General features: G+C 36.0%; 1 protein-coding gene across 2 annotated transcripts; it reads right to left on the bottom strand.

Annotated features, from left to right (window-relative positions):
• Positions 1-5,973: 5,973 nt before the first annotated feature.
• NAALAD2 (N-acetylated alpha-linked acidic dipeptidase 2) lies at positions 5,974-61,252 on the bottom strand. 2 transcript variants are annotated; one of them, XM_054577432.1, is made up of 19 exons: positions 61,171-61,252; positions 60,360-60,471; positions 52,657-52,843; positions 50,236-50,337; positions 49,366-49,491; positions 47,402-47,588; positions 40,920-41,013; positions 39,741-39,839; positions 37,942-38,027; positions 35,655-35,774; positions 35,469-35,551; positions 30,780-30,843; positions 30,026-30,093; positions 27,487-27,578; positions 26,156-26,246; positions 23,615-23,879; positions 21,209-21,290; positions 20,906-20,998; positions 5,974-6,163 (listed from the first exon to the last, which is right to left on the bottom strand). In XM_054577432.1, the coding sequence occupies exons 1-19, from the start codon at positions 61,250-61,252 to the stop codon at positions 5,974-5,976; spliced, it is 2,223 nt and encodes a 740-aa protein (XP_054433407.1). The 2 variants fall into 2 exon arrangements, with proteins under 2 accessions (XP_054433407.1, XP_054433408.1); XM_054577433.1 differs by lacking the exon at positions 39,741-39,839.
• Between the last annotated feature and the right edge of the window lie 3,440 nt (positions 61,253-64,692).

The raw sequence follows: 64,692 nt of genomic DNA, 5'->3' as shown, positions 1-64,692 counted from the left end.
GGCTAGAAGGGATTGGCAAGAAATAGTCAAAGTCATGAAAAACAGGGACCTATAGCCAAGATTCCTCTACCAAGCAAAGCTATCATTTAGAATTGAAGATAAAGAGCTTCCCAGACAAGAAAAAACTAAAAGTGCATCATCACCAAACCATTATTTATATGAAATGTTAAAGGGACTTATTTAAGAAAAAGATCAAAACTATGAAAAATAAAATGGCAAAAATATATATGTATCAACAATTCTATCTAAAAAACTAAGGAAACAAGAACGAAGACAGAATCATGAATGTGAAGAGTGTTTTGATGGTTGCCTGATGGGAGCGGGGTGTGGGGGATGGGTGAAGAGGTGAGGGGATTAAGAAGTACCAATAGGGAGTTACAGAATAGCCATGGGGATGTAACGTACAGTATAGGAATTGGAGTAACTAAAGAACTTATACGCATGACCCATGGATGTGAACAATGGGGGGGCAGTGACTGCCTGAGAGAGTGGGGGAAGCTGGGTGGAAGGCGGCAAAGAAGGAGAATTGGGACACTGTAATAGCATGATCAATAAAACATAATTTAAAATAATGCAGCAGTATACACCTTTGTCACATACATTGGCATTCTTTCCAATTTTCTCTAGGATTTTTAGATATTCTGAATTAAACTATGCACATATTACATTTCAAATGCTTTTTGTTTACTAGTTTTTTATATTAGACTTTTATTAAGCATGTTTATATCTTCACATGATTAAATTATTGCATTATAAGAGCTATTTATGGCTTATTTAAATTATAAAGTCAGTAATAAAACAGGTAATACATTGGCTAGTAAAATAATTTTTTGCCATTTCCTAAATATTCTTGTGATGTAGACCAATGAATGGCATGCAAGAGGAGCAATGCTTAACAGTAAGCTGATCACAATGCTTAAAGGAAAAGAAAAGTGGGCTTTGTTGTTTGTTTTTTGTTTGTTTTTTGCTGGGGTTTGGTTTTTTTTTTGTGAGAGATGATTCTTTGAGCTGGGTTATGGGTACATACTTTATTGTATGTTCTCTGCATATATGTATCACTGAAACTTAAAGAGAACTTAAGGAGGTGTCATGCTGGATGATAAGGACTCAGATACAGTAGCTATCATCCCTCTCGAGTGTCTTTTTAAAAAAATATATATATGTCATATATATACACAAATATATATGACATATTATGTAAATTTAAGTAGTACATCATGTTAATTTGATACATTTATATATTGCAATGGGGTTGCCATGGTAACATTAGCATCTTTATCACATCACATAATTATCCTTTCTTTTTGGTAGTTGGGATAATTAAGTTCCAGTCTCTTAGCAAGTTTGATGATTATTATATTGTATTTTTGTGTATAGTCACTGTACTGTATATTGTTTCTATTTGAAGACAGGATTGTTTTTTCTATGTGGGTGAAGTATATTTTTGTTTGTGATGTTATTGTGAATAGGATCAGTTTATTTCTTTTTAAGATGTTTCATCTTTACTGTATAGAAATATAATTGATTTCTGTATGTTAATTTTGTATCCTGTAACTTTATTGAAATCATTGATTATTTCCAACAGTTTTTTCTGGTTTCGTCTTTGGGAATGTCTGTATACAAAATCTTACTGTCTGCAATCCAATTCTAGATGCATAACCTTAAATAACATCTTTCTTGTCCCTCAACCCTCATTCCTTGGTAATCAACATTTTATTGTTTTCTACAAGTTTAGCTTTTTAAAATTCCACATATAAGTGTTACCATGCAACACTTGATTTTCTCTGATTTATCTCACTTAGCATAATCTGCTCAAGGTCTATTCATGTTGTTGCAAATGTCAGAATGTCCTCATTTCTCCTGATATAAATGAACCATATTTTCTTTCTTTATATATCTATGGATGAACACTTGATTTGTTTCTATAACACTGCAGTGAATATGGAGGTGCAAATATATTTTTCACTAATGTCTTCATTTTCTTCAGATAAATACTCAGAAATGGAATTGCTGGAGCATATGGTTGTTGTATCTTTAATTTGGAGGGAAACTTCATATTGATGTTCCATATGACTGTGACACACCAGTTTACATTCCACCCACAGTGCATAACAATTCTCTTTTCTCCAGATCTTTGCCAGGACTTACGTCTTATCTTTTTGATGATAGCCATTCTAACATGTATGAGGTGATGTCTCATCATGGTTTTAATTTCCATTTCCCTGATGATTAGCAATATCGATTATCTTTTCATGTACCTGTTGGTCATCTGGATGTCTTCTTTGGAAAAATGCCTATTTATTTCTTCTGCTTGTTTTTTTTAAATTAAACTTTTGTTAGAGTTTCTTAAGTCCTTTATATATTTTATTATTAACCCCTAATTGGATACATGGTTTACAAAAATTTTTTTCTCCCATTTTTAGATTGCCTTTTAATTTTTAATTGTTCCTTTTCCTGTGCAAAAGTTCTAAATTTTGACATAGTCCCATTTGTTGGTTTTTGCTTATGTTGTTTCTTGCTTTTGGTGTCATACTTAAAAATTCACTGCCAATACACATATTAAGAAACTGCTTCCCTGCATTTTCTTCTAGGAGTTTTATAATATCAGGTCTTAGGTTTAAGTCTTTGATTATTTGATCCAATTTCATTGTTCTACATGTGTTTATCCAGTTTTCCCAGGACAATTTTCCCAGGCTATTTTTTATCCATTGGATGCTCTTGGCTCCCTTGTCAAATTTTAGTTGACCATGTAAGTAGGGGTTAATTCTAAACTAGTCTAGTCCATTTGGCTGTGTCTATTTTTCTTGCAAATATCATACTGTTTTTATTGAGGTACCTTTGTAATACAGAAAATGTGATACCTCCAGCTTTGTTCTTTTTCCTAAGAATTGCTTTGGCTATTTGGGGACTTTCGTGGTTCCATACAAATTTTAGGATTGTTTTTTTCTATTTGATGAAAGGATTGTTTTTTCTATTTGGGTGAAGTATTTTGTTTTTGATGTTATTGTGAATAGGATTGGTTTATTTCTTTTTAAGAGGTTTTATCTTTATTGTATAGATATGTAATTGATTTCTGCATGTTAATTTTGTATGCTGTAACTTTATGGAAATCAATATTTCCAAGTTTTTTGTTTTTTGTTTTTTTTTTGTTCAGTCTTTGGGATTGTCTGTATACAAAATCGTATCATCTGCGATGGTGACAGATTTACTTTTTCCTTACCAATTTGTGTGCCTTTTATTTCATTATTCTGCCTAACTTCTAGAGCTAGCACTTTTCAATGCTTATTCAATAAAAGTAGTGGGAATGGGCATCCTTGTCTTGTTCCTGATTTTAGAGAAAAAGCTTATAATTTTTTTCACCATTGAGTATTATGTCAGCTGTGCGTTTGTCATTTTTGGCCTTTGTTGAGATATGTTTCTTCTGTATGCACTCTCCTGAGAGTTTTAATCATAAAAGCATTTTTATTTTGTCAATGCTTTTTTTTTTTTGCATCTATTGATATACAAGATTTTTATCTTGTATTTTATTATTGTGATGTATTACATTTATTGATAGGCACTCAATCTTTGCATTGCAGGGGGAAATCCCATTTGGTCATGGTGTATAACCCTTTTTGTTTATGAATTCAGTTTGCTAATATTTAGTTGAGAATTTTTCTATCTATTCATCAGAGATATTCATCTATGTGTTCTTAGTATCCTTACTTATCTGGCTTTGGTATCAGGACAGTGTTTGCCTCAAGGAATAAGTTTATAAGTATTTCCCCTTCCTCAAAGTTTTGGAAAAGTTTGAGAAAGATGGATCTTAACTCTTTGAGTGTTTGGTAGACTTTACCAGCAAAGCCATCTCTCCTGGAGTTTTCTGTGTTGGGAGGTTTTTGATTGCTGATTCAATCTCTTTGCCCATTAGTAGTCTGTTCAGATTTTCTATTTCTTTTGGATTCAGTATTGCTAGGTTGTGTTTCTAGAAATGTATCCATCTCTTCTGGGTTATCTAATAGTTGGCATATGATTTTTCATAATGCTGTAGTCTCTTATGGTACTATATATTTCTCTAGTACCAGGTTTTTGGGGGTTTTTTATTTCTAATTTTGACTCTTTTTTCTTAGTCTTGATAAAGATTCATCAATTTTTATCTTTTCAATGAATCAACTTTTGGCTTCATTGATCCTTTGAATTTTTTTTTCTGATCTCTATTGCATTCATTTCCACCCTTGATCCCTTCTGCTAACTTTGGTGTTAGTTATTCTTTTTTTCTAGTTCCTTGAGATCCAATTTATTAATATATGTATTTATCACTTTTAGCTTGCTTTTCAGAACTGCTCTTGCAGAATCATATTATTTATTACACTGTGTTATTCCCCACTTATATTTTTGTGGAGAATCAGTGAGATACCCTCTGGCAGTATTGAGATATATAGGAAATGTCTATCCCTAAACTAAGTACTCCCACCGTTTTATTAAATTGTTTATGTTGGCCAGTGTGGCTCCGTTGGTTGGAGCACTGTCCTGTGCATCAAAATGGCTGCAGATGTGATCCCCCATCTGGGCACATATCTAGGTTGTGTGTTTGATCCCAGTCTGGGCACATATGGGAGGCAACTAACCAATATTCTGTCTGACATTGATGTTTCTCTCTCCCTTCCTCCCTCTCTAAAAGCAATGGAAAAATGCCCTCAGGTGAGGATTTTTAAAAAATGCGTTGTTGGTCAATTATCAAGCAAGGGTAGCAGGGGTAGTTTCTCCTTGAAGTCAAACTTTCTGTGCTCACTTCTTATTGTAGTTAGTGTACCTGCCTATAATGACTTTTTAAATTTTTAATTTTCGACTCTGGCTAATTGAACATCCAAGGTTGTTGAAGGTTTTGTCAGTTTACCCATAATTTTGAGTCTTTAGGCTCCGGATAAAAGTTTACAGACACTGATATACTTTTATTTATAGGAGTCAGAGTATGAAAATTTGTGGCAACTATTTTACCTATCACACTTGTACATCATTCAGTAGCAGTGAAGTTATTACAAGTATGTATATTATTTTTTCCTTATGATTCTCACTTCATGGTGATTTCACAAGAGAAGGTGTGCTATACTGGCTTCCTTGCCAGACTTTTTCATTTTTTTGAGGTGGTGGGGATATAATAACATATATTGAAGTATAATTTTCACACTTTAAGTTTACAATTTGGTTTGACAAATGTATACACTTGTGTAACCATCACCCATATCATGATACAGAAAAGTCCCATCGCCCAGAAAGTGCCCTTATGCCTCTTTGCAGCCAAATTCCTCCCTGCTCCCTGCTCCAGGGAATCACTGATTCAACTGATTTCTAACACCATAGATTAGTTTTGCCTCTTCTTCATATAAATAGAATCATATGCTAGGTATTCTTTTGTGGCTGGCTTCTTTTCCTCAATAACGTCTGCCAATAATATTACATGTATTGGCAGTTCTTTCATTTGTATTGATAAATAGTATTCCATTATGGATATACTACAATTTACTCATTCATCCTTTTAATTAATCCACTTTAAGGTACTAAGAACACACATAAGAGTCTTTCTGTGATCATGTTTTGCTTCTCTTTAGTAAATACTTAGAAGTAGAATTTTAAAGTATAAAGCAAGTATATGGTTAACTGTATAAGAACTGCCAAACTGTTTTCGAAGTGGTTATACCATTTTACATTTCTTCCAGCAATATCTGAGTATTCAAATTCCTTGCCATACTTCACTTTAGGGAATTTTCAGTTAACATTCTGCCACATGACTGGAGTTTTTTTATTTTATTAGATTAACACTTTGGTGATAAAGTTACACATTTTTAAAGAGCCAAAAAAATATTTTCAGATGAACAAGGTGGACATCTAAAATCAAAACATGACATGAAAAGAAAGATCAAAAAGAAAGATGGATTTTTATCCTCAGACTTCCAGTATACTTTTAATGAATAGCTCCACTTGACTGAAACCTTATTATACCACTTCTTTCAGCGTCCCTGCTGCTGCCTGAATTGTAAAGGCTGCAATAGAAATATGTTTCTTTACTTCTCTCCAGGCTGAACGTGGGTCTGGTTTATTTTCAATATCAAACATAGCATCATAGATCCCAGGAAATGATTCTCCAGCGTATTTGTTGTGCCTACTTGGTGCAAAGATGATGTGCCTATTAGAAAAAAAAAAAAAAAAAGGCAGGTTTTGCTAAGAGTATACATATATCTTATATGCCTTTGTTTAAACTTGTTTCATTTTGTTAGATTTGTTTAATAATACTTAAATTATATTAAGTATTATTCGTCTCCTGGCATTCACTTTTGTTACTCCAAAATGAAAACATATGTAATTGATTTCAGATACTTGTGTAACAGTATGATTTTAAGCAAAGAAAGGAGCTCAAAATATGCATTTACTAAGACATGTCTCCTGAATCACATCGTGTTGCCAACCCATACAGCTGGAATGGAACTGTGTTCTTTTAAGTTGTGTACATAAGTTGTCTATCTTCCTGACCATCTGCAGTGTTAAAAATATATGTTTTATGGATATATTTAATGAGAGAGATTTAAAACAATAAATTATCTGTGTTGTCCATTTTAGAGATTCAATAATAATGACAGTTGTTCCAGTATTCTGCAGATATTAAAAAGCAATATTGAAGAAGCTTATATACCCAAAATATCATATATGGCAAGGATAATGAAACCCACTTCACAAAGGTAAAATAGTTATATATGGGTTGCCCACAAAGACACAGTTAAGTTCTGATAAAGGAAAGTTTTGCAATAGATTTCCAACTTCACCTCCTAAGTAGCTCAAGAGATCAAGCTACATACTTTATTAAACAATCTTATCAGAAATTCTGTCCAATCCTAAAATGCTACAGCTTCTTCAAACTATATGAGAAGATACTGTATGAAACAATATAGAACTCAGTATTAATAATCAAAGAGAAATTCATATGATTAATCACATAGATTTCCCAAAGTACATCAGGATTTATCACCACTTTTGGCTCTTAACATGGCCTCAAATGGATCTTTCTTACCAAAACAAGTTATGTGCCGCACTATTGATAAGAATTGACATTGTGACTTACAAACAAGTTGAGATACTGGAGATACAGGTCATAAGTATTCCTTAGTATACTTGCCTCTTCTGGAGAATTGTAAAGTGAGAGTGCAGTAAAAGATCATCGACATATGAATCAAACAAACCCTGTTTGAATCACTGACCTAGCATCCAATACCTCTCTGGTCTTTGGCAAATTACCTAACTTCTCAAAACTTGTCCCATATGTGTTAAAGACCTGAAATGCAGACTGTTAGGGTAGTGACTAAGTGAGTTTTGGAGTCAGAATGCCTTTTTAAAATCAGGAAGCTATCATGTTTACCCCACAACTTCCCACTGGTTATATAACGTCCCTACATTTGTTTTTTCATCTTTAGAATGGAACTTACAATAGTACTGTTCTCAAAGGATTGTTGTGAGAAACAAATGATGGATAAAAACAACTCTGTATAACTTAGTAAATGCTCAATAAATATTAGCTATTATTCTAAGGCTAAATCCTTTCCATAATTCTCTCAGAAGCAAGAAATCTTGCAACTTCAATAACACAATGAACCTAGAGGGCATTGTACTAACTGAAATAAGTCAGAGAAAAACAAATACTATATGGTTTCACTTATATGTGGAATCTAAAAAAAACAAAATAACAAAACAAAAAGAGATTCAGAAGCAGAGATCAAACTGATAGATGCCAGAGAGGGAACAGGGTGGGAGGGCACTGCAGGGGGCAAATGGTAAAGGGGAATATAGTCAATAATAGTGATGTTTGCATGGTGACAGATGATTACTAGAATTAGTGTGGTGACTACATTGTAAGGTATATAAATATTGAATCACTATAGTGTACACCTGAAATATAATATTGTATACCCATTACACATAAATACATTTTAATAAAGCAGGAAGTGAGCTAAAAGAGGTAACCCGACAATGGACAATGTTTAACCAATTCAAATACCCTTTCATGAATGATAAACCCCCAAAACCATTCTTGTTCCATAACAGTTCAAACTCTGGTCTAGTTGTCAAGGTTTCAACTGTATCATGAAAATACATCACCCTCTGCAATGAATATTTCTGAAATTCAAGAGGTATCAAGAACTATAGCAGACTGTAAAGTACAGTCTACATTTAGACTAGAATTTTTTTCCTAAACTTTTCTCTAAGTACATAATGAAAATGCTTTCATATTTTCATAATAAAATGCTTTGTAGCTTTTAAAGACTTCATACATATTTCACTTGTGTTTACAAGTGAGCTTTAATACTCTACAAAGTGTGTTAGTTTTCTATTGTTCTTGTAAAGATTTACCACAAATTTAGGGCCTTAAAACAACACAATTTTATTGTCTTATAGTTATGTAAGTTAGGAACTGACTGGCTCTCATTGGGCTGAAAACAAGTATCAGCAGGACCATATTTTGTTGAAGTTTTAGCGGAGTATCCTCTTCGTTATGGTTTTCTGGCTTCTGTAGGAATCTCTCAATTTCCCATCTGCAAAACCAGCAACAGCAAGTCAAGAGTGAGTCCTCTTCACATGGCATCATCCAACTTGCTGTTCTTCCTCTCTCACTTTTAAGGATTCTTGTGATTGTATGATTGTGCCTACTCTGATAATCCAGGAAAATTTTCCTAGCATAAGATCACCTGATTAGCAACCTGAATTCTATCTGTTACCTTAATTCCTCTTTGCTGTTACCTAACATATTCATGTTCTGTGTATTATGAAATGGACATCTCTGAGAGACACCCTTATTTTGCAAAGCAATTAATTTATGAAAATTCCCTTCGGGAAAAAACAACAAGATGAGTATTAGAATGTGTAAAATGTGCTCAATGAAGGATAGTGAAGGAAGTATTACTTACTTACTTGGATTGTTACAATAGTTTCAATGTATTATGCACAATTCAGATAAGTTTGCAGAAATTCATTTCAAACACTTTTTACTTTATAACACATTTATGCTTCTGAATTTTAAGATGAATGTTTTAAATATATTCTATAGTAAAAACATTTTTAAAAACTTATAATTTTTCCTGATTCATCACTAATCTCAACACTATGATTTTATGATAAACACATATATACATACATATATAATATATATCTGTAGAATACATGTGTACACATTGGGTTACTCAGTTTTTAATCCCATATTTATCAGTTCCAAGTGATAGAAAAATTTTATTGCATTATAAATCTGGTAATCTACTCCATTTTCTTGAAGTTCATGAAAGAGCAGAACTTGAAAATGGCATTGGTCCAGTACATACACTGAAAATTTTTGATCTCTCATTTTTGAAAAAATGCACAAGCTTGTTTCAAGTTGATCTATGTTGTTAGATGAGGAAAAAATGAATTTTTATTTAAAGAAATGAAAAATTCTGGGTATCTGGGATTAGTAGTTAGCTACATTTCTCAAAAGAGTTATTGGGAAAAGTGGGAGTATGTAATACATACGTATTTAATTAATAAAATAATCCTTATAAACAGAAAGAAAAAAATATTTCCATACCACTGCAGACTGAAACAGCAATATGAAATGCTATTTTTAAATTACTTTTTTATGGGAATGTGGGAGGTGGGGGGTGGGTAGGGCAGGGGAGAGTAATGGGAAAAAGAACAGGGACGACTATAATTGAATAAAAAATATTTAAATTACTTTTGTATTATATATTATTGAAATATATCATTGTTAGTTTCAGGTATACATCATGATTCAATATCTGTATATATTACCTAATGATCACCACACTAAGTCTAGTTAACATCTATCACCACAGTGGGTTACAAATTTTTTCTTGTAATGAGGACTTTTAAGACTGTCTCAGCAACTTTCAAATGTGCAATACAGTACTGTTAACTATAGTCACCATGCTGTACATTACATTCCCACGACTTATTTTGTAACTGAGAGCTTGTAACTTTAGACCACCTCCGCCCATTTGCACCCCCTACCCCATGCCTCTGACAACCACCAGTCTGTTTTCTGTATCTATAAACTCGTTTTTTATGTTTTGTTTTTGAATTCCACATACAAGTGAGATCATATGATATTGTCTGTCTGATATATTTCATTTAACACGAGGCCCTCAATGTCCATCCACATTTTTGCAAATGGCAAGATTTCATTCTTTTTATGTCTGGATAACATTCCATTGTGTGTATCTACATCTTTACCTGTATCTATACATATAGATATATATTACATGTTCTTTATCCATTGATACACAGAGGTTGTTTGCGTATCTTGGCTACTGTAAATAATGCTACAATTACATAGGGGTAATATAACCTCTTTGAATTAGTGTTTTTGTTTGCTTCACATAAATACCTAGAAGTGGAATTGCTGGGTAATTATATTTTTAAGTTTTGAAATGCTTTCATACTCTGTTCTTTGGTGGCTTCATGAATTTACAATTTCACCAACAGTGTACCAAGGTTCACTTTTCCCCCCACATCCTCTCTACCACTTGTTATTTGTCCATTGGAGGTAAGAGGTAGCATCTCATTGTAGTTTTGATTCAATTTCCCTAATAATTAGTGATTTTAAACATCTTTTCATGTGCCTGTTGGCCATCTGTATATCCTCTTAGGAAAAATGTCTGTTTAGATCCTTTGACCATTTCTTTCCTTTTTCATACTCACTTGAGGATGTTCTTTTGATTTTAAAGAGAGAGGAAGGGAGAAAGGGATGGAAGGAGGAAGAGAACAGGGAGAGGGAAACATCAATCAGTTGCGTCCAACACTTGCCCCAACTAGTGATCGAACCTGAAACCTTTTGTTATACAGGATGACGCTCCAGCCAACTGAACCACCTGGGAGGGTGACCATTTCCTAATGAGGTTGGTTTGTAGTTGTTGAATTTTATAAATTCTTTATATATTTTGGGTATTGACCCTTTATCAAAGTATCATAAGGAAATATCTTCTCCCATTTTCTTGGTTGCCTTTTGTTGATGCTTTTCTTTGCTGTGCAGAATCCTTTTAATTTGATATAGTCCCATTTGTCTAGTTTTGTTTTTGTTTCCTTTGCCAATGGAAACAAATCCACAAAAACATTGCTATGACTCATGCCCAGAGCCTTAGCACCTATATTTTTTCTATATATTTTGTTTTCAGGTCTTACATTCAAGTCTTTAATCCATTCTGAGTTAATTTTTCTGTATGGTGTAAGATAGTGCTCTAGTTTCATTCTTTTGCATGTGGTCATCCAGTTTTCCCAACACCAATTATTGAAGCTTTGAAGTGACTTCCTTTTCTCCGCTGTGTATTCTTGGTGCCTTTGTCATAAATTATTTGTCCATATACATGTGACTTTATTTCTGGCTCTCAGTTTTGTTCCATTGATTTTTTTATTTTTCTGCCAATGTCATACTGTTTTAAACATTTATAGTGTAGTTTGATCACAGATTGACACATCTGGCTTTGATCTTTTTTCTCAGTATTGCTTTAGTTATCCAAGGTCTTTTGTGGTTTCATACAAGTTTAGCATTTTTTGTTCCATTTCTGCAGAAAATGCCACTGGGATTTTGATAAAGATTGCATTGATTTTGTAGATTGCTTTAGGTAATGTGGATGTTTTAATGATGTTAATTCTTCCAATCCACAAGCATGAACTATCTTTCTGTTTGTGTCATCTTCAGTTTCTTTCAACAATGTTTTATAGCTTTCAGCGTACAGGTCTTTCACTTCCTTTGTTAAATTTATCCTGGGGCGTTATTCCATTTATTGCAATTGTAAATGGGACTGTTTTCTTCCTTTCTCTCTCTGACAGTTCATTGTTAGTGTACAGAAACACAATACCTTGTGTATATTGGTATATTTTTACCCTGCAAATGTTACTGAATGTTTTAGTTCTAACAAGTTTTGGTAGAGTCTTTAGGGTTTTCTATTGTATGTTGAATAAAAGTGGTCAGAGAGGCCATTCCTGTCTTATTCTTGAAAAGCTTTCAGCTTTTCATCATTCAGTATTACGGTAGCAAGTTTGTCACATACAGCCTTTATTATGTTGAGGTATATTCCTTCTATACTCGCTTTGTTGAGGTTTTTTAAATTTTAATCATAAATGGATATTGAAGTTTGTCAGATGCTTTTTCTGCATCTGCTGAGATACGACTTTTATCCTTCATTTTGTTAATATGGTATATATCACATTGATTTCCATATGGTTAACCAGCCTTGCATCCCTGGAATAAATCCCACTTGATCATGATTGTAATCCGCTAATATTTTGATGACAACTTTTGTACCTATGTTTATCAGGATATTGGCCTGCAATTTTGTTTTATTCTGGTGTCCTTATCTGGCTTTGGTATCAAGGTAATGCTGTACTACTCACAAAATGAGTTTGAATTTTTTTCCTCATCTTCTATATTATGAAAGAGTTTGAGAAGATTGGTATTCTTTGAATTTGTCTTTTGACTTCTACATTGACCTATCAGTTGTTCAGTAGCATGTTTTTTAGTGTCCACATATTTGTGAATTTTCCAGTTTTCTCTTGCAATTGATTTCTCATTTCATACTATTCTGGTTGGGAAATTTGCTTGAAATGATTTCAACCTTCTTAAATCTGTTAACTTGTTTTGTGGCCTAATATATGATCTATACTTCAGAATGTTTTATGTGCACTTGAGAAAAATATGTTTTCTGTTGCTTTGGGGTAAAAGGTTTTATATCTGTTTTATAAGTCCATCTGGCCTAATGTGTCATTTAAGGTCAATGTTTTCCTACTGAGTTTGTATGGATAATCTATCTCTGTAAGTTTGGTCTTGAAGTCCCTGCTATTGTAATGCTATTTCTCCATTTAGGTCTGTTAATACCTGATTTACATATTTTGGTGCCCCTACATTGAGTGCACATATATTTATGGTTGTTGTATCTTCTCTTTTGAAAATTAATTTATTTATTTTTCCAAATATATTTCTCTCTGCCTTCCCGCCCCACCACTTTCCCTTGCCCCCTCCCCCCCCTCCCTTCCTCAATCCTTCCCCACTTTAGTTTTGTCCATGAGACCTTGCTATATGTTCCTTGACATTTCCCTTCCCTTCCTTTTCCCCCGCCCACTCCTCCCTCCTTCCCTCTTGTCTCTGTTCCTTTCTTTTCCTTTCGGTGTTGCTGGTCTTATTTTCCTTTCATCTTTGTATTATTGGTTAGGTTCCGCTAATAGGTGAGATCATATGGTATTTGTCTTTCGCCCCCTAACTTATTTCGCTTAGCATGATGCTTTCTAGTTCGATCCATGCTGTTGCTAAGTGTACTAGTTCTTTTATTCTTTCTCCTGCGTAGTATTCCATTGTGTAAACGTACCATGGTTTTTTGATCCAATCATCTACTGATGGGCATTTAGGTTGCTTCCAGCACTTGGCTATTATAAATTGTGCTGCTATGAACATTGGGGTGCATAGGTTCTTTTGAATCGGCATTTTGGGATTCTTAGGCTATAGTCCCAGCAGGGGAATCACTGGATCAAACGGCAGTTCCATTTTCAGCTTCTTGAGGAAATTGCACACTGCTTTCCACAATGGCTGCACCAGTCTGCATTCCCACCAACAGTGTACTAGGATTCCCTTTTCTCCACAGCCTAGCCAGCACCTGTTCTTTGTGGATCTGTTTATGATGGCCATTCTGACCGGTGTGAGGTGGTACCTCATGGTGGTTTTGATCTGCATTTCTCTGATGGCTAGTGATGCTGAGCATCCTTTCAAATGTCTCTGGGCCCTCTGTATCTCTTCCTTGGAAAAGCATCTGCCCAGGTCCTTTGCCCATTTTTTGATTGGATCATTTGTCTATTTGGAGTGGAGTCTAGTGAGTTCTTTATATATCTGGGAGATCAAACCTCTACCTGATGTATCATTAGCAAATATATTTTCCCATATGGTTGGCTCCCTTTTCATTTTGCTGATGTTTTCTTTAACCATGCAGAAGCTTCTTATTTTGATCAGGTCCCACTTGTTTATTCTTTCCTTTATGTCCCTTGCTTTAGGAAATATATCAGTGAAAAAATTGCTGCATGGGATATCTGAGAGTTTCCTGCCAATGTTCTCCACTAGGACTTTTATAGTGTTGCAACTTATATTTAAGTCTTCTATCCATCTTGAGTTTATTTTTGTGTATGGTAGCTGATGATCCAATTTCAATTTTTTGCATGTAGCTGTCCCACTCTCCCAATAGCATTTGTTGAAGAGGTTATTATTGCTCCAGTTTATGCTTCTGCTCCCTTTGTCAAATATTAGTTGCCCATATAAACCTGGGCTTATTTCTGGGCTTTCTATTCTGTTCCACTGGTCTATGGGGCTGTTCTTGTGCCAGTACTAGATTGTTTTGAGTATAGTGGCTTTGTAATATGGTTTGATTTCCAGTATTCTGATCCTTCCTACTTTATTTTTATTTCTCAAAATTTCTGCGGCTATTTGGGGTCATTTATGGTTCCATATAAATTTTTGAAATGTCTCTTCTATTTCTGTGAAATATGTTAATAGGGATTGCATTGAATCTATAAATTGCTTTGGGTAGTATGGACATTTTGATGATATTAATTCTTCCAATCCATGAGCATGGTATGTGCTTCCATTTATTTATGACTTCCTTAATTTCTTTCTTCAATGTTGTATAGTTTTCTGCATACAGGTGTTTTACCTCCTTGGTTAAATTTATTCCTAGGTACTTTATTTTTCTTCTTGCTATATGGAATGATATTTTTTTTCTGATTTCTTCTTCTTCTATTTCATTGCTGGTGTACACAAATGCCTTTGATTTCTGAATATTGACCTTGGATCCTGGTGTTTTGCCAAATTCAATTATTAGGTCGAGGAGTTTTCTGGTGGAGTCTACAGGGTTTTCTATGTACACTATCATGTCATCTGCAAACAATGATAGTTTTACTTCCTCCTTTCCTATTTGGATGCCTTTTATTTCTTTTTCTTGTCTGACCGCTGTGGCTAGGACTTCCAATACGATGTTGAAAAGAAGCGGTGAGAGCGGACATCCTTGTCGTGTTCCCGATCTTAGTGGGAAAGCTTTCAGTTTTTGCCCATTGAGTATGATATTGGCTGTAGGTTTTTTCATATATGGCCTTTATTATGTTGAGGAATGCCCCATTTATTCCCATTTTGCTGAGTGTTTTGATCATAAATAGGTGCTGTACCTTATTGAATGCTTTTTCTGCATCTATCGAGATGATCATGTGGTTTTGTCTTTTCTTTTATTTATGTGATGAATTACGTTTGTTGATTTGCGGATATTCAACCATCCCTGCATGCCTGGAATGAGTCCCACTTGATCATGGTGGATAATCTTTTTAATGTATTGCTGGATGCAGTTTGCCAATATTTTGTTGAGAATATTAGCATCTATGTTCATCATCGAAATTGGCCTGTCGTTTTCTTTCTTTGTAGGGTCTTTATCTGGTTTTGGGATTAGGGTGATGCTGGCCTCATAAAAAGAGTGGGAGTCTTCCCTCCCCTTGGATTTTTTGGAATAGTCTGAGAAGGACAGAGGTTAGCTCTTCCTTAAGTGTTTTATAAAATTCTCCTGTGAAACCATCTGGCCCAGGGCTTTTGTGTGCCGGGAGTTTCTTGATGACTGCTTCAATTTCCCCAGCTGTTATCGGTCTGTTCCAGCTTTCTGTTACTTCCTCCTTCAGTGTTGGAAGATTATACTTTTCTATAAATTTATCTATTTCATCAAGGTTTTCAGATTTCTTGGCATATAATTGTTCTTAGTAGTTTCTGACAATCCTTTGTATTTCTGTGGTATCAGTTGTTAATTCTTTCATTTCTGATATTATTAATTTGGGTCCTCTCCCTTTTTTTCTTGATGAGTCTGCTTAAAGGCTTGTCGATTTCATTTATCTTTTCAAAGAACCAGCTCCTGGATTGGTTGATCCTCTGAATTGTTCTTTTTGTCTCTATGTCATTCAGTTCTGCTCTAATCTTGACTATTTCCTTCCTTCTACTTGCTCTGAGATTTATTTGTTGTTGTTTCTCCAATTCTTGAAGTTGTAGTGTTAGGTCTTTAATTTGAAATGTTTCTTTTTTAGGTAAGCCTGTATTGCTGTAAACTTCTCTCTCAGGACTGCCTTTGCTGTCCTGAAAATGTTCATTTTCATTTGTTTCCAGAATTTTTTTGATTTCTTCTCTTATCTCATTATTGACCCATTCATTGTTTAATAGTCTACTGTTCAGTCTCCATGAGTTTGCAAGTTTTTGAAGTTTCTCTTTGAGGTTGATTTCCAGTTTCAAGCCCTTGTGGTCTGAGAAAAAGTTTGGTATTATTTCAATTTTCCTGAATTTGCTGAGGTTTGCTTTGTGTCCTATCATGTGGTCTATCTTTGAAAAACTTCCATGCGCATTTGAAAAGAATGTGTATTTTTCTTCTTTGGGATGTAAAATTCTATATATGTCAGTAAAGTCTCTTTGATTCAGTGTGTCATTCAGCGCCACAATATGTTTATTAATGTTTTGTTTGGAAGATCTGTACATTTTTGAGAGTGGGGTGTTGAAATCCCCTACTATCTGTGTGTTGCTGTCTATATTTTTTTTGAAGTCATCCAACAATTTCCTTATAAACTTGGGGGCTCCTATATTGGGAGCATATAAGTTTACAATGTTGATGTCTTCTTGATAGATTCTTCCTTTAAGTATTATAAAGTGCCCCTCTGGGTCTCTTTTTATGGTCTTTGTTTTGAAATCTACTTTGTCTGATATAAGTATGGCAACCCCGGCCTTTTTCTCTTGCCCATTTGCTTGGAATATTTTTTCCATCCATTTACTTTCAATCTGTGTAGGTATTTTGCTCTGAGGTGGGTCACTTGTAGGCAGCATATGTGTGGGCCATGTGTTCTTATCCATTCAGCTACCCTGTGTCTTTTGATTGGGGCATTTAGTCCATTTACATTGAGGGTTATTACTGATAGAAACCTATTCATTTTTTCTGTTTGTACCTGTGTTTTTCTCTTTCTCACTCTTTTCCTTCATCTTCTTAAACCAGTCCCTTTAGCATATCTTGGAGTGCTGGTTTGGTAGAGATGTATTCTTTTAGCCTTCTTTTGTCTGGGAAACTCCTTATTTCACCTTCCAATTTAATTGAGAGCCTTGATGGATAGAGCAGCCATGGTTGTAGGCCCTTGTTTTTCATTACTTGGAATATTTCTTGCCATTCCCTTCTGGCTTGGAGTGTTTCTGTTGAGAAGCCAGCTCCTAGGCGTATCGGGGCCCCCTTGTATGTTACTTTCTCCTTCTCCCTTGCTGCCTTGAGGATTCTCTCTTTGTCTTTGAGAATTGCCATTTTAATGATGATGTGTCTTGGAGTGGGCCTCCTTGGGTCCTCTTGAGTAGGGCCCTCCTTGCCTCCTGGATCCATGAGATCTTTTCTCTCCTCAAATTGGGGAAATTTTCCATCATTACTTTTTCAAAGAGGTTCTCTATCCCTTGCTCTTCTTCTCCTTCTGGTATCCCTATTATGCGTATATTATTGCGTTTCAGGTTGTCCTGCATGTCCCTAAATGCCTCTTCATTCTTTTTGAGTCTTTTTTCCATTTCTTGTTCTTTCTTGGAGCTTTTTTCTACGTTATCCTCCATCTCGATGATTCGATCCTCGACTTCATCTAGCCTGCTTTTGATTCCTTCTGCAGTGTTCTTCAATTCAGAAGTGATATTCTTCATATCCTTGTGTCTTCTTGATACTTTCTATGTCCTTTTCCAGGATGATATAGTTTGCTGTAAGATCCTGATAGTTTCTCTGCAGTTTCTCATAGTTATCTTTGAGCTGGCTGAGCCCATTGTGCTTCCTTAGAGCCATTGTTTTGAATTCAATATCTGATAGTTCCCTTGCCTCTATTTCATTGAGCTCTCTCTGTGGGGATTCCCCTTTTTTATTCATTTGGGGTTAACTTCTTTTTCTTCCCACTTTTGTGAGTCTATTATTTTTATTTATTTATTTATTTATTTTTGCTTCTGCTTCAATTGATCCGTCTAGATTTTCCTACTCTGTGGATTAAACTTCTATGGTAGTAGGTGGGTCTTTTTATTTATTTATTTTTTTCTTTACTTTTCTTTCTAGGTCTGCCTCTGATGATGTCAGTTGTTGATCCTGTATGACCTTGGGTCATTTGTTTGAGCCTTCCAGGAATCTACTGTCTGTGTCTGACTCCTGCTTTGGGCAGCTCTGTGACCCCTTCGGCCAGGGATCCACTATTTCTGTGGACCGTAATTGTGCATCTTCTGGCTCCCATGCCCACTTCTCCCTCTTTGGGGGCGTGGCCTTCCTGCGTAAATGGTGACTACAGGATGGGGAGGGACTCTGCTCCAGGTATCTCAGATAATCCTCTATTTTTTTCCCCAACCCCTTTGTCTCCAGTCTCTCCTTCAGGGTCTCTCTGCAGCTGTGTGTCCCCTTTGGCCAGGGATCCTCTATTTCTTCCAGCCAGTCTGCACTCAACCCCCAGGCCCACACATGCACAAGCTGTGTGTGGAGCATGCAAAAGGCAGGTTAATTGATTCTCTTATGCCTGGGTGAGGTGGTAGCTGCAGACTGGGAGGTCAGTTATGACCGGGGCTCCGCTGGCCACCATTTCTGTTCTCTTCACAAAGTTTTCCTCGCCAATCTTTCCTCAGGCACCAGCCCACTCTCCTGCTGCCTCTACCCAGAGATTAAGGAGGGCAGCTGCCACTACAAATTTTTGTGTTGGCCCTTTAAATGTCTCTTTGCATCCCCAGCCGCCTGTCTCTGGCAGAGAGCGCCCCTAAGCTTTTCGGGGTTGCATTTTGTCTGTGTTTTTCTGGTTTCAGCTGCTGTAGTCTAGGGGTCCCTGTTTATGGTTCAGACCCTGTTCTTCTCAGGGGGATCCAACTGGCCATTTCAATGTCCCTCTGGGGCTGGTGCCCGTGGGCGCCCAGCCCATCCTCTTGAGCCTCCACCACACTTCTCACACGTTGGGATGTGTGAGAGTTGAATCCACTGTCTGTCCGCGGCTCCAAGGCTCCTCTCCAAGGTTCCATTGTTTCCCAGGTGATTTCTCCACTATTTAGTCCCAATTCCAGTTTGGTCTTGGGAGGAGGTCAGCGTGACTCCCATCCACTCCTCTGCTATCTTTTTTCTATTGGTTGTTATATCTTCCTGATGTAGTGACTCTTTTATAATTATATCATGCCCTTCTTTATCTATTATTTTTGGCTTGAAGTCTGCCTTGTCTGATATAAGTACAGCTACTCTATTTTCTATGGTATATCTTTTTCCATCTCCTCACTTTCAGTCTGTGGGTGTCCTTACTTCAAGTAAGTCTCTTATAGGCAGTGTATACATGGTTAAATGCATTAAAAATGTCACACTGAATTCTTAACACTGATTTTCTCTGTAGAAAGTAATAGAAATGTCTGGGTGTGGATTATAAGAGAATCCTGAAGAAACACTGTATCTTTTTATTCTATTTGCTTCTACAGAATCTGAATGTATTGACAAAATAGAGATTTTTGCTTATAAATAAAAAAAATACATCTAAAGATAGACTAATAACAGGCAAGAGAGGGTTAAAATGATATATTGCAAAACTAATGCTTAACTAATGGCTATTTCTTTAGTATCAAACACTTATGTGTATTTTTTTGCAGTTCTTTTTTTTATTGTTGCTCAGTTACAGTTGTCCCCATTTCCCCCCGTTACTCTCCCCTTCCCTACCCATACACACCCCCCACATGCCACCCTCCCTCCATACCGTCTTTGTCCATGGGTGCTTTGTATGTGTTACGATTTTATAAAATTAGCAGCCACTTACTAAGTGTATCTCTCTTTGTGCTAAATCTTGTGCATACCTTAAATCTACAATGTACAATCTTTAATGTATATTGATGATAAACAGCCTTGTAAAATAGCAGTTTTCACCATCTTAGCTCAGATGAAAACACCCTAGGAGTGACTTGTTCTAAATTATACATATGTAAGTGAACTAGAAAATAGGTTTTTCTGATTGTAAATGATGAGACGTTTCTAATTTCTACCAAGGAACCACAGTTTAAGAGATACCTTGAAAAGCTGAAGACTACCCAAAAGAATGCCACCAAGAAAACATGACATAGAGGTTTAGATAGAAAAGGAGGCTATTCCTTTAGGGGAAACATGAGAGCCATCTTCAAAAACCTAAAATATTAAGTGGAAATAGATCGATATTTATTCTATTGATTTTGGATAGCAAAAGGAATCAAAGGGGGAAAATTACAGGGAAATATATTTTTGTGAACAAATCTGTGTATTACATAGATCTCTCCTAAAATGGAACAGACTTTCTCAAGAGGTAGTAAGCATTCCATCCCTGAAAGATTCAAACAGAGGCTGAATAGCTACATATAGGCATACCTTGGAGATATTGCAAGTTCAATTCCAGACCACCAGAGTAAAGTGAGCTTTGCCATAAAGCAAGATTCACAATCTTTTTGCTGGTTGAAGGTTTTGCCTTCAATTTGTTAAAAAGGCAATATATGTGAAGCTCAACACAGTGAGGTTTGCCTATATCTGAAGTCTTATAGAAAAGATTTATGTAGAAAATTGAACCACATGAGCTGTGGGATCCCTTTTAAGAATCTTTGACTTTAAGGTTTTTGTTACAAAGTTATTTTTCACTATCATTATAATTTACATCTGCAGCAAAGCAATAAACAATATGAAATTAATTTTTCTGATATTACAAATTATACTGTTATGGATAAACTTATTCGTGTTCCTCTCCGTATACATATTTACCTTCCACTCATCTGATGGCAGTTGTTTAAAGCAGACTTTGGGTATGCTGGGTTTGGTCATAGTGAGGTTTGTGGTGTCCTTTAGTGGAACACCTGTTGCTTCCTTACCTGTAGAACTTTCTCCCTGGTAAACCAAGGGGATCGATGAATGCTCTTTCCAGGAGCATCAATTGGTCATTCATGATTCTCACTGCAATGGGACTTTTGAGGACAAAAAACAGATAATTATAACTCTTACCATGGATCCATATTTTAAAATAGTATTAAGTAAGGATAAGGCTGATGCTCCCAGTCTGCAGACTAAAACTTGAGTAGCAGTGATTTAAGGTTGAATGCTTATGCATGTAAGCAGGTTGCTTTTTAAAACAGTAAGGCTTTTTACATTGGAAACTTACTACATTGGAAACTTACTTATTAACATCAACTTCTATTAGTCTTCTGTGGAAATCAGAAGCAGCCTCTGAGAAGTTTTTCACAGCAGAAAATAAGGAATCTTTCAAAAATAGAAAAGCAGAAGGGAAATGAAAAAGCACAAGTGCTTCATAATTCAGAGGTTCACTTTCCTGCACTCCCATTCCAGTTTGAAATGGCTGAATAATACTGTAACCTTCAACTGAGCTTTATGCCAAACCAAGGACATTGTTTTAAAATATTGTAGCAAAGAAATAATTATCAAATACAAAGTGGCTAAATTGGTTCTTAAGAAAATAACTTTCAAGAGTTTAGGACATACATAATTCGCACTGCTGGTAAGTACAGTGAGTCCTCACTTAACATTGTTGATAGGTTCTATAACTATAATCAAAGCAACATATAATGAAACCAGTTTTACTGTAGGTATCTTATTTGTTATAATGAAATGACATTGACTGAAACAACATTATTAGAGAATCTACTGGAGTACATTCAGTGTAAGTACATTCAATATAAAAAACAAGGTAATTTTAGCCCACATACTTTATAAACTTTAATTTTTGCTGCTGTTGTTTTTAAACCATGTAAAAGTCAAATTAATAATAGGTATTATGAGCATTTAGAACAAACTGTGCTGAAGAAGGAGTTTAAATTTCAAATGAAGCATAGAAATCAAGATAAGAACTGAAATGTATGCCTGGGATTTTGTGACACAGGTGAATGACACTTTGGCAAGAGCAATTCCAGTAGAGTGCCAGGAACCTGAGACTGCGTGGTAGTTTGGTTAGTGCGAGGTAAAGGGCTGGAGGCAGGGACTGTAGATTATGCATCCATCCATTCATCATTCTTTCATTGTTACTTCATTAAAATGTTTGAGGGAATGTTCTGTTTTTGTTTTTGCTTTGTTTTTTCCTGGCAGTAAATGAAAACTTTTGATTGTGAAGGAATTAGGGCACATCAGGAGAGGAATTGCTTTTAAGATAGCAAAGACTTAAGAATGTTTAATGTTGATGGAGAGTCAATGAGAGAAATGAAGAGTTTGGAAATATGGGAAGAAAGACATTAAGAAGGTACACAGGCAGGTAAACCAATTAACCTTGTATAAAGAGTCCTTCCATTGTAACTGTGTGGTTTCTCCCTCACTTTGTCCCTGAATTATACAAACTGATAAAATGTAATTCACGAAAAGGAAATCCAGGCATTTAGGAAGGGAACCAGATGCTGGATAGCCACGGAACTATGAACATCGCTCTTGCAGTAGGCCCTGCTACGTCTCCATTTTTTTTTTTTTTTGTCTCTTTGTTTTCTCCAGCCTATCAATCTAAACACAGTTTTCTGATTCTTCACTTCATTTTATTTCTAGATCTCAGTACCTGTTACTCATAACTTTCTGAAGATTACTAATTCTTATGTAATAATATTAAAAAATCATTACTGACTTCTTTGTGCTCCTATAGTACTTACTCTGTGTGTATATTTATAATAATTTGTCCCTTGCATTTTGTCTTCTTCTTCCCCACATGAGACTTTAAACTCCCTGAGAACTCTCTTATACATTCTTATATATTCCAGTAAATAAAACAGTACTTGCTATACAATAGACACTCAGTATATATTTGACAATTATAGTATATACTAAGAATATATACTCTCAGAATAATAAAATGGTTGCAATAAAACAGTAAAAATAAGTAACATTTATGAGTGCTAAGTGTCAGTCACCATTGTTCCTCTGTGTCAACCAACTGAATCTTCACAGCAATCTTTGAAATATCTTATATTCTTATATTCTTTTTACCATTTCATTTATAAGAAAACTGACACATAGAGGGGTTAAGAAACTTTCCAAAGGTAACACAGTGAATAAATATTAGAGCCAGGATTTGAACCAGACCCAGTGTTCATGCTACTACACTACACAGTATTTCATCCATGTTTTGTAGACTAGCAACCACAAAATGACCAGATGTACAAGGAAAGCTATGTAAAAAACTATGTAGAAAAAATTCCATGTAGACAAACTTGAAAGATATACATAATAACAGTAATTAATAATTATAATACATATATGTAGTAGAATTTGTGATTTTCTCTACTTTCCAATATTTATGTAATAGTATATTATATTTTCATAGTATTCTTATAAGAGTAAAAATATTTTAAAGGCAGAAATATAGGGAAAACCCAACATTTGTAACACTAACTTAGCAAAATGGATTCATCCTACAAACACCAAATTAAATCACAGTGTTTAATGGATGTTCAAGTTTTTTTCTAGAAGCCAGAACTAATAAGTGAGGCAGGGATAAATTCTAGGATGAAATAGTATGCACTGATGATGAGAGGAAATATCTTAAACCTGTAACTTAAAGGCTATAAAATACCTGCTCTGTAATTTCTTACCAAATGATACTCCATGATCTTTCAATTGTTGGTCATGTTTCTTCGATAAATTGTAGATACTTGTTGCATAGTTTTTCAAAGCTTTTGCATAGTCTTGAATATTGAAAGGAATGATTTGAGAGTCTGCAAGCTCATAGACCAGTGCCCCTCGTAACTGAGCCACAGAAAGCTGTTTTTTAAATGTGGGGTCATAAAAATTTTCTACCAATTCAAATGTCTCATAAATCGTATGGTATAATGGGTAGCTGCTGTACTTATCTGTTTTCTAAAGAAAAGGTAGGGGTATAGGAGAGAAACCAAGGACAAACATTACATATTCAAATTATAGTATTTTATATAATCATAAAATAATTGCAGAAAAAATACAACCATATGGTACCATAAATTTTATCACAGTGAAGAAAAATATGTAAGATCTAATTAACTAAAACATTACAACCAAATGTTCAATGATTTAAAATTTTACCTTTCATTTTATAATTCATGTAATCTTTCAGAATACTGCTTCTTGAAAATTCTTATTGTGTTTCTAATGATTAAAACTGAGTTCATACTCCAATTGCAGAGAAGCACAACTTAAAATTATCAAATGACTGGGAATGAAAGGTTCTGGGCAGCTAAGTATCTGTATTTAAGCACTTTCCCTGTCTCCCCAGACAGTGCCTAACCAAATGCCATTTAACCTGTATCACAATATTAAGTACTGCCATTATAAAAACATAAATTATCACATGGTGGTTTCCTATATAAATATTTTTTTTTACCTTTCTTTACATTGCTATTCTCACAGCTTTTATTATAACTAAAGTGAATCCTTGTATCAGTCTCACTCCTTCTATTATTGTTTTTTTTAAAGATTTTATTTATTTCTAGAGAGAGAGGAAGGGAGGGAATAAAAGAGGGAGAGAAACATCAATGTAGGCTTGCCTCTTACTTGCCCCCAACTTGGGACCTGGCCTGCAACTCAGGCATGTGCCCTGACTGGGAATCGAACCAGAGACCCTTTGGTGCGCAGGCCAGCACTCAATCCACTGAGCCACACCAGCCAGGGCTATCATTGTTTTTAATATGCATTGTCTTAGAAACTAGATAACTTTGTTGAGAATGGTGATAGAGTATAAATGTGAACAGGCATTGAAAGAGGTAATGTGAAGCTCTGGCTAGTGTGGCTCAGTGGATTGAGTGCTGGCCTGTTAATCAAAGGGTCACTGGTTCAATGCCCAGGCAGGGCACATGCCTATGCTGCAGGCCAGGTCCCCAATAAGAGGTGTGCAAGAGGCAACCACACATTGATGTTTCTCTCCCCATTCTCCCTCCCTTCCCCTCTATCTAAAAATAAATAAATAAAATATTTTTAAAAAAAGAAAGAGGTAATGTGCATCATTTATGTATTAAGTGTGAGTATTAGTATACAAATATATGCATTTATTTTGGGTTATTCTAGAGAGATTTTTGCTTGCTTTGTTCTGAGTTGTATTCTGGCTAGTCACATTTGCAAAGGCTATGTATGTGTATTCTATACAAACAAGATGTTCTTATATTGCAATGATTCGAAAACTACTGAATCGGACAAAAAGTCCATATGTATTTTTTTCTATAAAATAAGACACATTTTTCACCTTCAGCAATAACTTTATGAATTTGGATATTTTGAGTATGTTGGCTATCTCCCTCATGATATAACATTGTTTTCGATGTCTCAATTTGATTGCTGTCAATTTCAACTGGTCTACCTGACCACGGAACATCGTCCAGCTAGAAACCCCCATCAGGAAACTTCTCAAACCACTTTTGACACGTTTGATCAGTCACAGCACTTCTCCATACTCTACACAAATCACTTTTTGCATTTCAGTTGTTTTTACCTTCCTTGAAATAATAAAGCAAAACATGCCAAAAGTGTTGTGTATCTTCTTCCATCTTCATTATTAAAATGGCTACACAAAAATTCACCAATTCTAATGTTTTTTTTTAAATGCACTCTGATATGACAGCTGTCACAATACAATCTAACAAAATTGTTTCAAATGCAGCTAAAGATAACTAATTGCTACTAGAGCCACCTTATAGGAAAAAAACCCCAAAATTTTGGCCAACCCAATATTAAAATATAAAACAAATCTGTTTGATTTATAACATAGGCAAGCAAACAAGGTATTGTTGGCATATCCAAGTACTTAACAATAAAATAATCTTAGCCTAGCATTCCCTGTAGCCAAAATATGTTCTCCACCTGCATATTTTCTCTGGGACAAGTACACCAAAGCCTGTAAGACCAGAATAATGAGATTTCCCAACAAAGCCTATGTCAGAGCTAAGTCCTCGACATTATTCTGTCAACTACCACTTCATTGAATAACCCTGGCAGTAGAAAGTCACAAAAGAACACAAATTACTATCTAGTCCATCTATGAAGGGACATGAAGTCTGTCTCTATCCCTGAAACATCCACCTTTGCCTGTACCGAACAATTAAATGATAGAATTCTTACAAAAGAGTGTGGATGAGGTACGATGTACCCCCCAAAATAAAATGGCTTACCTTATTCTTGGTGTAGCGGGCTCTGCCAGAAGCAATCCCAAGTCTCTGAAAATAAGCTTCGAAATCACTTCCAGATCCCAACTTGTTGATTCTAGATGTAGAATATAAATAAACACATACATACACACACAGAGGCATAAATAAACAATACAAAGTTAAATGGGACAGTGAACCCCGTCCTAAGAATAGCAAGGAATTTCATGGCACATTTAAAGGAATTAGGAAAACATACACCACCTCCAAGAGACTTTTGTGTCATCTGCTGGATATTGGTGTGATAAACCTGTAGGTAAATCTATATTGACTGCAACTAGTTTGGCAGTGCCACCAAAAACGGCAGCCTAGTGACTATGATGTCTCTCATATTTTCTGCATTTGTGGTATTTGTGTAGAGAGGAACACAAATAAGATATGGTATCTGCTCTCAGAGAATTAAGAAAATTGCCATGAGAAAGTCTATATTTAAGATTATGAAGAAGCTAAATGTTCCTTATTTCAAAAATAAGTCTAATTACAATATATTTCTTTGCATATAATTAAGAAACCACTATATACATATAAACTACAGAATAATATAATGACATGGAAAATTTTTCGTATTATAACGATAAGTCAGTAAAGCAGAACATAAATTTACATATACATGAAGAACATAGTTATATACTTCTAAACTATGGGATTTTTTTTTTTTTGAGACTGAAACCTTGGATGCTTTTAAACTTTCACAGACTTACCTGGAATATGGAATGAAGCTGTAAACTACTACCATCATCAGCTGCTTTTAGAAATAGTAGTGCAGTAGAAAACAAATATAAAATGAATTCAGGAAAGCTACTGTTGTGTAAATGACATGAACTAAAAAAAATAAATTAATTCTTAAAATCCAAATTGACCGACAGGCAAAGGCACAATCTGGCAGTTACTGACAGTGCCCATTAATAAATTTAGAAGCAAATAATCCATCCTTTGTTTTTTACTTCATCATTATAATTTGATGCATCATTATTGCATCAAATAATTTGTTATATTATTTATTAAGGCATTAGTACATATCTGAATAAAATTTTATTCAAGACTGCAAAATAATGCCTACTAATGCGGCAAAATAATTTTGACTAAAATTTTGTAAAACTAGATCTATCTGCTCTATTGTGGGTTGTTGAAAGATGTGGTTGTTCTGCTGATCGGCACATCAAGGATGGCACAAAGGGATCCTTTAGGATTATCTTTCGTTGATGACAGACCTGAGAACTACATGCCTGGAGCAACACAGGGTAAAGGGGACTTCATAATTTAACCTGTGGTAGAAAATATACAAACAAGTAATTTACCTAGGAAGGTTTTTATTTTCAGATGAAGGGTCCTTTTCCAACCAGCTCTCATAAAGAGATTTACTCTCAAAACCATCATCTGGGCTAGAGATCTGGAAAGATAAATCAAATATTGGGAATTAGAGGCAGAGGCCACTAAATTTATGCCAACATAAAACCACATGTCAGTTAATACCAATTTCTATATACATGTCGATGTGGAAAAGTATGCTTTTGTAAATAGGAAGAAAAATATCCAGCCCAAATTTCTGTTGGTTTATGATGCCTGCCTACTGGTAGTTTTGCCAGATACCTAGGATAAAATGTCCTTCTTATTTTAGTAAATTCAAAAATGGACCTAAGGAAGACCCTACTTATGCAACTCAGAAGGCATTATATAACCTTTGGTGTATTGCTTTAAACCCTAGTTTTCTCACCTGTGGAAATGGGGAGAATGGGACCCATCTCAACCTAAGCATCACCTTCTCTGGTACCTTCTCTGGTACCTTCTCTGACCTTTACAGAGCTGGTTATCCCTTGCTCACCACGTAAGAGGCCTTCAGGTACAGTTGGCACTCCACAGAGGCCGCCCTTCCCTGCTACCATGTTGCAGCTGCAGGGATATTTTGCTCATTTCCAGCCCACTGACTGGGTTCTCCTCTCGACTTGGCTCCTGCCAATTTGCAATAGTTGAGATTCTGCTCCAATTCCTACATCCTGCTTGGATCAAATTCCCTACAAAATTCTCCTCATTTTCTAGGATCATGCCATCTCAGTCTAGCACTAACCAGAACTGTGCCCCTTTGTCCTGGACACCCTAATTCTGACCTTTCTGTCTCAGCCATATGCACCATCATAACTGCTGTCCCTCCTCCACTGTATCAAAACCTTGGCCCACTTCTTGCTTCTACCAGGCAGCTGCCCTTCTCTTTTGGCCCAGCCCGCTCTCCTACCTGATCCAACGCTCACATCATCAGCATAATTTGACTGTGCCAACATACATGAGGGGTTGGCAAAACTGTAATATTCAGTTTACAGCAGATTAAAAGAGCCCTTTTTCTACTGAGCTTTGGTATGGCCACACATAGGCATCTGGCTTCGTACAAAGGAGCATAGAACTAGACTTCACCTTTACGGGCCCTGAACTTTTTATTATCCCTGATCTCACCAGCAGGAGCCGGCTCTGTAGGACTCAAAGCATTAATACACATCCTAAGAAGGGTTCTGCCAATACAGATTTTCTGTACAGCTTGCTTTTTAGATGTTTTTGCATGATGTTCCAATAAAAGAATCAAAGGCATAAGCTACGCAGTACTATGAGAATTGTGGCATCATGGAGGACTCTCTTGGGAGTACTAGTTTTTAAAGGCACCAACACTAAGATGGAAAGGACAAGATTAAGGAAGATTGGGAAACAGCACCTACACAAGTGATACCTACACTTCACACTGTCATCGAAGTGATACCTACTTGTCAGAAACATTTCTATAATTAAATTTTATAACATGGAACTATTTAAACTAGTACACAGACAGTAAATGAATACATTATGTAATTTTTAGAGACTCCATACATTAGAGTTTTCAGAGTACTATTTGTATAATAACTAATATTTATAATATTCCTGTATGATAAGCATGTGAAATTATTTCCATTTGCTTTTACACCTGTTACAGTTTAACTTATTCACTACACTGATAGAGTGATTTTTCTAATGAACAAATATCATAATGTACGACCTTATTAAAAATTCATTAGTTTCTCCATCATCAGATTTCTGAACTCCATGGCCTATCTGTCATGCCTCATTTCTTACCATCTTTCCACAAACATTTTGTGTGTAGGTCATACTGAGCTACCTCCAGGCCAGGAAGTATTTTCTTTTATAACTCCATATTTTTCTTGGGAACTATGTCCTCTGTTTAGAATGCCTTCTCCCTTACTTTCACATCCTTCTATTTTGCATCCCAAGTATTTATTATTCTGTAAGCATCCTCTGATGCTTCCCAACTTCCCTGGCTGCCCCAGGATTTTAGGTTTGGTATTCCATAATTACTATCCATTATATATAGTATCCAATATTCCAGTGAACTATAATTCCTCACTTACGGGTCTGTATCCTCTCTAGATTACAAAGTATTTGGATTCAGTAACCTTGTCACTTTATCATTATTGTTGTTAGAGTCTATTTTATAGGCCTGGTAAGTAGTAACCACTCAATAAATACTTGTTGAAGGAATGAATCAGTAGCCAAAGCATTCTTTGAACCAAGGCTTTTCCATCCCAGTTCAGTGTACTTTGTGTGATATCAAAATGCTTCTGCCAGATGAAATGCTATGCCCTCTATATCACAACAATGTACACAATAAGAGCTACTATTAGAACAGAGAAACTAGCAATACTATCTTAATGTCATATAAATTGTAATGTCATATAAATAGTGTATTAGAGATTTTTGTTCAGACTTGTCACCAGTTCAAATATAAGTACCACTAATTAAGAAAAATGAGTGTTATTTATCCATTTAATAGAAAACATTAAGACAGGCCTACTTACATACCTCTTTTGTCAGTTTATACACCAATTGGTAAAGAAGGGGTGTACAGTCAACTCTGAGAGTATAATTGCCTGAAAAATAAATAAAAACATGTATTTTCATACTTTCAAAAGAAATTCCAATCTATACTTAATTCTAACTTTATTTTCTAATTATAAATAATATATAATAGACTTAAATCAAAGGAATCACTCCCTAAGAATTAAAAATAGGGTGGAAGTAGTTCTGCAGGAAGAAAAGGTCTGCAGTACACACGCGGCACAGAAGGTATAGGTGGGCTTTGGCTGCTAACACAGCAGCTCCCATAGTGATCATAAAGGTCATTCTTAATACAGTGTCTCTTAGGAGGAATAAGGCAAAGAAAATGCTAAGCCTGCAGCATTCATTCCTTATTCATTTTATTAGACAGTATATAGCAAGACATTAGACAAAAGCATGTCAGGAGTTAGCAAGCATGCTCTGACATTTATCTAGACATCATCATAATATACAGATGGCCTAGGACACAAATTCCACATGTCAGGTTCAAAAAAAGGTCTAGAGTTTATGTCACTTAAAATTCATTCCAATACAGAAAGTATTTCTGTATGAAACATTCTGTAAAATATTTCTTCAGAAGTATTTTAAACAAATTCTTTTATTCTCTCTATAAGAAGAATGCAGTTAATATTGGAGTTATAAATAAGAATCCAATATGGCAAATGATAAATATTCTGTAAAAAATAGGATCAATAGCTCAGTTATCAATCAAATTTACCTTCTATTGATGAATCTGAGTTGATATAAGCAATGCTTCTCTCCTGGAGTGTTTTTGCGTTCTCCTAAATTTGAAGCAAAGTTGTTACTTAATTCCCAGTATTTACAGTTGTGGGAATATAAATAAAATAAGCCAATTAATTTAGCATAAAAGTGGTCTGCTGATATTTTATGAGTCAAATACCTATGCCTTTAACTGTAGTTTCTGAAAAATTCTGATAACTGATTGTTTGACAACCGCATTAATGGAATTTAAACAAGAAAGAAAAAAATATTATGATGCTGTACTATTGTTTATAGCAACAGTAGGGAGCCTCAGAGAAAAAGTATTTTCAAAGTGTGGTTCCTTGATTCCCTGAACCAGAATATGAAGGGGAAGGCTCCTAGATTCTGAGCCCCACCCCAGATCTACTGAGTAAGAATTGCTGAGAGGTGAGGTTTCTGGCGAAGATGGAGGCGTAGGTAGGTAGACTTCGCTTATTCACACAACTAAAAAGAAGGATAACAACCAGTTTAAAAAACAAAAAATAACTAGAGTTGCCAGGAAATCAAACTGTATGGAAGTCCAGCAACCAAGGAGTTAAAGAAGAAACATTCATCCAGACTGGTAGGTGGGGCGGAGACGGGCAGCCGGGGCAGAGAGGACAGGAGGCAAGGCAGCAGCTGGCGGATGGGCAGTCCCGCATTTGAGTGCAGATAAGCCTGGAGAAACAACTTGGGGATGAGCTAGACCATGCAACCCTGGGTTCCAGCACAGGGAAAGAAAGCCTCAAAACCTCTGGCAGTAAAAGCTTGTGAGGATTGCAGTGGTGGGAGAACCTGTCATTTTCAGAGTAGAGTCCAGGGGAGCGGCCCACAGAGTCCTGGAATGTACACAATCCCACCACCCACGAATCAGCACCAGAAGGGCACAATCCGCTTGTGGGAAGTGAGGGAAGTGATGGAAAGTGGGGTAAGAGGCAAGCAAATGGCATTGTTCCCTCTCTGACCCCTTCTCCACATACAGTGACACAATGTAGCTACGTGGGTAGCCCCGCCCTGGTGAATACCTAAGGCTCTGCCCCATACAACATAACAGGGGCACCAAGAAAAAGAAAAATGGCGCAAATGAAAGAACAGATCAAAACTCCAGGAAAAGAACTAACCAGTGAAGAGATAGCCAGCCTATCAGATGAAGAGTTTAAAACACTAGTAATCAGGGTTCTCACAGAAATGATTGAGTATGGACACAAAATAGAGGAAGAAGTGAGGGCTATACAAAGTGAAATAAAAAATATATACAGGGGACCAACAGTGAAGGGAAGGACATCAGGACTCAAATCAATGACTTGGAATGAAAGGAAGAAATAAACATTCAACTGGAACAGAATGAAGAAACCAGGATTCAAAAAGATGAGGAGAGGACATCTTAGGAACCTCTAGGACAACTTTAAATGTTCCAACATCCAAATCATAGGGCTTTCTGAAGGAGATGAGGAAGAGCAAGAAATCAAGAACTTATTTGAAAAAATAATGGAGAATTTCCCCAATTTGGTGAAGGAAATAGACATATAAGTCCAGGAAACTCAGAGTCCCAAAGATGTTGGACCCAAAGAGGAACACATCAAGACACATCATAATTAAAATGCCAAAGGTAAAAGATAAGGAAAGAATCTTAAAAGCAGCAAAAGAAAAGGACAGTGTTATCTACAAAGGAGTTCCCATAAAACTATCAGTTGATTTCTCAAAAGAAACTTTACATACAAGAAGGAGCTTGAAAGAAATATTCAAAGTCATAAAAAGCGAGGACCTACATCTAAGATTACTCTATCCAGTAAAGCTATTATTTAGAATGGAAGGGCAAATAAAGTGCTTACCCAACAAGGTAAAGGTAAAGGAGTTCATCATCATCAAGCCCATATTATATGAAAAGTTATAAGGACTTTTATAAGAAAAGAAGATCAAAACTATGAACAGTGAAATGACAAAAAACAACTATCAACAATTGAACCTAAAGAAAAACCCCCAACAAAAACAAATATAAACTAAGCAAACAACTAGAACAGGAACAGAATCACAGAAATGGAGATCATAGGGAGAGTTATCAACAGAGAGTGGAAGGGAGAGAATGGGAGAAAAGGTAAAGGGAACAAGAAGCATAACTGGCAGGCACAAAATAGACAGGGGGAGGTTAAGAATAGTATAGGAAATGGAGAAGCCGAAGAACTTATATGTACGACCCATGGACATGAATACATGAATTAAGTGGAGGGAATGCTAGAGGGAAAGAGGGTACAGGTGGAGGGTGATAAAGAGGAGAAAAAGAATGGGACAACTGTAATAGTAAAATCAATAAAATATACTTAAAAATAAGGTGCCTCAGTGCATAGGTAGCACGTCAGTCTCATAAAATATGCTTAAAAAAGTATAATGTAGTAAGAAATAAAAGAAAGAATTGCTGAAAGGCCTGGAAATCTGTATTTTCTAAAAGGTGTGCCTGGCATTCCCTGCATGCACTGAAGTTTTGAGATCCACTGCTATTGGATACCCAAATAAATGCAGCATTTTAAAAGTGAAAAATAAAGAACAAAGAAAAAGAAAATTAAAACACAAATAAAAGTGAAAAATAGAAATTTCATTTTTTAATGAGAAAATATAATGAAAAAACAAAAAGTGAGCAGAGGACAGCAAAACTAGAGGGTAAGAAGGAAGGATGTTAGGACAAACACAAGACTGACTGACTCCTTCATGTGTGCGCACCTGTACGCGCATGCGCACACACACACACACAAGATAGAGAAGGGCTAATGTCACACACAGATGGAAATATGCCGAGAATGCCCTTTAACTCTTTCTAGCTTACTACCTTATTAAGAACATGTTATAATAAAAAACATTTAAAGCTGTGAGAGGTTATGCTACAAACAAGGACTGCCACTTCTCTGCACTTGCCACACAGGCCAGGTGATAATTGCCTCTGCTATACAGAAATGTTAAGTCAGGGTTTCCATTGTAAAAGAATGACATTAGAAATAAGGAAGATTCCTTAATTATTTAAAGGAGTACACTGTTACATATGATGAAAAATCTGGTAGAAAACCAGAAGTGTTGAAACTGCCTTTTAACCCACATGTATTTCATGCAAAGCATATTATTTTGTATCTTAGGTTTCTTTGATCTTTATTTCAAGTGGCTAAAACTATAGAAACAGAAACATGTACTTATATATACATATATTCACATGCAATTACATTATTTCTAAAAGTAAATGAACTTAATGAATAAAATATACTTAATAAAATTTGATTCATCTAAACAATTTCCAAAATGCATACTCATAATACCAATGTAATAATAAAACTTGGCAATATAAATGGAATCAAAAGGATAAGTGATTGCCCTGGCTAGAGTGACTTAGTTGATTGGCTATTATCCAGCAAACAAAAAGGTTGAGGGTTCAATTCCCCATCAGGGTACATGCCTGGGTTGCTGGTTTGGTCCCTGGTGAGGGCATGTACAGAAGGCAACCAGTCAATGTTTCTTTCTCATATTGGTGTTTCTCTTCCTCCCTTTCTCCCACCCGTCCCCTCTCTAAAAATTTTTTTTTTAAAAAGATAAGTGATTGACAGGTAACTCTGTGTGTGATTTTACCTACTTCTATTCTGATTTGATTCATATTATTTTAAAGTAAAGTAAGAGAAAATGAGTCAGAAGGAAAGCATTTTAAGAACGACAGCCAATGTCAAGAAACGTATGACATGTTCAAAACACCTTTATAAAATCGGGACTTATGAAAAGAGTCTGGACTTACAGAGGATGGTGGCAGGAGCATAAGTGCTTATACAGTGCACCTCCTTTTATAAGAACTGTGAGCTTACATTGCACATTTAAGAACTTAAGGGTTACTCAACAGAGAGGCTAAGGGAAAAAGATGAAAGAAGGTGGCCTAGGAGAGACACTTAAGGATAAAGCATTAAGAGCCACTCACAAATGAAAGATGATCATATCTGAAGAAAAAACAAATCTCAGAAATTCTAAAGGCAATTAACTAAAGTAATTCTATTTATAAGATCATCATATACTCAATAATCAGGCACTTTTGTGAATAGTAAAATACAGGTTCCAGCAGAAGTAACACCACTGAGTGTGGTTGGTAGGGTACATGAATATCTCATACTAGATGGACAGCAATTTGAACATTTCACCTAAAATGTCATATGGTGTCCTCGAGTGTGATATTGTTATGTTACAGAATTACATGCTTATGATTTTGTAATAAAAGATTTTTATGTAATAAAAGGGGGCATTATTTGTGCCAGACCCTGTATACATATGGTTGCAATTTTATATGAAATTCATAAATGTGAAATTATAATCGCAGTCATTTTAATAGAACATCTTATGTTTTCTTAGATAGAAGAATTATAAGGAAACTTTAAAAACTTAAAAAGGAAATCCAGGGATCTGTATGAGTTTTCAGATAAGTCAATTCACTTGTCAGAAATAGTCTTAACTATTTTCTGAACTTATAGATTGTAAGAGGTTATTTTGCTTTGCTAAACTAATGTGAAAGCAAAAACAAACTCAAGTTCTTAAATTCTCGAGTCTTTATTAAAATTATATTAGGTAATGGGATCTATTTGTGAACATCCTGAGATATATATATTTGTTCCCTGTTGACCGAGAAAATAATTTTCTTTGTCTTATTTACCTCAGCCCATTCTGTGGAACCCAAAAGTCCAAATTCTTCTGCATCCCAGCTGGCAAAAATGATAGTTCTTCTAGGTCTCCAGCCTGTAATCATTGTTAACATACATAGTTAGGTACACCTGCCTAAAAATAAAGTAAAATTAGTGAGCCACTTCTTGTCATCACCCACCAAAGAAACATTATTTACCTCTACTCATCAGTTTTCCAAAACTCTGAACAATTTCTTGTAAAACAGCAGTCCCAGTGGTTGGGTCAATACCTCCAAACACCCAAGAATCCCGATGGCCTCCAAGAATAACATACCTGTCTGGAAAAGAAGGTGTTCAAAACAACTACAACTGTGAATGCATTAGAAATATTGTAACACGTTTTTAAAATTAACCTTCCTCTTGCTTGAGTTTCCTCCATTAGAAAAAAAAAATCAACACTATAGAGTGTTCTTTTAGAGTAGTACACTTTTTTTTCAAATTTAGTTGTGTCATGTCGCTATAAAGAAATCAACTGTTGAGGGACTTCTGGCTAAGATGGAGGCATAGGTAGGTATGCTTTTCCTCCTCACACAACCAAAAGAAGGACAACAACAAATTTAAAAACAAAAAGTAACCAGAACTGCCAAAAATCAAACCGTATGGAAGTCCGACAACCAAGGAGCTAAAGAAGAAACACTCATCCAGACCAGTAGGAAGGGTAGAGAGGGGCAGCTGTGGTGGACAGGAAGAGTGGCACGGTGGTGGCTGGCAGACAGGCGGTCCCACATTTGTGTGGATAAACCGTGAGGAACAGCTGCGAAGCGAGACAGACCTCACCATCCAGGGTTCCAGGGCAGGAAAAGAAAGCCTCAAACCTCTGGAGGTAAAAACCTGTGGGGGTTGTGGCAGCAAGAGAAACCCAGCCTCACAGGAGAGTCTGCTGGAGAGACCCATGGGGTCCTAGAATGTACACAAACCCACCCACCCAGGAATTAACACTAGAAGAGACTAATTTGCTTGTGGGTGTCAGGGGAAGTGACTGAAAGCTGATGGAGAGCGGAGCAAGAGGCGTTGTTCCCTCTCAGACCCCTCCCCCACATACAGAGTCACAACACAGCGACCTGCAATGCCCTGCCCTAGCGAATACCTAAAGCTCTGTCCCTTGCAACATAACAGGCATGTTGAGACAAAGAAATATGGCCCAAATGAAAGGACAGATCAGAGCTCCAAAAATAGAATGAAGTGATGAACAGATAGCCAACCTATCAGATGCATAGTTCAAAACACTGGTGATCTGAATGCTCACTGAATTGGTTGAGTATGGTTGTAAAATGGAGGAAAAGGTGAAGGCTATGCAAAGTGAAATAAAAAATATATATACAGGGAACCAACAGTGAAGGGAAGGAAACTGGGACTCAAATAAATGATTGGGAGCAGAAGAAAGAGGTAAACATTCAACCAGAACAGAATGAAGAAACATGAATTCAAAAAAATGAGGAGAGGCTTAAGAACCTCTGGGACAACTTTAAACATTCCAATATTCAAATAATAGGCATGCCAGAAGGAGAAGAGGGAGAGCAAGAAATTGAAAATGTATTTGAAAAAATAATGAAGGAGAACTTCCCCAATCTGGCCAAGGAAATAGGCTTCCAGGAGATCAAGGAGGCTCAGAGAGACCCAAAGAAGTTGGACCCAAGGAAGCACACACCAAGGTACATCATAATTATATTACTCAAGATTAAAGATAAGGAGATAATCTTAAAAGCAGTGACAAAAAAGGAGATAGTCACTTACAAAGGAGTTCCCATAAGACCATCAGCTGATTTCTCAAAAGAAACTTTGCAGGCAAGAAGGGGCTGGCAAGAAGTACTCAAAATCATGAAAAACAAGGACTACACCCAAGATTACTCTATCCAGCAAAGTTATCATTTAGAATGGAAGGGCAGATAAAGTGCTTCTCAGATAAGGTAAAGTTAAAAGAGTTCATCATTACCAAGCCCTTCTTATATGAAATGCTAAATGGACTTATCTAAGAAAAAGATCAAAACCTGTGAACAGTAAAATGACAACAAACTCACAACCATCAACAACTGAACCTAAAAAAAACAAAAACAAAAACAAACTAAGCAAACAACTAGAACAGGAATACAATCATAGAAATGGAGATCAGAAGAGAGGGGTAAGGGGAAGAATGGAGGAAAAGGTACATGGAATAAGCAGCATAAATAGTGGGTATAAAATAGTCAGGGGGAGGTTATGAATAATATAGGAAATGGAGAAGCCAAAGAACTTATATGCACAACCCATGGACATGAACTAAGGTGTGGGGGGTCATGCTGGTGGGGAGGGGAGGTGCAGGACGGAAGGGAATAAAGGGCAGAAAAAAAATGGGACAACTATAATAGCATAATCAACAAAATATATATAAATCAACCGTTGAGTAAAATTATCTTATTCTTTTAATGTTAGTAAAAACAAAAGTGTTCTAAAAATTCTCTGACTCACCAGGTTCCACAGATCCTGGGAGAGTTCCAATTACATTGTAAATCCTTGTAATTTTATTGGTGTTATGAATGTGCATTTTAACTTTCCTAGAATTTCAAGGTGAATAAATTACTTCATATACAGCATTATGTCTAACAGCTTTCTTTCAACATTTAATTATGAAAAATCTCAAGAGCACATAAAACTCTAACATAGTTTAATGAATTCTTATATATCTACCACTTAAATTAAATAATTGTTAATATTGTTGAACCATCTGCAAGTAAGTTGAAGATATCATGACATTTTACTTCTAAGTACTTAAGCATGCAGTTTAAAGTAAAAATTTTTTAAACTGTTAATATTTTATGGGGGAGAGTGAGGGAAAAGGGTACAGGGAATAAGAAGCATAATTGGCAGGCATAAAACAGACAGGAAGAGGTTAAGAATAGTATAGGAAATGGAGAAGCCAAAGAACTTACAAGTACGACCCGACCCGTGGACATGAATTAAGGGGGGAATGCTGGAGAGTGGGGGCTGTGCAGGGTGGAGGTGGAGAGAGGTGAGAAAAAAATGGGACAACTCTAATAGCATAATCAATAAAATATACTTAAAAATTTTACTTATTTTTTTTATTGAGATGTGCTTTATTTTTTTTATTGTTCAAATACATTTGTCTCCATTTTCCCGCCACCACTTTCCCCTGCCCCACCCACCCCCACCTCCCACCCTCAATCCTTCCCCACTTTGGCTTTGTCCATGGGTCCTTTTTACATGTTCCTTGACTTGACCCTTCCCCTTTTTTTTCCCGTTACCCCACTTCCACCTCCCCTCTGGTTACTGTCGGTTTGTTTTTTCTTCCAATGTCGCTGGCTATATTTTTGTTGTTTGTTTGTTTTGTTGAATAGATTCCACTTATAGGTGAGATCATATGTTATTTCTCTTTTACCACCTGGCTTATTTCACTCAGCATAATGCTCTCCAGTTCCATCCATGGTGTTGTGAAGGGTAGTAGCTCGCTCTTTCTGCTGTGTAGTATTCCACTGTGTAAATGTACTACAGTTTTTTGATCCACCTATTTATTTATGGGCATTTATGTTGCTTCCAGCACTTATAAAATATAAAATTTTTTTGGTTAAAAGAGCTTTATCTTCTTTGATTTATCAGTTTTATATTGCACTTCCTCTCTATCGTTTCAGGTGAGTCATGATACATTGTTTTGCAACTCCCTGCAAGCTGATCTTTCTAGCTGGCAATTCCTACCTGCCTCCATCCAGTGGAAAATTTACCCTTTCTGTAAAATTAAGCTTATTAAACATGTAGGTCTGTTGTAACTCCCCCTCTACAACAGAGGTATAATGTGTTAATAACAATTAAAATATGTGTATTGAGCCCTACAATAACTACGTGCTTACTCATTTGACTCGCTTAACCTACCCACACAGTCAAATGTTTAATAAATGTTGCCTCCTTTCTCTCTTTTACTCCTTTCCCTGAAGTTAGCCTAGTGTTTCACATGCATAACATTTTGAAAGTGATATGAAAACTGTTTTAAAACTTTAAGTGGAAAGTGTTAAAATATTCAATCCATAACTCACAAATCTCAATTTTTGAGACTTTATGAAATAAAGGTCATCTCACTACAGGAAGAAATGCAATACATTATTCTGTAAGTACTTAAAAGATAAAAATGATCAATTATTCATTATTAAAAATGGGAAAATGAAGATAAGCAAAATCTACCTGGCAGAACAATTATCCTGACATTTCTCCATTAAACATATAAAACTTTTCAGGCTCTTAAATTAATAGGAAGTTACCTGAAAGAACCATGCCCTGTGAAGCCAGGCCCGATATTGTAATCCACAGCGAGACTTCCCTTCCAGCTGTCATCTGGTGAAGCTGTTCCTCCCATATGGCTGTCAAGAGAAAATGAAAATGACAAAAAAAAAAAAAAAAAAGAAAAGGTTGAGCATCACAATTTCTTAGAAACATTCATAAAGAGTGGTGGTGAGATATTTCATTCATACATTTAACAAATACTTATTGAGCTTTTACTAAGTGCCAGGTACAGTCAAAATTCCCTTCTCTTGAGGAGCTTCCGTTCGAATGGGGGAGCCATACTGAGATACATAAAGAACTATTTAATATGTTAGTGATAAGAGCTAAGGAGAAAAAAAAATAGTGAGGGGAAAAGAAAAGCTTCAGCCTCCTTACTTTTGACTTTATCTGTTTATGTAGGGACACATTAGGTCCCAAAAATCCTGCAAATATGAAATACATGACTGTACTAAGGAGAAATTAACTTCTAGAGAAATTGCTTAATACATAGTAGGCATTCATAAAGCAATTATTAAACTGTACTGATACAGAGATTTTTAAAAATATGTAACATATTTGAAAGGGAACTTCAATTACAGAATGCATATAATAGCAAACATTAATTGAATGTTTATCATATTTACATACTTTACATGCATGATCTTGTCTACTTCTTATAATAATCCTATTGGGGACAAACTGTTTCTGTCCTCATTTTACAGATAAAGGAAGAGAATCAGTGATAGGGTAAACAATCCAAGTTCACACATCTAATAAGTGGTGGGCATTATCATATTTTTAAAATGCAGGTCAAGTACTAAAATAAAATAATAAAATAATAAAAAAATAGAATAAAATAAAATGCAGGTCAAGTACAGATATCAAATGAATATCTAAGAAAACTCAACTACTTGAAAGGTCTTACATCAGTATTTTTAACTTTGGACATAGTTTCACTTTTGAGACTTTAATTTTTAGCAGAAAGAGTAATGTTTTCTTAGGCACTAAACTGACTGCATTTATGGAGGAAAAAAGGAGTGATCTGTTATTCCTACTTCAGGAGCTATTTTGACCCAAGACTTTTAACATGATTAGGTTACACTGGTTTTAGAAAAAAAAAAACAATAAACACATTAGTGCAAAATACCTTAATGTGATATCTAACAAGAACACTATACCGTAATAATACTTCTGCATCATTATATCCGATGGGATGTACAGGGATTTGGGGCATTCCCACTCCTTCTTTAACATCAAGTCTAAAGGTGTATTCTGCAAAAATCAATTGCATAAAGAGAAAACAATTAAGAATTGAAGCCAGGGGTTTAAAAAAATTTTTTATGATTATTGTAGATTTGTAATACATTTTACATAATATTCAAAGGTAAAAGTTCCCCCCAAATCAATGACTGTTTTACCTACTATGGTCTATTTAATACAACACGAAGAAATAGAACCACTTACATTCTAATTTAAAATGAATTATAGGTATTGTAATTCCTCAAACTTGTTTTGACATTCCAAATAATTCTCTTGAATTTTACTAGACTATTTTATTTTGCCCTGGCTGGGTTACTCAGTTGGTTAGAGTGTCATCCCAACACACCAAGGTTGCAGGTTTGATCCCTGGTCAGGGCACATACAAGAATTAACAAATGAATGCATAAATAAGTAAAACAATACATTGATGTTTCTTTCTCTTTTTCTCTATCTCTCAAACCAATAAATTTTAAAAATTGTTCTTAAAAATAATATTTTATTTTCTCAAGGATATCTTGAAGCCTCGGTTAACCAGATGTCTAGAAAATGCATCTCATATTTCAAAATAACTGTATTTAGAAATAACTGTAAAAAAATTAAAGGGAATTCAAGAGATCTTAGCAAAAAGTAATAAAGATTTTATCCAAACACAATATTCTCATTAGAAAAAGGTAGAAAAATATTGCGAGGCTTAAAAGTCTCCTTAGGACTTTGACTTTCAACCAAAATAGAAATGTATAGCACTGAAACACCTATTTTAGAAAAACAGAAGGTGTCAAACAAATGGCAAGCATCAGATTTTATCTTAAGAAGCTAGAAAATGAAGATAAATGGGGAAAAGTAAGAGAGAGGACATAGCAAAGACCAGGACACAAATCTAAGAAATAGGAAACAGAAAAAGGATAGAAAGTATCAATAAAACTCAAAGATGGTCCCTTAGAAGAACAATAAAACTGATAAATCTCTAGCAACACAAAGCAGGAAAAAAAGAAAAAGAACATAAATCACTTATATCAGGAATAAAGAAAACATCACTCTAGTACTTGCAAAGAAAAAAATAACAAGATAATATTATGAACAATTCTATGCTCATAAATTCAGTAACTTAGATAAAATGGGAAAAGTCCTTGAAAGACACAAACTCTGAAAGCTCACTCAAGAATAAAGAGATAACCTAAACAGCCATATATCTATTAGTAAAATTGAATTTGTAGTTAAAAGCATCCCCACAAACAAAATTTAATGCCTGGATGGATCTGGTAGGGAATTCTACCCAACATTCATAGACAAAATCAAATCCATTCTTAAAAACTCTTGCATAGCCCTGGCTGGTGTGGCTCAGTGGATTAAGCACCAGACTGTGAATCAAAGGGTCACTGGTTCCATTCCCTATTGGGGCACATGCCTGGGTTGCAGGCCAGACCCCAAGTTGGGGACATGTGAGAGGCAACTGATCAATGCATCTCTCACACACTGATGTTTCTTCTCCTCCTTTTTCTCCCTCCCATCCCATCTGTCTAGAAATAAATAAATAAAATTGTAAGGGAAAAAAAAACCTCTTGCATAAAAAAATGAAGATGAGGTATTCACCAACTCATTCTATGAGGCCAACATTATAGATACCAAAATGAGACAGATATTATAAGAAAATAAATCTATAAGCTGATATCCTTGAAGACTAATATTTTAACAAATTTTAGCACAAATTCAGCAATATACTAAAAATATATGAAAGGATAATGCATTCTGCCCAAGTGGAGTTTACCCCAGGATGAAAAGGTTGGTTTAACATTCAAAAGTCTATCAGTATAACTTCACAAAAGTAAATAACAAGATCATCTCAATAGATGCAACAAAAGTATTTGACAAAACCCAATATAAATTTCTAGATACATGTTAAGATAAAAACTTGTCACATTACCATAGACATGAACTTCCTTAATCTGACTAAAAGAATCTATAAAACAACATACAGATAATATCATACTTAACAGAGAAAGAGTTCTCCTTGGGGCAGCATAGGATATCTACTCTGACAATTCTTTTTAACAAATTACTGGAAGTACTAGCCAGTGCAGTAAGGCAATAAAAGGAAATAAAAGGCATCCAGATTGGGAAGAACAATATTTTTATTTGCAGCTGACATGATTATCTATGTACAAACTCTGATAAAATCTAACAAAAACCTAGTAGGACTAATTAGTGAGTTTAACAAGTGTATGGGATACAATATCAACATATTTCTTCTAGAAATACAATAGTATTTCTATTTATTAGCAGTACAGTTGGAAACTGAAATTTAAAATGTAATTTAAGGGGGTGGAGAGATTGAGCAAAAAGGAAAAAAGTCTCATGGATGTGGACATCAGTGTGGTGATTGCTGGGTTGCTGGGGGGAGGAAGGTATATGAGGACTAAATGGTAATGGAAAAAACATACAATAAAGATTAAGAAATAGAATAAAAACACAATGTAATTTAAGATAGCATAAAAATATGAAATGATTATGGATAAATGTGAAAATAGACATCCATAATCTGTGCAGTGAAACTTTAAACTTGCTGAGAGAAATTAAAGCATACTTAGGTAAATGGAGAACTATACCATGTTCAGGTATTTGAAGATTCAATTTAATTTTTTAGATATCACTTCTCCCCAGAAAGACTGACAGATTTAATTCAATCTCTTTCAACCTCCCAGGAAGTTGTGGAAATTGGTAAACTGGTTCTAAAATTCAAATGGAATTGACCTAGAATAGTCACAAAACTTTGAAAAAGAATTGCAACTTGGAGAACTCAAATTTCTATTAGAATATAATGTCAAAAAGATTTATCATACTAAGTGTTGGTAAGGATGTACAGTTCGAACACTCATACACTGCTGCTGGAATGTAAAATGGTACAATCACTTTGGAAAACAATTAAAAAATTTCTTAAAAAGTTAAACATACCTCTATCATATTACCCAGCCATTCCATTTCTATGTATTTACTAAAGAGAAATGAAAACATGTATACAGAGAGACTTGTATACAGCTCTTCAGAGCAGCTTTATGCATAATAGCCCCGAACTGAAAACAATCCACATTTTCATCAAGTAAATGAATAAACAAACTAGTACATCTATTTGATGGGATACTGCCCAGCAAAAATGGAATGAATTATTGGCACATATCAATATGGATGGACCTCAAAATAACTGTGCTGACAGGAAGCAGATCATAGTGTTTGTCTAAGGATTAGCAGGGAGGGAACAGGAAGGACTGAGAGGGAGCCATAACAAAGAGGTGAAAGGAAATTTTTGGGTTACAGGTAAGTCCGTTATCTTGACTGTGAAGATGGTTAAACAGAGGTCAAAACGTTTCACCCTTTAGATATTAAAAAACACACAAATGAACTCACTGGTATTTTTAAAAATAAAAATGTATGTTCTAAACACAGCACATAAAGGGACCCACCAACAAATGTACAGCAATAACACCATCTAGAAGAACTTGATAGAATGCTTTTATCTTCCTAAGAAACTCTAATGCAGGAGTTTAAAACTAGAGTGATCATTCCTTTTTGCCTGTGGTGTAAAACTTGCATTGCACAGGTATTACTTTTTAACGAGAACTAAGTACAATGTTCCTTGAGTGCTGCTGCTATGCATACTAGCTCTAAGTAATTTGATTCTTTTCAAGCAAAGTAATTTTGTAGGGGAGGGAAAAGAAACAAAGTTCCATAAAGGAATTTTTGTAGTCTTATCAACGTTTACTCTCATCTCTTAACTTCTCCCTAAATGGTGTACGCATCAGGAATTGCAGCAATAATGATTGCAGATAGCTGGTATGTAATGGATATGAAGTAACTTAAATTTCAGTTCAGGAAGCAAGGAATGAATTTGTTACATTAGAGCTGCTATACCATACTCACAGTATCTTTCCATTACTGTAACCAACTAATGCCAAAAGAATGGTTTTGTAATAAAATTATAAATGTATCCTGTAAAAAAAAATGTATGCTCTAGAGAAGGATAAAATCACTAGGCAATTCACAAACCTTACGTTCTAGCTTCCAGTCAAGATGGAGCCATAGATAGGCATGCCTCGCCTCATTGCACAACCATAAGAAGGAACACAACCAACTTAAAAACAAAAAACACCCAGAGTGGTCAGAAAATCACCCAGAAAAAAAGCCCAGAACTATATGGAAATTGACAACAAAGGATTTAAAGGAGTTCTATTCATCCAGATGGGGAGTTGGGGAAGAGAGGACTCAGTATGGCAGCAGTGAACCAGGGTAGAGAGACGGAGGGGTAGCAAGGTGGCAAGGTGGTGGCAGCCAGCAGAGCGGGCAGCTCCACATTCATGTGTGGTGTATAAAAATCAGGGAGACACTTTGTGAGCCAGCAAGACCAGTCGCAGGCCAGACCTAGTAGCCCAGGGCTCCAGTGCAGAGAAAAGAAAGCCTCATAACTTCTGGCTATAAATCCAGTTGGGGTTAGGGTGGCAGAATAAACTGCCAGTTTCTCAGGAGAGCCTGGAACATACACAAACATATGCACCCTGGGAACCACAACCAGGGCAGCAGCTGGAGGGGAGCCAATTGCATAGGGGAAGTGGATGAAGTGACTGGAAATGGGGTGAGGGCCAGGCAAGCCCCTACAAGTTAGCCAGCAGTGGCAGTGTCCCCTCTTCAACCCCTCCCACACAAAAAGTCATGGTTGCCCCCCTCCCCCCACCGCCCTGGGTGAATACCCAAGGCTCCATTTCATGTGACTTAACAGGAGCACTAAAACAGAATCAAAGTGGCTCTACCTAGTACACAGACACAGAGAGGCTTCCAAAATCATGAGACAAAGAAATACGGCCCAAATGATGGGAAAGAACAGATTCCCAGAAAAAGATATAAGCGATGTGGAGATAGACAAGCTATCAGATGCAAAGTTCAAAACGCTGGTGGTCAGCATGCTCAGAGATCTCACTGAGTACAGCAAAAATGTAAGGGAAGAAATAAAGGCTCTATCTACCAAGAGAAATAAAGAAAAATTCACAGGAAACCAACAGTGAAGGGAAGGAAGCTGGTATTCAAGTCAATAATTTGAAACATAAGGAAGAAATAAACATTCAACCAAAACAAAATGAAGAAACAAGAATTCAAAAAAAAAAAAAAAAAAAACCCCAAAACCGAGGAGTTTAAGAAGACTCTGGGACAAGTCCAAAAGAGCCAACATCTGAATCATAGGGATAACAGTAGGAGAAGAAGAGGAGCAAGAAATTGAAAACTTATTTGAAAAAAATAATGAAAGAAAACTTCCCTAGTTTGGCAAAGAGAATAGACATACAAGTCCAGGAAGCACAGAGAATCCCAAACAAGTTGGATCCAGAGAGGGCCACATTAAGACACATAATTACAATGTCAAAGATTACAGATAAAGAGAGAATCTTAAAAGAAGAGAAAGGCAGAGAGTTACCTTCAAAGGTTCCTATAAAACTATCAGCTGATTTCTCAAAAGAAGCTTTGCAGGCAAGAAGGGACTGGCAAGAAATATTCAAACTGATGAAAAACAAGGATCTACAACCAAGATTAATCTTTCCAGGAAACTTATTGTTTAGAATTGAAGGACAGATAAAGTGCTTCCCAGACAAGATAAAGCTAATGGAGTTCATTACCACCAAGATCTTATTATATGAAATGTTAAAGGGACTTATTTAGGAAAAAGAAGAACAATGAACCCTAAAATGATAGCAAACACAACTATCAACAACTGAACCTAAAAAAACAAAAATAAAAACATAGGAAAACTAGAACAGGAATAGAATCATAGATATGGAGATTATGTGAAGGGTTATCAGCTGGGAGGGGAAGGGGAAGAATGGTGGAAAGGATATAGGGATTTAGAAGCATAATTGGGTAAGTACAGAATAGAGAGGGGGATATTAAGAACAGTATAGGCAATAGAGAAGCCAAAGAACTTGCATGCACAGCCCATAGACACGAACTAAGCAGGGGATCACCGGAGGGAAGTGGGGAACCGAGTGGATGGGAGAAAAGGGAAAAAAACTGGGACAACTGTAATAGCATAATCAATAGTACACTTAAAAAAAGAGAAACCTTATGTTCTAGTTTGGTAAGGGCAGTGCTATTTTGGATATGAGGATCTTGTTTCTGAAACTCTGCTCTACTAAAGGTAGAGAGAAAATGGAGATGATTGAACTGACTTTCCCTTCTTCGTGTCACACCTCATGAAAAACTAAAACTAATACAAGGGAAATGTCTTTGAATTCCTAGCAACAGCAACCCAAAATATCATTGCACGCAGTTTTAATGTTGTTCTGTAGATGCTTGCTTTTATACCTTTTATACAGGCAAGTACTATTTTTGCAATAAATGGGTAGACCACGACAGGCTCATCTATTACCTTTTGCTGGATAGCCTGGAGTGAGTGGATCACCAGCACCATTCAAGTTTAACACATTCCCTCTCTGAGCTGCATGTCCAGGAAGGTTCCATCCTTTGGGATACGGCTGCACGTCAGGGGCAGAGTAGTCAGCTGGATCTGAGTACAGAATGATTCCTATGGCTCCTGCTGACATGGCATTTTTAACCTGCAGGAGCAATACACAATCAATGATGTAGAAATGGCAAATGATTAACTTACTCATCTAAGAGAAAATCAATTTAATTCAAGGACATTTAGACCCTGTGTTTTATCATGCTGTTACTCATTTGGTTCTCTTTGTCTTGAATACTATTTCTCTTCTGGTAGACCTAACAACTCTCATTTATTTTACACAACTCCAAAAAAGTCATACTTTTGTGAAACATTCCTATTATTCCTAAATGCAAAATTCATGCCTCCCTTCTTTATGCTTCTATATTTTGTGCATATTTCTATGCTAGGACAGATAAAAGCATTTAAAAATATTTTTTAAATATCTTGTTCCCCTAAAGTTGGGATTCTAAGAGACAAATGTTATTATTAGTATTCTCATTTTATGTATAAGAAAACACTGGCACAGAGGGTGTTTTTGAGAACCTAGACCATGTCTTAATTACTTTTAACAGTCCACCCTCCAAAATCTGGCATGTCATAGAGTAATCACCCTATAGTATGTGTGGAGCTAAATTAACTTAAAATTCTATGCTGAATAGTCATAGTGTATGGAAAATTGCCCACAGAGGTTTTGAAAACACTTTACTAATAATCCAAATTGAGCACAAATAAGAAAATCTTCCCTATAAGATACTGAATTCTTCATTACCAGAAGTATTGTAGTAAAAGATAACCATCAGTTTTGATCAACTAAAACATTCCAATATTCAGAAAGCACTCACATATAACATTAGTGAGAGTGCAATCTGTCACAACTTTTTTGAAGGGTAATCAGATTTCTATCAAAATTTTGAAATAATATGCAATATGATTTGCCATTCAACTTCTAGGAATCTATAGTATAAAAAAACCTTCACACAAATGTTCAAGTACACATTGCAAAGATGTTCACAATGGAATTATCTGTAATAGTGACAATTTAAGACACAGCAAGCATCTGTTGACAGAGAAAGAGTTAAATAAATTCCTTATCAAGTCTGTGAAATATTATGTAACTATCTAAAATAATGAGGTTTTACTTAATAAACAGTTACCTATACATAGGAATTACTACATACAAGTCACTATCTGATTTGCTTTCAAACATAAAGTCATTTAATCCTAATGAGGACTCTAAGAGATCGGTGTTAGTATTAGCATTTCCATGTCGTATATGAGGAAACACTGAGGTTAAGCAACTGGCTCACACTACAAGATCTAGAGAATAGGAAGCCCAGATTAGACCAAAACCCAGGTCGGTTAGATGTAGAGTCCTATACCATGAAAGGATACCCACAAGTTATTACCGAGTGAAAGAATAAAGTTATACAATATATAGTGTCTGATACCCTCTTTGTTAAAAAAAATATGTAAAATGATTAAGGAGACTATACTTATAGTCCTATTTCACAGAACTGGGTCTGGAAAGAGCTGTTAAGATGGATTATATCTGGGCAATGAAGCTGGGTAATACAGGAGAGCATTTTATTTTATTTTATTTTTTAGTCTATATAAATTTCCTTCAATTAAATAAGCAAATATTGCTTTGGGAATAAAATGACTGAAAATACTTTCACTTTCTAGATATGTGAGGTAACATAAAAATAGGATTTTCTGTGCAACCATGGAAGTGTGTATACATATATATTTTTATACATACATATATATTTTTATATACACATATATATAGATATAGTGAAAGCAATTTTGGAAACTGGGATATAAGATGTTCATTTACAGTTACAGGATATATTTTATCTTCTTCCCTCCAGAAAGACAAATAACAATACTTTATTTCCTCTGAAGATTTTCCCGTATCTGGCAATGGCAATCTTTCCCGTGCAGTTGATGCCCATTTCTCTTTCTAGTTTGAAAAAATCTTCAGTACGAGCATAGTTTACATATACAAGATCTCCCTGTAGGGGAAAAAAATAAGAAAAACAATACATAATACTGCTTTAGTTAAAGAGAAAACCAAATAACTTTGTCTCACAAAACTGCATCATCAAAAGTTTTCTTTCCTGGTTTGGGTTTAATAAATAGATCCATGCTCATTCTGTAGAAGTAGTCAGAAAATATTTCAATATGCTCAAAAGTTTTAAAAATGACAACATGTAAAACATTTTAAACCATGTACTCTATTTTGAAGAAATTATCTATTTTGTATCCTAAGTCACAGGAAATAAATGTCATTTTAAAATCCCAACTATGTTTAATTTCCATGGTATTCATCCTAAAATTTCTGTAATGTGATCTATAAATCACATCAATAAGTCTGTAGCAAAGTCAGTCTATGAACAAAGGAAAAAGCTTGTAAAAACATCCATTGCCCTTACTGAATTAAAACCATGTTTAGCAGTTTCTTTGTTATTTCAGAGTAGCATCTGCTCTATCAGACTCTGGTTTTTATGTGTTTTTGTTTTTTTTCTAGTGTTCCCTTCTCCCCCTTTTCCCCCTTCTTCTCCTTCTTCCTTTTCTTCCTCATCTTCCTCTTCTTCTCCCTCCTCCCGCCTTCTCCGTCTCAGGAAATGTGTACATAGCACTGAACCTCAAAGATCAGCATGTATGATCCTCCTACTCTCCTTGGTTTAGTCCTCCACATAAGTTTTATATAACAGACAGTTTTAAAGAGTTGAGTAAGAAAATATCTTTTATTTTACCTCTGGCATGCCTTGGGCTGAGAAAGCATTATATGGTGGTACAATATTTGTAACATTCTTATATCCATCTGGTGGTGGCTCAAAGTATGATGTTTTAAAAACCTAGCAAGCATTGAAACACATGAAGTTAGAAATTTTCTAGGTTGCTATTAAAGAATAATGCATTTTGCCCTCAAGTATATACTTAAGGTAGAGCATTTGGAAACCAGGTTCTGTGATTAAATAAATTCCACTGGCAACAATAAGAAAGAGCATTATCATTGTTATTGTCTTCCAAATAGTAGAAACTTCTACAAATACATGCAATTTCGGTAACTAAAAGTTCCCATCTGAAGTATAAAAACAGGGCTTCGAAGGAAGCATTCTCATGATACTCCTATTCCTTTCAGCTTTCTTTGGCAGCCTCTTTTCTTTCATCTGTATTTAAATAATGTTTCCTGAGTTTTATCCCCAGCACAGTGCTGGCCTCATTTCCTACTCCTTTCCTGTAAGATCTCATTGACTCTTAAAGTTTTATCCATACCTAATGAGTCTGCGATGCTCAGCTTTCCAGACTCTATAATGAAGGGCCTGACAGGCATTTCAGCTAGCCATGTCCAAACTCAGCTGTTAAACTCTCAATTTATCTTCTCTCCCCCCAAGCCTGCCTCTGGATCTGCATTCCCTGCTGCTTTTGTTATCATGACTAGCTAGCCACCCACACCAGACACCTAGGAATCAAGTTGAACTCCATTCTCACCTCCTTCCTCCAATCACTAGTCAATACCTGCCAATACTGCTTCCTAACTATTTCTAAAATCTATCCCGCTTCCTCGTTCCTGCTAACGTCCTCATTCAGGGCTTCACCATCTACCTGCACTATTGTCTTAGACTCCAACTTTAACTCCTTGGCCAGTCTAGGTCTAATGTGCAGACTGCTCAAACTATCTAAATTATCTTGCTAGCCACACCCTTCCTTGCTCAGGACTTGTCAATGGTTTCAATTGAGTGAGGCTGAATTCCTTGCTGCTTAGGACAGTGTATTAGTCCTTCTATGACAGGTCCCTAAAACATATACTGTCGACCCTTGAAGAACACAGGTTTGAACTTCATGGGTCTGCTTATATGTGGACTTGCACATATCTCACAGTATTGTAAGTGTATTTTGTCTTATAATTTTATCAATAACATTTTCTTTTTTCTATCTTACTTTTTTGCAAGAATATAGTGTATAATACATATAATATACAAAAGCTGTGTTTATTGACTGTTTATATTATCAGTAAGGCTTCTAGTGAACAGTAGGCTATTAGTCAAGTTTTGGGGAATCACAAGTTATACAAGGATTATAGGTCAGCGCTCCTCAACCCATGTTGTCCAAGAGTCAACTGTATCCTGATTGATCTCTTATCAAGGCTCACTTTGTATTTTATACTCTTGAAATAAAGAAAATCTTTAAATCCCTCTAACAACACTAAACTAGTATATGTCTCCAAGCTTTGTTGATACTTTCTCTTCTGCCTAGAGACCTCTTATCTTGCTTTTTCATGGAATTAATTAATCCTTTAGAATCTTTCATGATTCTCATATCAACTCTTTCAGGAAGTCTTCTCTGACTTACAGGGTGGTGTGGACAAGAAAAGGAGTTCTGTGGAAAGTAACCTCACAGGGTGATCTGATCATCATAAATTCCTAACTGGGCAGGACATGGTGGGTAGTCACACCCTAGTCATATAACTTTTTTTCCTTTAAAAAATGTTTATTATTCCACTTAAATACAATGTTTACTCCTACATTTCTCCATAATTGTCTTTTGTAAAAATAGGCATATAAATTTTTAGTAAATTTACCTTTGCTTTAAGCAAGCCCTGACCATTACTTCTGTGCATCTAAATTAACATACCTTTGAAATTACTACCCTCAAGAGTACATAATCTTGTTAATTATCCTGACTTCATTTTCTACTTTATTTTCTCATACCTCCAGGTAATCTTCCTTATGTTCCCTACTTGATTTCAAATGTATAAAAAGCTGCAACCTGACATATGCCATGAGTTTGCTCAAACTCTTATAAAAATTCTCGACAGGTTTGGACGTTCTTTTGTCAATGCTAGGCCAACCGGTCCTTTTCATTGTAGACAAAGAACCCTACTCATACTCTTTATAGCACTTACTATAAAGTTGATGTGAAATATGCATTCTAATGTCTGCCTCACCTTATTTAAGCAAAGGAACCATGTCCTAGTCTTCATTCTGGTCTCAGGAATGATCACTGTGCCTAACACATAGTAAACACTGAATAATTAGTTTGCAACTTATTAACTTCTAGAAAATGAGGTCCATTGCATTATGAACAAATTTAATTTTATTTGACCCTAAATTCCAATTCACATAAATAGGTGAAGCTGTAACATATGAGAAGTACCAACAATTCTACATCACCTCAATTCCATGTTCATCCATGACTGATACATAGTTGGAATTTGTCTCATTAGGGTAAGATAAGAGAACATCATAATGAACCAAATGGACTGAGTCCAGTCCAAATTTCTTCCACTGACTTTGGATTTTCTTGGCAAGCAGTAAATTTTGTTCTGTTCCAGCCAGATGAGGAAGCTTTGTAAAAGAACTAAAATGAAAATAAAATACAAGGGAGAGTTAAAGATGACTATATTCAAATGATGTGCCTAAGAACTATTCTAGGTCCATTACTCATACTTTAGCCATTAATTTATCATTTCTGTATCAGGGATATAATAAAACCCCACTAGCCTTACCAATTTCTAGTGAGGGGGAGCAAAGTTTGCCACCCCAAAATACGCCTTTTGGGATATTGATTATTTTAAGCTAGTTATGTTCAAGAAATAACCTTTGGCCTTATTCCTTATGGACTAAAATAATTTAGATAGAGGACCTGTTCTAGGAAGGTAGATATCATTATAGATAACTATAGTTTGATATGAACTAAGTGTGATAGACAGGGAGGAACCTAGCAAAGCCCATTTGACTTGTCCCATTGTTAAAGAGAGCCCAGAAAACCCGTATTTACCAAACATTGGCTTTTCCATCTCCATGAGAATTGCCTTCTTGCCCTTTTAAGTCCCAAACCACTAATGCCACTTCTTCTTAGCTCAAGATGGACTATAAGCCTTAACTGCCTGATCTGTGCTCAGGCCCCATATTCTTATGGAACACCCGTGTATACTTATGTATTAAATTTGGTTATTTTTTGCCCTGGCTGGTGTGGCTCAGTGGACTGAGTGTGGGCCTGCAAACCAAAAGGTGGCTGGTTTGATTCCCAACCAGGGCACGTTCCTGGGTTGCAGGCCAGGTCCCCAGGTAGGGTGCGTGCAAGAGGCAACCATGCATTGATGTTTCTCCCCCTTTCTCCCTCCCTTCTCCTCTCTCTAAAAATAAATAAATAAAATCTTTAAAAATAAGTAAATAAATGTCGTTATTTTTTTCCTGTTAATTCATCTCATGTTAATTTTATTATTATTCCAGCCAGAAGACCTTAGAAATGTGGGAGAAAAATTTATTTTTCTGCCCCAACCCAGTTTTTAAATGTTTGTGTATAACTGTAGTTTTCACATTATGCTCCCCTGGAAAAGCATGTATTCTGAGGTAAGTACATACAATCAGCAGAGGCCCAGGTGTGAGAAAACACCCTGGACAAACACACCTCCCTACCAACGGCGTGCCTTATTTCTGCTCATCAGTAAATAAGTACATTTTGATGGAAAAAAAAATGTTTGCCAGAAACCAGTTGGGCAGTCTACTTAACATATATGTCTACTGTTGTTTCATTATATTGTGTGCAATTATTTATCTTATTAAAGTTGATGCATTTCTAGTGTCATATTTCCTCCTGCTTAGTTCCTACCTGTTATCTAAGAATTATACAACAGAGGTTTGTTGAATTGAATTTGGGCAATGTTCTCTTGGTTCTGGGTTTAAATGATTTGAAACATTTAGGTGGTCCTATGAATGTAGTCCTTAATGAGATATACTTTGCTTGAAGTAAATATTTTAAAAGTCTCCCCAACCCCTTTCCCCTATCAGTAGAGCAATAATACTTGTGTAAATTGGTTTTCTAGTCAACCATAGAACAAAAAAAAAAAAAAAGGAAAATTAACAGTTATTGAAAACTTCCTATATGCCAGGAACTTGACCAGGTATTTTCACATGGGTTATCTCATTTAATCCTCATAACTCTTATTCCACTCTCCCCATTTTGAAAATGAGGAAAAAGAGAGTACTTAAAGAACTTGTTCACAATTCCACAACTATTGAACACCAGGACTAGAATCTGAAGGTTGTACTTGTTTCACCTTGATAAACAGTGATTATTTTAAAAACATTTATCTGATCATATTTTTCAATTGCTTAAAATCCTTCTCTGGCTCCCTACCCCTGCATTATTAGTTCATACCCCGACATGGCATAGAGTGCTCTTTTCCTTTTCTTTAATTTTTACTTTTAATCCTCACCCAAAGATATGGTTAGAAAAAGGAAGAGAGAAAGAAACACCTATTGGTTGCCTCCCGTTTGTACCCTGGCCAAAAACCGAACGCACTGCCTTTTGGTGTACAGGAAGGCGCTCCAACCACCTGAGCCCAGCCTGGGCTGGGCCTCGTGTTCACAGGATCCACCTTCCACCTTCCAGCGTCATGTCCCACTCTACTTATTAACTTCTCCGCTCTGTATCATCTAATAGATTCATTTTTCTCCTGATGTGATCACCTTGTAGCCTTTTCACAAGGTTTTCTCTCAAACGTAAATGTCCTGTTTAACTGAATCTCCCTCTATTACCACTTCTATTCATTCACCTTTCTCTCCTACCGGCTATTAATTGTTCCTTAGGACTTCCTCGAGCCTCCATCTCCTCAGTGAAGACTTCCCTTTCTACAGGGCCTGGCACAAATATCACTGCCTTTTTATTACAAACTCTTTTATTACAAAATCATAAGTATGAAATTCTGTAATGTTATAGTATCACACTCAAGCACACCATATGACGTTTTAGGTGAAATGTTCGAATTAAAACTATGAATTATTACACCCATATCATTACCCTACCAGCCACATTCAAGTGGGCCTTTCTTCTGCCAGACCTCGCATAGCATTAAAGCAAAACTGCAGGTTACAGATATTAATAACTTATACAATGTTTGTAAAAAAAATTGTTTTTATAGACCAAAGTTATTTTTTATAACAAAAATACAGCAAGGCTGGGAATACTTTATTTCTACTTTACATAATTTGTAATTGTTTCATTTTCCACAGTGAGCAGACAATATCCTTACAATTAGGAAAAATAAATATATTTTCTTAAGTTAAAATGGAGACTTAACCATGAACTTTTGCCTCACCTATTTTAGAGAACCCACTGAAATGAAATAAAGAAATGCTAAAAAAAAAAAAAAAAAAAAAAAAAAAGAGCAGCAGAGCATAACATCCTTTACATCTGCATTTCTCCTTATGGTCCCAACTTGAGCGTTCAGCTCTAGGTGTTATATATTCACACAATAATGTTGAGGACAAACAAATAGAAACTAGAACAGTTATGTCCTCTTTTGTGTTTCTTTTAACAGAGGGAAGCTTTTTGTGGAAAACCTCAGCTGAATTCTCCTCACATTTCATCAGGTAAAATAGGGTTATACACCCCTTCTCAAACGAACCATTGCCAGAGGGGAGTTATAGTTGGGTTATGGACCAATCAAGAGATTCCTGGGCTGGAAAGCAATCCTTACTAAACTCCTGCCCTCCTAAAGGAGAACAAACAGGCAACAGTTAAAGATGTGCCAACAAGAAAGAGCCTGGAGAAAAATCAAATTGTTCCCACTACATTAATCCCTTTAACAAAATTCTGAACCCCACCTTTCCCTCCTAGACTCTCAACTCTATCCTTTTTCTCCTGAACCCTCTGGATCTATGACAACAATTCTCTGCCCTTAGCCTCTTCTCTGAATGTTTACTCCAACTCCTTGCCTTAACTGATTTCTTCAGAGGTCCCTGTTCTCCTCCAAGTTGTTTTATTTCCCATGCTCCCACATATCTCGGGGCTAGGAGATCAAGTAGGAGTCCTTATTCTCCCCTGGCCCTTTGAAATGTATTTCCTTTTACTTCTTTCAAAAATAACAATTCTTCTGAAGCTCATACCGAAAGCTGATGCATTCTACACATGCTAGGTGTGGTGAAAACTGGGTAACTCCTCTTCATTCATTCAAATCTTGGGCTTCTGATTCAATGTATTTCACTCTACTTTTATTCTTGTCAATTTCTGTATTCAGTTAAATGTAAAGAAAAGCCAACTCCACGCATATAATCATCATGCAAATTTTTCATACATAACTTACCACCTTATGCTACATTACACTTTAAAACAAAGCAGAACCCTGGTTGGTGTGGTTCGGTGGATTGAGCACAGCCTGCAAACCAAAGGGTCACTGATTCAATTCCTAACTAGGGCACATGCCTGGGTTAAAAACCAGGTCCCCAGTGAGGAGCATGCAAGAGGCAACCAATCTATGTTTCTCTCCCTTTCTTTCTCCCTTCCCTCCCCTCTCTCTAAAAATAAATAAATCTAAAAATTAAAAATAAAAAAATAGAACAAAGTAGAGCTATAATAAACAGACATAGATTTTAATGTTTGGCCAAGTTTTGGTTCTGATACCTCATACTATTTTCTATGTGATTTCTTCTGGACACTTCATGATATGCTGTGGATAATTCAACAGTGTTAACATTTTATCTGGCCTTTTAACTTACATAAATTTAAATATAGGCATTCCATTCCACCTGATAGGACACTCTGCCATTTTACTGAAACTTATATGTTATTAACCAATGTAACCCCAATAAATTTAATGAAGTAAATAAATAAAGACAGTGTAGTACTGGAGAAAGTAGACACACAGATCAATAGAGCAAGATAGAAACCCAGAAACAGACTCACACAATATGTCCAACTAATTTTTTTTGGTATATTTCCTGACTGTTACAATGCTACTTAATATATATTTTATGAATAATCAAAGTATACAACTGTCCTACAATTTATTTCATTATGGCATCTCCTAGAAAATCTTTTTCAAATTCTTGTTATGTGCCCTGACCAGGCACATACAAGAATCTGAACCCGTAGCTTTGGCATCTTGGGACAACACTCTAACCAACTGAGCTACCTGGCCAGGGCTGTGTCCAATTAATTTTTGACAAAGGTGGATAAGCAATTAAAGGGAAGAAGGATAGCATTTCGACAAATGGTGCTAGATATATCCATAGGCAGGAGAATAAACTTCATCAAACATTTTTACTTTATGTAAAAATTAACTCCAGGTGAATCACAGACTTCAATGTAAAATGTAAACTATAAAATTTGGGAGAAGAGAGGGAGGAGAAAAGGGATCAAGGACTATTCACATGAACCCAAAAGCATGATCCATAAAAGAAAAAACTGATAAACTGAACCTCATTAATATTAAAAATTTCTGCTCTGCAAATGCCCCTGTTAAGACATGAAAACACAAATAACAGACTGGGAAAAATGTCTGTACACCACAAGGCTTACAAAGGACTTGTACTTGGAAAATAAAAGAATTCTCAAAGCTCAAAAGGAAAAAAATGTAGAAATAGACAAAAGACATGAACAGACATTTCAGTAAAGAGCGTATACAGATGATGAATAAGCACAGGAGATGTTCAATATAATTAATTAATTAACCTTTGGAAAATGCAAATTAAAACCACAATGAGGTATCACTATGCACCTGCCAGAATGAATAAAATTTAAAGTAGTGATAATGTCACTAGAAGACATAAAATAATACAGCCATGTTATATAGTAGTTTGGCAGACCCTTCTAAAACTAAAAATGTACAACCTAGCAATTTTCACTTTTGGGCATTTGTCTCAGAGAAATAAAAGCCTATGATTACATAAAACCTTTATGCATATGTTAATACCCCAAAACTGGGAAAAATGGCAGTGTCCCTCAATGAGTGAAAAGTTAAACTGTAGTATATCCCCCAAGATGAATGAAAGAAGAGATTGACTCAGTATTTTAAAAATATTATTTCTCTCCCAAATTCATATATAGAGTCAATGCAATTTTAATCAAAATTCCAGGAAGCTTTTTTTGTTTTTGTAGAAATTGAGAAGTTGTCTTTAAAATTTACTTGGAAACACAAATGACTGAAAATAGTTAAAGCAATTTTTTAAAAAAGTATGACTAACTCTATCTGATTTTCAGACTTACTATTAAACTATACTAAAAAATATAGTGCAGTATAGAGATATATAAATCTAGAGATCATTATTAGAAAAAATATAAGATCCAAAACAGACCACACATCTTATGGTCAAGTGATTTTGAACAAAGAGGCCAAGAAAATTTAATGGAAAAATAAAAGTTTTATTTTTTTCCCAGCAAATGTTGCAGGAATAAACTAATATTTGTATTTGAAAAGACATCAACTCTTACCTCCTACCACACACAAAAAATTAGCTGGAAGTGGATCACCGACCTAAATGTATGTGCAAGCTAAAATTACAAAACTTCTAAAAAAGTTTTTAAAAATCTTCCCAAATTCTCACAGGCAAAGTCCAATAGCACACAGAATACGAAACATAAAATAAAAATAGTCAACTGTACTTAAAAATCTCTGCCCTTCAAAATCTCCACTAAGTAAATAAAAAAAGGCCAACCATAGAACAGGATATTCACAATAAATGTCTGACACAGGTATATCCAGAATAAAGAAATCCTAGAACTCAATAATAAGAAAACAAAACAATTCAAAAATAGAAAAATACTTAAGGAAGGACTTTATAAAAGAAGATATACAACTATCCAAAAAGCCCATTAGAAGATGCTTAACATCAGGGCAATGCATATTAAAAGCACAACGGGATGCCACTACACACCCATTAGAATGGTTAAAATTTAAAAAACTAACAATACTAAGGGTTGGCCAGGATGTGGAGCATTTGTACATTCATCCAAGATCAGTAGAAATGGAAAATGGTATAATCCCTTTTGAAGTCTGTTTGGCATTTTCTTAAAAAGTTAAACATATGCTAGCTATATTATCCAAAAACAGCCATCCAAGAGAAATGAATACATATGTATACACAAAATTTTGCAAACATAAGCTCATGGCAGTGTTATTCATAATAATCAAAACCTAGAAATTCAAATGTCCATCATCTACACAATGTAGTGCATTCAGTCAATGTAATACTAATCAGCAGTAAAAAACAATAAACTTACTGTATGATTCCACTTATATAAAATTCTAGAAAATACAAAGGAATCCACAGTGACATAAAACTGATATGTGATTGTCAGGGGTCAAGGGTGAAGGGAGGAATAAACTGCAAAGGACATGATGTAAATTTTCTGTATCAAGATTGTGGAGGTGGTATGTTGAGTATATTATTCATCTGTCAGTACTCTCAGGTTGTAGGCTTTATATGGAAGCAGTTTATTTTATATAAGTAATGCTTCAGTAAAGCTGGGGTATTCCTTATGACAATTCTTTGGAAGATCCTGAACATAGAAATAAATGTCATGGTGACTACCTTCAAGGAGTTCATAATCACGCCCCCAGATATCACTCTTTTTCATGCCTAGAGACTGGTGGATTTTCACTGATCCATTTGCTCTCCTTTTGTCCTATTTGTGTTTTGCATATTTTGCATATTTGCAACATGAGAGAGAGGTTTAACCTGCAGCAGACAGAATCTGAAACTTTAACCTCCTTTCCTCAAAGTCAACATTTACAACCAGTTATTCCTGGAAAACATAATGCTTAAATAACATTACTGATTAAATCCAGGCAGTGAGGAACAAAAAATAACATTCAGTTGTAGCCCAAAGTTGCATAAAGTTGAAACATCTCTCAATAAAACAATCAGATAATTTTTCTATGGATGAAGTTAGGGAAGAAAGACTCCTGCAACATTCAAATAGATTTTACCCTAAGAGTCGTGTAAGGACATTAACTACCATAAATGATTGTGATGTATAATTTCATTCAAAGAAGACTACCTATATGAATATAACCAGTTTTAATACACTTCTCATTCTGCAATAATTTAAACACTTTATTTTTAAGATCTAATATGCAAAACAAACTTACCGAAGAAATGATTTAATATTTTCAGCTTTCATCTCGGATACCAGGTTCTGCCGTATGCTTTGATGATAGCGCAGTGTAGTAGCGGTTTCTTTCAGAGGTTTAATAAACCAGCCTAAGGGGAGAATACACATATGCACATATATATGCCATGTATACACTTAATTGTTTTAGACTTTTATAAAAGCTGGATGCCAAAAATAGCCCTTCCCTAAGTAAGAAATAGAGCATGGTGAGCTCTACAAATATATTCACATTAAGTGCAGGGAACCTTCAACTTCTGCTGTATAATGTGATTTTGAGTTGGTTAAAGAGTTTTGTATGAGGGAAGTTCTTTTCATTTTCCCACCTTAGGCATCAAGGCAAGGACCTTTGTTTTGTTCTCCACGAGGGAACTAGTTCTCAGTACAGTGTCTGACACACAGTCAGCATTCTACAAATATTTATTTAATACACGATGAAGGAAGGGCAGTTTTTGCAGGGCTGCACATACTAATTAGAAGTTTTGATTCATTAATAATGCTTGGAAATGAAACAACCGTTTTCATACCGGCGGATAGTGACAGCTCTAACCTGTCTTTCCGACAGCCCTTACCAGTACCCTGACTCAGTGAGCATTTAATAAATCCGGATTTCAGTCACACTTTAGCAGGAAGGCCCAAATGCATTCCACTAGATTTCCAGTCTGGCCGAAACTCCGGGAGTTCACCAGCTCCACTGCGACTGAGCTCCACTGGCCGAGCGAGGCCACTACAGCCCAACCCGCTTTTCTCCACGGAGGAGCGGCTGCTCTGGGGGTTGAACACTTACTTACCCACCATAAATCCTGCAAGGAAAGACGCCAGCGCTGCAGCCAAGCACATCCAAAGGTAGAGACGGCCCCTGGACTTCGCCATGGCTTCTTCGCAACTGAGCTTGGAGCGCAGGCTGCTGTAAGGAGCTTGGAAAGTGCAGATGAACGGAGAGAGTGCGAAAGGGGACCTGGCGAGCATCCACGCTTCCGCAGGCCGTGGCCGCCTCTGACTACGCCTCCGCCCTTCATCCTCCCGGGGAGGGTAAAATCCCCCGTGAAACAACTCCTGGCTCCTTTGGTCCTTCGGGGGCTGCAAGGGAAGAGCCCTGCAGGGGAAGCAAACAAATTCTCTGTTGGTTGGCGACTTTCAGTCGGTCGATCTTACAGTTACCCGAACAAGTGTGTGGTGGGGGCTACTGAAAACGTCCCTACTTGTTTCCTAAAGAACTGTTCACTTGCATCTCTGCCACTCCCATTCTAGGAATTGCTGAGTTTCAATTGAAAATGAATTTAAGTCCTGCTTTTTCCTTCCCTGTATTTTACCCTGCTGTCCCCAGATTCTCTGTCCTAACTTGTAGATTCTCTGTCCTAATTTCTAACTGGCCACACTTGGGAAGCATTTTGGGTCCTGGCTGCTCCACTGTAACGCAGGAGATCCTTCACCGCGCATGACATCAAAACCGACAGGACGGGCCCTCACTGGAGCTGGCCCAGGGGGTGGGTGTGAACCTGCAGTTCCATTCCGGTCCCTACAGGCCTGATTTTCCGACCAGGCCCTTGGTTGGAGGCGCGCCTGAGAGGCAACCAATCCCTGTCCCTCTCACATCGATGTTTCTCTCTCTTCCCCTCTCTCTAAAAATAAAAATAAATAAAATCTTTTTTAAAAAACGGATTGGATTGAGTTCTTTTGTGCCTTCTTAACTAAGCAAGTCTCCAAATTTCTGTAATTCTCAGTTTCTTCCTCTGTAACGGGGGTTTTTCTCTACCTCACGAGTGTTGTAGGTTCAATTTAACCAGATTAACCATTGAAAGCGCTTTGTTTTATAACTGACAGTAGGCTCTCAGTAAGTGCCATCCTCCTTGTCCTCCCCCTCCTACTGAGACAAAATGGTAGAATGCAAGGAAAATTCCTGGGCAAATGCAAGGGAGAAACTGAGACAGGAAAATTCAACAAGTCCAGACAGTTTGAGCAACTTACAGCCAGTCAGTGAATCACAAGACCTTATCTCCTGTAACCAAAGACACTTGAGAGCGAATGGTTCATGCCTCTTCTCTCTCATCAGAGAACATATCACCGTCCTGGCCATAAACCACAGGTGTTGTAACAACTTGCGAACTTGGGAAGAAGCTGCCAGGCTCCCCTTTCAGCTCTCCCTAGTAATTTCCCCCTCCCAAATTCCCACTTTTCTCCTAACTTGCTTCGGAAAGCTCAAGGGGAGGTGGATGTTGGGGTGTTTGCCTACCACATTCTCAGATTGTCGGCCTCTGATATTGATACAAGATCCGTTATAATCCAGTCCCCATGTCTGCTTTTTGGCTGAGCCATGACAGGCAGCAAGAGCCCTGGACTAGGTTGCCCTCCCGTTTTACTACCACATTTATAGATGTTTCTCTTTCAAAGTGGTTTTGTCTTTATAGTAGATAAAAGTTTTTTGCACAACAAAAAAAAAAGTGTTTAAAAAGTTTGCAAAATGGTGGTCATTGTAAATAGGACTCCCATATCCACCCATTTCACCCTCGAGGAAATCTTCAGCAGCTCCTGACTGGATTCCTCATATCCAACCAAAACCAGTTTTGCAGCCAAAGGATAAATGCTTACTGAGTGGGTTGTGAAAGAGACAGTACATCTAGAGTTATACCCCCAGATCATCACTGTTTTCTGAGGACCTGATGATCTCAGCTATGGAAAATAACATAAAGAGAGCCACTTCAAAATGGGGTGGAAGTCGCCATGCAGAGGAGCTGCCTTATCCGTCTTACTCCTCAAACTTTGAAATGTTTTAAATGGGCAAAATAACTGGGACAAAGCAACATGGAATACAAGTTGTTGTATTCCAAACAACTGTTTGCAAAGCACATATTCTGACTATTGAAAGGTAAAGACAGTCTTTAGAATTAGCAGCACCATGTATAGCTAAAGAGTAACTTAGCTTATCTGTGCCTATAGAAATTCCCTCCTTCTATTAATGTGATTATTCTCTGTCCCTTTCTCATGAAAATCCCTTTCCTTCATTCCCTCGTGAGAATACTATCTGGATTTCTGCCTGAATCACTGCTTTCTGAATAGCTGGTCTTTTGGATATCAGATACATGCCTGTTGCCTATCACTGTGGCCTTTTAGTTTTGATTTACATAGTTAAGGTCTTTGCTCCTAAGATGTTTCCAGAAGAGTCTACTTTATTTTTGTTGCACTGTAACTGTTGACGAATGTATCTGATGGTTTTTCTCCCGGCACTTTTGTGCAATCTGATGGTTATCTTTGAACCAAATATTGTTAGTGAATTAATTTATTTCAAAATATTTCTATGTTGCTAAAACCCAGTTTCTACTTTAACAGTTGGGAGAGAGGTGACAAGGGTCTCCTATGCCACAAACAATATCAAATGTTACTTGTGTCAGTATATAGCATAAAATGTGTTACACATATAACGTGAGGATTATGTAATTTTTTAAATCCTCACCTGAGGATATGTATTTTTATTATTGATTTTAGAGAGAGAGGAAGGGGGAGAGAGAGAGAGAAACACAGATGTAAGAGTGAATCATCTATCAGTTGCCTCCTGTACACACCAACTGGGATTCAACCCAAAACCTAGGCATGCACCCCAATAGGGAGTAGAACCTGTAACCCCATGGTCCTCAGGAGGACACTACAACCAACTAAGCCACCCACCCAGGGCTTATTATATAATTTTTCATTTCTAGGCCCTTGACATTTTCTATCTGCTATTCATGGGATCACTGTTATTGACCACGTTTTTCTCAAAAGGCAGATCAAAATCATTTCTAGAAAAAGCCTTGTTACAGAAAGAGGAGTTAGAAAATAGTGATTAAAATGACTAAGTTATTTGTAAAATTTGTACTTGCCTACTCCTATCTCAATTTTATTGCTAAAGTTTGATTAACAGAGGAAATCAGTGTATTAACTAGCATGATTTCCCAACTTGATTAATTTCCTCAAATTAAAATTAGGTTATTTTCAAATCAATATTTACTGAGAGTTTATAGCATGCCAGACATTGTGAAAAATTCTGAGAATATGATCCTTGCCTTTAGGAAGCCTACAATACAATGAGAAAGCAAATGCTGAACTCATAATTAAATACAAATGTTCTGAGAAAGAGTAATATTACCTTAATTGTGAAGGTTGTCGCTGCCTCAGTAGGTGGCATCTACAATCTTTATCTTGCCAATCCATTGTAAAAAGTCCAGGTAGCTGGTTCAGTGAGTCTTTGGCCTTTTGTTAATACAGATACATTATTTTTATCTTAATTAACCTTATAACAGAAGGCTCCTATCACAGTTTCTAATTATTTTTATCTT

Source organism: Pteronotus mesoamericanus, unplaced genomic scaffold (genome assembly GCF_021234165.1).
Source record: "Pteronotus mesoamericanus isolate MK-2021 breed Mesoamerican mustached bat unplaced genomic scaffold, CSHL_Meso_final contig_43, whole genome shotgun sequence".
Taxonomy (NCBI): domain Eukaryota; kingdom Metazoa; phylum Chordata; class Mammalia; order Chiroptera; family Mormoopidae; genus Pteronotus; species Pteronotus mesoamericanus.
Note: the sequence above shows the minus strand (reverse complement) of the source record. Positions and strands in the feature narration are given on the sequence as shown.

Bases quoted from the DNA above. Each gene is read 5' to 3' on its own strand.
- NAALAD2 (XM_054577432.1), bottom strand. From the start codon at position 61,252: ATGGCGAAGTCCAGGGGCCGTCTCTACCTTTGGATGTGCTTGGCTGCA. The intron at 35,552-35,654 runs GTAAATAATGTT...CAATGATTACAG, and splicing joins TGGAAAACTGATGAGTAGAG to GCTGGAGACCTAGAAGAACT. The intron at 30,094-30,779 runs GTAAATTTGATT...TTTATTTTTCAG, and splicing joins CTCAGATTCATCAATAGAAG to GCAATTATACTCTCAGAGTT.